The following is a 72,089-nucleotide window of genomic DNA, read 5'->3' as shown; positions in this document are numbered from 1 at the left end:
TAATATGTGGTACTTTGTTTGTGGCAGCCTTACTAAACAAATACATCTTTAATCCCAATTTAAAGTATCTCAATTTAAAGGGATGGAGCCAAAGTAAAAACAATACCTAGTTGTGGATGTGACTGGTGTTAGAAGCAAGGTCCAATTCTGTAAAGAGAAATAGTGCATAGAAACCTGGAATGTTAGGTCCATGAATCGAGGCAAACTGGAAGTGGTCAAACAGGAGATGGCAAGAGTGAACATCAACATTCTAGGAATCAGCAAACTAAGATGGACTGGAATGGGTGAATTTAACTCAGATGACCATTTTACCTACTACTGTGGGCAGGAATCCCTGAGAAGAAAAGGAGTAGCCATCATAGTCAACAAAAGAGTGTGAAATGCAATACTTGGATGCAGTCTCAAAAAAGACAGTATGATCTCTGTTCATTTCCAAGGCAAACCATTCAAAATCACGGTAATCCAAGTGTATGCCCTGACCAGTAACGCTGAAAAAGCTGAAGTTGAACGGTTCTATGAAGACCTACAAGACCTTTTAGAACTAACACCCAAAAAAGATGTCCTTTTCTTTATAGGGGACTGGAATTCAAAAGTAGGAAGTCAGGAAATACCTAAAGTAACAGGCAAATTTGGCCTTGGAGTACAGAAAGAAGCAGGGCAAAGGATAATAGTTTTGCCAAGAGAATGCACTGGTCATAGCAAACACCATTTTCCAACAACACAAAAGTCTCTACACATGGACATCACCAGATGGTCAACACCGAAACCAGATTGATTATATTCTTTGCAGCCAAAGATGGAGAAGCTCTATACAGTCAGCAAAAACAAGACTGGGAGTTGACTGTGGCTCAGGTCGTGAACTCCTTATTGCTAAATTCAGACTTAAATTGAAGAAAATGGGGAAAACCACTAGACCATTCAGGTATGACCTAAATCAAATCCCTTATGATTATACAGTGGAAGTGAGAAACAGATTTAAGGGACTAGATCTGACAGAGTACCTGATGAACTATGGACGGAGGTTCATGACATTGTACAGGAGACAGGGATCAAGACCATTCCCAAGAAAAAGAAATGCAAAAAAAGCAAAATGGCTGTCTGAGGAGGCCTTACAAATAGCTGTGAAAAGAAGAGAAGCAAAAAGCAAAAGAGAAAAGGAAAGATATACCCATTTGAATGCAGAGTTCCCAAGAATAGCCAGGAGAGATAAGAAAGCCTTCCTCAGCAGTCAATGCAAGGAAATAGCGGAAAACAATAGAACAGGAAAGATTAGAAATCTCTTCAAGAAAATTAGAGATACCAAGGGAACATTTCATGCAATGATGGGCTCAATAAAGGACAGAAATGGTATGGAAGATATTAAGAAGAGGTGGCAAGAATCAATTCAATTTACTATAGCAACAGATCGAAAAAAACAAAACAAAACAGTAATGAGCTCAATAGACATAGAAAAATTATTTGACAGAATTCAACATTCATCCATGAAAAAAAATTTTAAACTCGCATAAAATTGTAAATAGAGGGATACTCATCAAGCTTATAAGGGATGTCTATGAAAACCCACAGATAATGATTATGCATTAGTTTAACACAAGTTAAACTAATAAGTTTAACATAAGTTAACACAAGGCAATAATGTCTGTTTCCACAGTTTCTACTTTTTACTACTTGTCTGTGACTGGCTCCAAAAGGGTACAAAAGAACTTTTGAAGGTGACAAAAATGTTCTATATTTTGATTGTGGTATAGTACACCGTCTATTAATTTGTCAAAACTCATTAAATTACACACTTAAAATGGGAACATTTTATTATATGTAAATTTTTCAATTAAAATTGATTAAATATAGGGCTTAAGCATTTGCTGATTCTCCTTAGAATTAATCCACATTCCTCAATAAGAAGCATTTTATATGAATAGATCAATAGATCTACCAGATAGATCTGTAGCATAGTGAGCTTATCAATATCTATCTACCCATCCACTTCTCACGTTAGTGGTCCATAATTAATTTGGCCAGTAGAGGGAGCCAATATTTCATGAATGCAAAAGTTTGGCACTGCTTTTAGTGACCCTGTGGTCTATAGCCCGCCAGTGGGATTCTCTGGGCAGAAATACTGGAGTGGGTTGCCATGCCCTCCTCCAGGGGATTTTCTCGACTCAGGAATCAAACCCGCATCTCCTAAGTCTCCTGCATTGGCAGACAGATTCTATACCACTAGCACGTTCTGGGAAGCCCTTATTAAAAAGCACTGAATATAAATTCATAGAAAATAATGAATATGAAAAGTTTTTATCAGATGTATAAGAAATTTTAATAAGATTTGGTAAAATCTTTTCTGACCATCATAATACAGGAAATAAAAATATTACTTGTGAAAGAGATGAAACTTCTTTCATGTATTTAAATAGTAGACCTGATTTTGACTCTCATCTAGATGTTGTGGGTTATTTAAACATAACCTGAGATTATTTTTTTAAAAAACAAAGGTTATAAAGTTATACACGTTCATTACAGAAAGCTTGAAGGTTACAGAAAATCTGAATGAAAGAAAAGAACAAGGAAGAGAAAAAGAATCAAAAGTATTATTGTCACCATTCTCACAGTGTGCAAATACAAATGCTATAAAAATTTGGGTGTATTGTCCCAGAGATTTTATTGTATCTTATTTTTACTTGATTGTAACCACAAATAACACAAAGTTAAAATGTAACCACTATTTGCTATCTTAACCATAAAAATGAAGTATAAATCGAATATTTTTACATAATATAGAAAGTTCATAACTACATTAACTATGTTCTTTGACATGCTTTTAAACAGTAATCAATTTTAAAAATTACAGTAAAGGTTATAGTATTTATTAGTCACATTAAATGATCCTTTTGTGGCTCTAACTTTCTTAAGCAGAAAATATGAATCATTACAACTGGAAATGGGGCAGGCAGTAGATGGCAAAATCCTATTTCCTTATCCTTAATGGTCTCCGTTTAATTTGTTAGAGGGAAAAAAGTATAATTTATGAACAGGAAAGTCTCAGATGAGAAGCACATTTTAAATTTATTTACATATTGGAGATCTAACCAGTCCATCCCAAAGGAGATCAGTCCTGGGTGTTCATTGGAAGGACTGATGTTGGAGCTGAAACGCCAAAAATTTGGCCACCTGATGTGAAGAGTTGACTCATTGGAAAAGACCCTGATGCTGGGAAAGATTGAGGGCAGGAGGAGAAGGGAACAACAGAGGATGAGATAGCTGGATGGCATCACCGACTCAATGGACATGGGCTTGGGTAGACTCCGGGATTTGGTGATGGACAGGGAGGCCTGGCGTGCTGCGGTTCATGGGGTCTCAAAGAGTCGGACACGACTGAGTGACTGAACTGAACTGAATATACTGGGCATATGGTGTATTTCCAAAGAAACTGTACGTGCATTCCCACTGAGCTATTCCTTGCCGTATACCAATAATGTATTCATGATTAAGTGGAGGGCACAATGAAATGGATGATAAACAGTAAGTTTTGAGCTTTGTTGGAATTATGTATCTTTTATTAATATCCATTTGGCACGAATGAGTTATATGTAGATTTTAACTGATGGAGGGGATAAAGGGGACAGAGTTAATGTGAATGTTAACAATTACATGAAAATAAACTGTGTCCACTAATGTTTACTGAAAGCTTAATATCTTCCAGGTATGTTCTGCTGCTGCTGCTGCTAAGTCGCTTCAGTCGTCTCCGACTCTGTGTGACCCCATAGATGGCAGCCCACCAGGCTCCTCCATCCACAGGATTCTCTAGGCAAGAATACTGGAGTGGGTTGCCATTTCCTTCTCCACCAGGTATGTTCAGTACTGTGTTATTTGTATCAAAATTTTAAATTTAATATAGACAACAGCTTTATAAGGGTTTAAGCAGAACTATTGTTTTCCTTCTCATCTTATAAATATAGAATCTGAGGCTCTGAGAGGTTAACTTTTTCAAAGTCAGAACTGTTAGATTGGTGCAAAAGTAGTTACAGTGTTTGCATTGTTGAAATTTGCCATTTGATATTGGAATACAATCTTAACTAACTGTGGTTATGTTATACACTAACTTAATGCACATTTCTCACTTCATGTTTTTCTGCTAATGACATTGCTTGCTATTTATTTTATATTTATAGTTTATATTTATTTTATATTTATATTTAGACTATAGAAATGATTTTAGACAAAAAGCAAATTCAAGAAATTTTCTTATTTGAGTTTGAAATAGGTCATAAACAGTGGTGACAACTGGCAACATCAACAATACGCTTGACCCAGGAGCTGCTAACAAATTTACAGTGGAGTGGTGGTTCAGCAAGCTTTGCAAAGGAGACAAGAGCCTTGAACATGAGGAGCAGAGCGGCTGGCCATTGGAAGCTGACAACAATCAACTGAGAACTCTCTATCATTGAAACTGATTCTCTTACAGTTACACGAGAAGTTGCTGAGGAACTCAACATTGACCATTCTAAGGTTGTTTGGCATTTGAAGCAAATTGGAATGGTGAAAAACTTGATAGCTGGGTGCCTCATGAGCTGACTGCAAATTTAAAAAAAAATCATCATTTCGAAGTGTCTTCTCTTATTCCATGCAACAGCAATGAACCATTTCTTGATTGGATTGTGACATGTGATGAAAACTGGATTTTATACCACAGCCTTCGATGACTAGCTCAGTGGCTGGACCAAGAAGTTCCAAAGCACTTCCCCAAGCCAGACTTGCACCAAAAGAAGGTCATGGTCACTGTTTGGTGGTCTGTTGCCAGTCTGATCCACAACAGCTTTCTGAATCCTGGCAAAATCACTGTGTCTGAGAAGCACGCTCAGCAAATCGATGAGATGCACTGAAATCTACAGTGCATGCAGCTGGTCTTGGTCAACAGAAAGGGCCCAATTCTTCTCCACAACAAAGCCTGACTGCACATTGCAAAGCCAGCAGGACAACTTTTAGCAGGGAAAATGCTTCTGCTACTAGCAGGATGTAGGACACACTTTTCAAGAATCTGTCATATCTCAAAGCATGTGTTTTTATGCTACAGGAATAAATAAACTGTTCTCATTGGCAAAAATATGTTGGTTGTAATGGTTCCTATTTTGATCAGTAAAAATGTGTTTGAGCCTAGTTATAATGATTTAAAATTCACAGTCCGAAATCACAGTTTCATTTGTACCAACCTAATAGAATATTTCTAAAGTTGAGGTTCACACATAAACCTGGTCTGGCTATAACAGAAATGCCTTTAGCCTACACATTCCTATTTCCAGTAACTGCACATAAAAAACTCGCTTAAAGCAGTTTTGCCACTTTAAGATGCATCACTAGCACCATGTTGTATTCAAAGAAATTTAAAGAAATTATTTAAAATAATTGATAGTTACTTCAGTCCCTGAAAGCAACCCCAAAGTATAAAATCTTTCCTAACACAAACCAAAGATGAACGTCTTAGTTTAAATCTACTACTTTATCAAATAACAATAAAGGGAATGGTTTACTCTTGTAAACCATTATTTATATTTTTGTACCTGTATCATTATTTGTATACACAGATAATTGTAGTATATTAATTGGTTCTATAAGATACCTTTCTGGTACCATAGGATATAAGACTCTTAACCTGTAAAATTAGAGGAGAGTAAAACACATCCCCATGGTGTTCTTTATTAATGGTTTTTAACTGGTATGGTGCAAAAAGAAGCAAATTTAGGAATCATGCCTTAAAGCACAGAATGGCAAACACTGTGTTGCATTCCCTGAGCCACCAGGGAAGTTAAATTATCTGTAGTTATTGCTAAAGATGGATTAAGCACTTATTCTAGATTTTTAAAGCTCTTATTTCAATACGATTGTACTTTTACTGTTGGTGGAGCTAAAGAGCTAAAGAGGATGTATAAGGGAATTCACCTACTTCCCTGGATCTAAGCCAGCAAAGAGAAAACTCCAGTTAGAAGGCTTGCTCAGTTACCCACGCTCAGTCGTGTCCAACTCTTTGCAGCCCCATGAACTGTAGCCCGCCAGGTTCCTCTGCCCATGGAATTTTCCAGGCAAGAATACTGGAATGAGTTGCCATTTCATACTCTAGGGGATCTTCCCCACCCAGGAATTGAACCGGAGTCTCCTGTGTTTCCTATATTGGCAGGTGAATTCTTTACCACTATGCCACCTGGGAAACGCCAATCTTTAGAATATATCTGTACTACAACAGGTAAATTAGATTACTTCCTTCCCAGAATTTCTCCCATCATAACTCTTGGATTTGATGACAACTTTTGTAGCCACATTCAAAAATGATATTAGCTTACCAAGATATCTGTTCTTCTGAAGCATACATCCATCAGAACCACATACATAAACTCTAAGCTTTTCATTACATTTCAACTCAGAGAAACAACACTAACCTAATGCGATAAAATGAATCAAATTTATCCCACAGCAAGAACTTCCTGAAAAATCCAAATTAAAAAAATTAAGTTGAACCTCTTTCAAATAGGCCAACACCTGAATTTCTGTTTTACAGATAGGTAGATATATTGTTCTGCTTGTCTGTTCAGGTTCTGCATTGCAGAGAAAAGAACTTAAAAGTCAGAATGCTAAAATCTGGAAATAAGGTAAAGGATTATGTAGATAGAGCAGGGGGGAAAAAATCAAAGGACAGTAAATTCCTATTATTAAATTCTCAGCTCTAATGCTGGATTTTTCTAGTGTTTAATTGGTCAGTTTGTTTGACTTTTTGGGACCCTATGGATTGTAGCCCAGCAGGTTCCTCTGTCCATGGACTTTCTCAGGCAAGAATAGTGGAGTGACTTGCTATTTTCTTCTCCAGAGGACCCTCCCCAGCCAGAGATGAAATTCCTGTTTCTTGTATCTCCTGCATTACGGGAGGATTCTTTTTACTGGCTGAGCCATCAGGGAAGACAGAATTCTTCTAGCACGGAGCTCTAACTTCAAGGGCACTGCATGTGGTTGTGCGTTTGTCCACTGTATATTCCTAGGGGGTGCCATTCACAGTGAGCTCTGGCTGAGGACTCAAGCTCTGTAAGACTATTTGCGTCTGTCTATGTATCTGGGTTTCCCTGGTGGCTCAGGGGTAAAGAATCCCACCTGCAATGCAGGAGCCACAGCAGACCCAGATTCAATCCCTGGGTCATTAAGATCCCCTGGAGGAGGGCATGGCAACCCACTCCAGTACTCTTGCCTAGAGAATCCCATGGACAGAGGAGCATGGTGGGCTACAGTCCATAGTGTTGCAAAGAGTCGAACAAGACTCTTTAAGCTACTTAGCACACACATATCTATGTATTTATCTACATATAAAAACAACATCTTTATATTATGTTAATTTGTGAATATATATTTATCTACTAAATATTATAGATTGAGATGACTTCAGAGAGAAGAAATGACAATGGTTTATTGTATGAAGGGACTCATTTCTGAAGAAACAAAGAAAAGTGACAATTCTGCACACAGTTCAGGAGTGTGAAACACCTTTTTGCAAGGGAAGCGTCTTTTGCACAGTGCACCAGGCTGAGCTGGAACCATCACCAAATTTTTGAACAGTGGCTGTCAAGAGCTAAAGCTATGTATCAGAAAGATGGATTCTGTATCTTTATATATGTGATTTTATGTGCTGGGAATATAGATGCTTGCCCTTTAGGATAGTTTTAGGTGGTATAATGAAGTTCCAAATATGCTGCTCATATTGATTACCAAATATTTCTCAATCACCCACTTTGTGCAATATAAGATGTGAAGTTCTATAAGGATTAAGAGCATGAGTAAGATATAGACCTTGAATACATGTAGTTTGGAGTTGATTTGGAACATAAGTATATAAGAATACATACGGTAGAAAAGCACAAGATATTTTTAAAAATAGCTTGAGGCTATGAACCTATGTCAGAAGATATTTAAGAAAATAGAAATTACTGCCATTTAGTACTGAAATATTTCCTCAAACAATGTTCAATGGTAAGGAAGAGGAAGCTCAAAATGAATAACAGGAAAAACTACAAGCTGAAGGTTTTCACTCGACAAGAATAGTTTCGCTTGTGCTTCTACTCCCCACCTGTGACTTGAATCTTTTCAAACCCACTGGCCTAAACAACCAACTCAAAAAATCTAAGAAAGGACTGAAATCGGGACCCAGGAGGGTAGATTCTGACCCTATGTCTCTCATGCCCATAAAAAGTCTGGTTTGCCTCGAGACTGACGCGTGCGATCGAGCGCTGGCTGCTGAAGATGACAGCCTCTTTACTTTCTGTTCCTGGGGCCAGCACGTTCCCTGTGAGTCAGGTAAGACTGGGTTTTAAACCCTGAGCAAGTGCCTTCCTTTCTTCATCTGAAAAATGAGCAAACAATGAGCTCCTCAAGGAGAGACCGTTAACACATGAAGACCATTTGATACTGTGGCTGGCATGCAAAAAGTTCAAAGAAAATATAGCAGGTGATGAGCAGCTGCTTAGTAAGAGCTGCTGCTAGACGAATGGAGTTGGAGGCTTGAGTTACATCACCTACAGCTTAGTAGCCCTGGGCGCGTCACTTCAACTCTGTACCTCAGTTTGCTCATGAGGTACTTTGTGGGAAGCTGTGATAAATAAACGTCCCTGGTGACTGACAGTAAAGAATCTGCCTGTAATGTGGGAGGCCTGGGCTCAAACCTTGGGCTGGGAAGATCCCCCGGAGGAGGAAATGGCAACCGACTCCAATATTCTTGCCTGGAAATCCCATGGACAGGGGAGCCTGGAAAGCTAGAGTCCGTTGGGTCGCAAAGAGTCAGATAAGACTGAGCAACTAACACTTATACTTAAAACACCTAATACATGTACAGTGCCTGACACACCATAAATTCTGAATAAAAATCTTAGCCATTCATTGCAGTGAGCCCCTGGTGCCTCAGCAGGTAAAGAATCTGTCTGCAGTGCAGGAGACACAGGAGACATGGGTTTGATCCCTGGGTCGGGAAGATCTCTGGAGGAGGAAATGGCAATCCACTCGACTATTCTTGCCTGGGAAATCTCATGAACAGGCTACCTGGCAGGCTACCATCCAAAGTGTCGCAAAGAGTCGAATATGTCGCAGTGTGTGCACGCATGTGCATGCATGCACACACACACACACACATACACAGTAGGAATTAGTAAATTATTTTACCTATCTATCAATCAAGGTTGTTGGGAGATTAAGACCATCCATAAAGGTACTTACCGAAGCTTCTAGCTTGTGCTAAGTACTCAATCAGAGTTGCATATTACTTCAGTGATTATTATTACTATGATTATTGGGATTGTACTATATTGAGTACATTGGAGAAGGAAATGGCAACCCATTCCAGTATTCTCCTCTGGAGAATTCTATGGACAGAGGAGCCTGGCAGGCTACAGTCCATGCAGTCACAAAAGTTGGACATGACTTAGCTACTAAACCACCATCACCACCACCACCACCACTGTATTGAGTAGTATAAGACAGATTTTTACATTTCTAATGATTTATTATTTGTAATTAATTAATTAATACTTCATTATTTACTCATTCATTAATTAGATGGTTGGATAGCATCACCGGCTCAATTGACATGAGCTTGGGTAAACTCCAGGAGTTGGTGATGGACAGGGAGGCCTGGTGTGCTGTGGTTCATGGGGTCGCAAACAATCAGACACGACCGAGCGACTGAACTGAACTGAATTAGGTGCTATCATAACGTTAGTAAAAAAAAAAAAAAGAAAAGAAAAGAAAAAAAGGGCAGTTTTTCACATATGGCTAAGAAAAGATGTGAATTGAAAAGGGTTATAATAATATAGTTAAGGAAAGCACAAAATTGATTGGCCTTTCTGTAAAGGTCTTACTTTACTACTTTCCAGCTCTTTGCAAGGTAGATTTTCTGAGTTTTTAATGTTTAGCCATCTGAGTTAAAGATATATTTACTTCCTCCGCAGTAATTCGAGTCAGTCCTTTGGTATTCAGCTAAATAGAACTCGGGGATTTTGGAACAGTATCTGTTGACATGAATATATTTGGCATCACTAGCGAATCTAAAACTACATACAGAGGGTGTCATGATCCCTCACACTCACGATGACCCAGTATCATTATGAAATAGAAGGAGTTCCTAAAAAGTTTCATGCTGTCATTTCTAATACTGAGCATAAAGGCATGCTAGTGTCTGGTTAGCAATGGTAGTTACAAAGATTATAGCTTTGCAAACCTATTTAATGGTATGTATTAGATACTTTTTGCTATTTTCCTCAAAAAAGTAGAAATGGGACTCTGGTAAGATGTGCGAACAGACATGTAACTGTTTACTCGCCTTCCATCTGATTTTGAGGTGCCTGTGTGTGGTGGGAAGAGTTCCCTCGCCTGCTTCCTCCCAAAGGCATATCTGATTCTAACTCAGGTTGGAGGAGACGGATGCACACTTGAGATTTTGTTTTGGTCATGCCTAGATATTTCCAGTCTAAACAATTCCCTGATGGCAAAATTTAACCAAAAAGTTAAGAATTCTGGAAACAAATTCGCCTGGGAAGAATATTTGTGGCTCTGGGTCTTCTGCGATAGCGTTTTATTTTTCTAAGTAAAGAAGTAACATGAGGAGGCCCTTAGTGCTGAGGGACCAGACTTTGTCACCTCACCTTGGCTTCAGGTTTTCATGGGGCCTGTCAGAGGTCAAGACAGGCACAGGCCACTTCCATATTAAATCAAAACAAAATAAGAAAGAAAGAAAAAGAAGGAAAAGAAATGCAAAACAGTTACAAAAGTTGTGATATATTTTAAATGTCAGTATCTAAGGAGTGAACTGTTTGAACCCACACGTGTGCCTGTGTATTTATTCAGTTCAGTATAATTACGCCATTCCCAAGATGATTAAAGGAGTTATTAGGGGATTTATTAAAAATATTGATTCATGATACAGAACAGATGTGGCCCAGTAATGAGACACAGAGGTAGGTTGAGAAGCTATATCTTCTTTCTTCAAAACTGCCAATGCTTCTCTGTAATCATAGGTATAACTGGGTGGCCTTGAGCTCTTTTGTGACGGAGAGGACCAGGGCCAGTGACCCTCCTGGTGTTTCCCTTTCCTACAGGCTCAGGGCATCTGCACTGGTGAATATCCAGCTTATATATCCACCTATTAATGTCAACTCTCTCCTGTGGTCAAAGAGGGGATTAAACTTCAAGTCTGGGCTGCACAGGCACACTTACTAATGGAATCTGTTTTTGTTTTTTTTCTCCAGTTTTATGTGTTTATTGTGCTTTGAGAAAGATGATCCGTTTCATCCTTTATTTTCAATGAATAACAGTCAAAATGCAGCCAAAATAGAATAACAAGTGTACACTGATGGAGTCAATAGGTGGGAGGTAGTGGAGTGTATGGAAAGACTTTGAGCAGAAGGTAACAATAAACACATGCATTCTTAAAGGAAGTTACTGATGGGGGCTCTTTCTATGAGAGAGGACCCCTCAATAGCGTGAGAGGAGTCTGGAAATGGATGAAAACCTCCTGAGTGTGCTCAGCACACTGATCAAAGTTTGGTTCAACCTGCACTGTTATTGCCCATGCAGCTGTTACCTCTGGTTTGTTAGAAAGGCCCAAAGTTTCCAACTGGGTTGAGTAGCTGTGACTTCACCTGCGGATTGTCCACTTCTGTGAAATTTCATTTGCAGATATCAGAGGTGGCTTCCCTCTCTCCATTGTCCAGGAAAAACTAGGAATGAGGGAGAGGAGGAGGAACAGAGACAGAGAGAAGAGTAAGATGGAATCTTGGCAGATGGCAGTTGGTGCCCATGAGCTAAGAGGTTTGAGTTGGTGGAGGGAGCCTGAGGATGGGGACCCTGGGTGTGAGACCCGGTGAGCAGGGACAGACACCAGGGAAGGAAGCAGCCACAACGAGCTGGCCTCAGCCTGGGGGAGGAGAGGCTCCAGAGGCCTGTAGAGGAGGACTCATGGCAAAATCTGAGACTGGTTTACAGCGACAGTTTACAGCTTGTCAGACTGGGGGGTGAGGTGCTGAGAGTGCAAAGAAGGCTTAGGGCTTGGGGCCAATGTCTGAGAAGCACCCCCCCACTGCCTCCCATTCCTCTCACTAAGATGCATTGATAAATCATTTTATGGACCCCTAAAAAGGTTACAAGGACGTCCCTGTGGGCCAATGTTTAAGATTTTGCCTCCCAAGACAGGGGGCAAGGGGTCCATCCTTAGTGGTTGGAGCGAAGATCCCACAATGCCTAGGGGCCAAAAAACCAAAACATAAAAAGAAGCAATATCATAACAAAGTCAATAAAGACTTAAAAAACGGTCCACACACACAAAAAAAAAACTTTAAAAAATATAAGGGTTACAAACTTTTTGATACATCTTTTCTGGGTTCCACTCGGGAACCAAGGACCTTTGTTAGAATGTCAGGTCCATCGCTTCTCGGCCTTTTGGCTAAGATCAAGTGTAGAATGTCAGGTCCAACTGTCCTCCAGGGCTTTCCTGTTTCCCCAAAGTGTAGCCTGAAGTTCTTTCTGAGGGCTGCGGGGTGCTTTAGGACCCAGAGGTGCCCTGCTGCCTCTCCTGACTTCCGTTCTCCCCTCAGCCTCCCTCAGGGCCCCAAACGCCTTCGCTTTTCTCTGATTCAAGCGACCAAGCCTTGGTGCCTGTGGTCCCCGGACGTCACAGGGCCTGCGCCCTCCCACTCATTCTGGCCTCTGTCTCCAAATTTATTAGTTTCCCGGGGCAGCCATGACAGAATACCACAGACTGGGTGGCTTAAATTATGGAAATTAGTTTCCTCACCATTCTGGAGGCTGAAAGTCTACGATGAAGTTGCCAGCAGGCTGGTTTCTTCTGAGAGCTGTGAGGGAAGGGTCAGCTCCTGTTCTCTCTCCTTGGCTTACACGTGGCCATCTTGTCCCAGTATCTTCCTTCTATGTGTTGATGTCCAAATTTCTTCTTCTTGAAAAGATCCCAGTCATAAGGGATTAGGGGTTACCCTAATGATCTCATCGTAGCTTATCACCACTCTAAAGAACCTATCTCTAAATATGGTCACGTTTTGAGGTACTGGCGGTCGGGAGTTCAACATACAGATTTTAGGGGGACAGTTTTATGGAACCGTTAAGCCCATAATGGGCTTCCGTGGTGGTTCAGCGTTAAAGAATTTGCCTGTGATGCAGGATAAGAATATACAACCAGAAGCATTTCTCCCAGTGGTTTTTTTGTTGTTGTTGTTTTTGTTTTGTTCTTTAATAAGCACATACGTGGACTTCCTAGATAGAGCTAGTGGTAAAGGACCCGTCTGCCAATGCAGGAGATGTCAGAGACATGCAAGTCTGATCACTAGGTCAAGAAGATCCGCTGGAGGAGGGAATGGCAACCCACTCCAGTATTCTTGCCTGGAGAATCCCAGGGCCAGAAGAGCCAGGGGACTACAGTCCATGGGATCACACAGAGTCGGCCAGGACTGAAGTGGCTTAGTATGCATCCACACAAGCCTTTTATCATGGAAGACTCCCTGATACATCCAAAATAGTGTCCTTATTAAGTGGCATACATTTATTGTCCTTTTTTTTTTAAAGGTCACCTTCTACCTCAGTGTCACCCCTAGAGGGCCAAATTCTTTATTTTGTTAATCGATGTATCTCTAGTGCCTAGTTGGAAAGTAGCAGGCCCCCAATAAATATTCATGAAAGGATGAATGTATATTGTGAAGACATTACAAATTACTCTGCAAAAAACAATGACAGAGAATGATGTTCAAGGTAGGTAGTTAAATGAAGAAAGCACACTTTAGAAAGCTGCCTGCTTAGCATGGTTTCATTTTAAAATCATACACATGTAATTTACCTTTATTAAAAGAAAGCTTAGAGAACAAAAATAAATAAATCTTGGAAAGATATGCAACAAAATACTAATAGTGGGTGGCTCTGGAGGTGAGATTTTGATTTCTCATATATGTGTATTTTCTAATTTCTCTTTAGTAAATATGTATTACCTCTGTAAGAGAAAAAAGACAATACATTTATCAAAAGTTAATAGAACATATTTTCCTGTAACTTATAACTGACTGTTATGTTAAGAGAGAAAAAAACACATTATTTGTCCTTTTCACTGGGGAATGGTAGGAAATACAGTGAATGGGCAGTCTCTTGGAGCCAGTGACTGAGAGCACAGCCCATGGAATCCGCCCAGCCTGGATTCAAGCCCTCGTGTGTCACTTTCTAGATTTGTCATCTCAGGCGTACTTGCCAATTGTACTGAGTCTCAGCTTCTTGTCTGTACAATGGGCCAACAGTGGTACACACAGGGCTTGGGGCTGCCTTCCATCGCTGGCCCAGGCTGGAATTTGGTTCTTTTGAGCTCAATGATTAGACACCAAAGGTCAAGGACCAATCTAAGGATCTGACTCTTCTTTAGTCTCTGGTTAAGAACAGGCCAGGCAACATCCAGAGTACCCCATGCATTGCTTCTCGGCCTGGGCAAGGACAGGCAGCCGGAAATAATGAGGCACTTCCTGCAAGTGCCGAAGTTTTAAGAGGACCTCAAAACACTCACTGACTAAGAGAAATAATATTTGGATGGAATATTTTTAATAAATATATGTTCAAAAATCTATAATGAACAACATGTTAACAACTTCAACAGAGACAGATAAGCATTGCTAATTCCTCCTTTGTTTCAGGCTCCATTATGGCTCAGCATGGCACTGCTCCCAGCCCACAGACTGAGGGTGGGGAAGCTTCAATTATTCAAATCATTATTAATTGCTACTTAATTGTAATTAATTATCTAAATTGTCCTGAGTCTCAGAACGAGCATTGCTCTTTGCGTGATTGTTTGGCCCTCAGTCAAGGCCCTGTAAGGATACCTCTGTGTGAGTGTGTGTGTGTGTGTGTGTGTGTGTGTGTTTCAGTGACTCAGTTTTGTCTGACTCTTTGTGACTCTAAGGTAGGGAATGTGTATTTTTCTGATCCTATTTATTTCTTTCTCCTTAGTAGATACCTCATCACAGTTGCTACCTAGACACAACCTTAACTTGTTGAAGACCCTGAGGGGCAAGTTTCTTCCTATTCTTTTTTTTTTTTTTTTTTTTTTTAAGTTTCTTCCTATTCTTTTATAGAAACATAAAATGCCAGCAAAGCAGTATTTCTACCTAAAAGAGGGCTAAACAGAACTTGCAGATGTTGCAAACTCCTCCCCTGATGCTTCTGGGGAAGGGCACACAGACCTTGGCATATACCTTGTTTCAGAAACAGGCAATAGCAAACAGCGTGTTCATTCCACCTACTTCCCTGGAGAAGGGAAGATCCTCGTGAGATGGGATCAGATGGGCCATTGGTCCCAAGTGGAGAGTTTCCCTGAAGGGCTTTCATATTACTGTATTATGGGGGTGGTTTGTGGATATTTCTTCTGCACATCAAACACTTCACAATATGCATTCACATGGAAACCGCTAGGTAAATGTAGCAGCTGTAGAGCTTCCCCGGTGGCTCAGTGGTAAAGAATCCACCTGCCAAAGCAAGAGACAGGAGTTTGATCCCTGGCCCCAGAGGATACCACATGCCGTGGGGCAACGAGGCCGGCGGGCCCCAGCTATTGAGCCTGTACCTACAGCAGGGGAGCTGCAACTACTGCAGCTGGAGTGCCTGGAGGCTGTGCTCCATGACCAGAGAAGCCACCACAAGGAGAAGCCCATACACCACAACGAAGAGTAGCCCTCTGAGCCACAATTATAGAATAGCCTGGCAGCAATAAAGATCCAGCACAGTCAGAAATAAATAAAGGGGAAAAAGTAGCAGCAATAATAATGTTTGGAGTTTTGTTTTCATCAGTGGTTTCGTTTTACAGGACACTTTTTTTTTTTTCCTGAAACCATAGATTCTATGTTGCTCTGTCAAGGTAATCGCTAGAAAAATACGCTATTCTTAGCATATAAACTTTAGGAAATTTCTCCTACTACTCTACTCCATTTAATGTATTATATGTTGTTTTCAAGAAACAGTCTGCCTGCAGTGCAGGAGATCCAGATTCGATTCCTGGGAGGGAAAGATCCCCTGGAGAAGGAAATGGGTACCCACTCCAGTATTCTTGCCTGAAGAATCCCATGGACAGAGGAGCCTGGCGGGCTACAGTCCATGGGGGTTGCAAGAGTTGGACACAACTGAGCAACTAACCACTATCATCATGTTGTTTTCAAACACATAAGTGGAGACATCACAAAATGAACATAACCTATGGCAAATTTGTTTCTGCACAAATCTGTGTTTTTTTTCTAGCTACCAAAAAACTCAGAGACCAAGCGGGGAAAGGAATTGTTTGAATGGCAGATAGTGCATAAGACTTAGATTTGGTTACAGTACAAGTTTAGCGTAATACATTATAAGGTGATGGCCTGGATGATCTTCAGAGGTTGATGAACTTCAGTGAATAAGTTAACTTTGAGGTCTTTTTTTTTTTTTTTTCCTGATTTAAGGAATGTTGCTCACCATACCTCTCCCTTCCTCCTCTGTATTTTTAGATTAATACACTTACTAGGGAAGCAAAATACAGTGGGATTACATGCCTGCATCCAGTAAGAAGTCTGACTCTCCTGAGACCACCATGCGCTGATGGCTGTCTGGCCAGTCCCAGATGTCCCAGCCTTCAGAGACTAGGCATCTGACGGGAGAGTGAGGACCCCAGCTGACAGCCAGAACAGACCCTCCAGCTGCGTGGCCCTGTGTGAACCGTGTCCAGCGGCTAGATCCATTCCAAATGGGGCCCGAACTCTTCTGGGTCAGAGAGGAGTGGTCCCCACTGGGCCCTGCCCGTGAGGACCCACAAAACTGTGAGCATTAGAAAATGACTTGTTTAAACAGATTTTCATTGGTGCACAGTTGCTTTATGATGTCATGTTAGTGTCTATTGTGCAGCAAATTGGATCAGTTACGTGCACACATGTGTCCCCTCGCTTTCGGACTGCTGTCCCATTTAGGGCTCCACAGAGCACTGAGTGGGCCTCCCTGTGCTGCACAGTCGGTTCTCATTAGCTATCTATTTTATACACAGTAGTGTATATACATCAACCCCAATCTCCCAACCCATCCCACCACCTCCCCTTCCCCCTTGGCGTCCCCACATCTGTTCTCTATGTCTGTGTCTCTATTTTTGCCTTGTAAATGTAGTCATCTATACCATTAGAAAATGATGATTGTTTTTAAAAAATGCTCTAGAGGAACAGAAACTAGAAGGAGAGGCACACACATACAAAAAAAAAAAAATAGAGAAGGCTGAAAAGTAAAGAATAATTGTATCAGTTCTCAAACTGTGATTGCTGGTACAGTTAGTCCAACTTTTTCATTTTTCCAAATTTTATCATTCATTTAGTCATTCAAGAAAAAACATATTGAGCCTGCTGCAAGCCAGGCATTATACTTTGTGCTGGGGATACCAAAAAGCTGAATAAAATAGCTCTGTCCTCAGGGGAATGGCTAGTTTAATGAGGATGTCAAGCTATTACCATACAATGGGATACAAGGCTGCTTTAGAGAAGGAACTGATTGCCCTGAAGATGCAGAGGTTTCCCAGCTTTAATAGTCAGAGAGCACTGCAGAGAAGGTTCTGCTTGAGATAAGCCTCAAAAGAATGAGTAGAGGTTTACCAGATGGCCAAGATGGGACAGGGCAAATTCTATGACTACAAAGAACAGTGAATTCATTTTGGGGACAGTAGCTTCAGCTATTCCTGTGGTCTCGATTTTTCCTTGCATCTCCTGGGCGAAGCATTGATTGCATAACCAGAGTATTACTTTCAGATGAGTATTTGATTTTATCTGCATGATAAGTATGACTGGAAAAACACAGCTCATGGGGTGTATGGCCTTACTCAACCTAGGCTTGTCAAACAAGTGCCCTACATAAGCTAAACTTACTCAACATAGGGGACAAGGCTTTAGCCCTCCCTACCCCCTACACCCCCACCCCCAATGTAATCTGTGTTATTGGTTTGTTTGTTTTTTTTCCAAGTGTGCTGTCTATTCAAATCTGACTCTTCAGACAAGTTCCCTGGCCCCTACCTCCTTCCAGTTTGCTGTCTTAATCCCTTTTGATAGAAAAGTTCTAGAAGTATTTCAGGGTGAATGCCATGCCATGAGGATAAAAACTGATTTGTCTCCAGAAAAGGGCAATAGATTCATATGAGAAACATTTCATGTCCTAAAAATCCATGAGCTTTGTTTCTAGGAGACAAACTTGGTGAAAAAAACATCTTCAAACTTTTCCCTACTGCCAAGTTTAATGAAACTCCTTTTTCTGCAGTGTTTCTAACATCAACTTTGTTTCAGGAGGCCGTTGTCAAAAAGGCTAGGAGAAACTGAGGGGAACATGGTGAACCACTGCAAGAAAATGGTTCTATAACTTCAATAAGGCAACTTGGCCAAGGATTCCGTTTTAAGTGTATAAAATTAAATGGAAGTGCAGAGAATAAACGTCTTAAACATTCCAAGATAACACACAAGGGAAACAAGTGGAAATAGTGAAATTTGGAAATGCTGGGGGAAAGGAGCGTTGGCATGATTAAGAACAAACAACTGGAAGCATCTACTGTGAGTGTTTTTAAAAATCACTCTGCCTTGTTCTAAGTGGACTTGGCAGTGAGTTATTTCCTGGGTAAGTATAGAGGGGAGGAGCTCTCTTATGAGACCACTTAAGTATAGACCACATACTGTTACAGTCTTTGGAGCTGGGAGCAACTGGCATCTGCTTTAGGAAACCAGCAGGCTGAACAAGGCACTTCCAGAAGAGAACGGCTCCTCTCCCTTCGCTTGGAGGTGATCAGAGGAAGCACTGGTGGGCTGAGAAAGATTTGAGATTTCCTATCATACTTAGACAAATGGAACTAGAAGTAAAGAAACCATTAAATGGCAGAGGAAAATAATGACCCCAAGAAGGCAAAAGGAAACCCCTTGACTCTTCTAGAACTGCAGACTTTTCCTAGAACTTTTCTGAGAAAATGCTTCAATATTTGGGACAGTGACTTGTCCAGTGAGCATTCATTGCCCTGATGGTATGGTAAACTAATGACTTTTTCATTTCTTTAGAGCATCATTTCAGCTAAATTTGCATTCTCTTCTCAACAGACTCACTTGGCAGAAGGAAACCTAGATGGTGTGAGAAGAGAAAGAAGGTGGGAGAACGGTTCAGAAGGACTAGGGAAGGAAGAAAACTGGAACAGACCTGGAGTAATTTATTACAATATGACTCCCAGTATTGTCTAATGCCCACACTTACTCCAAAATCTGAATTATAATGTTCTGAAGTCGGGAATGAGAGAAGTCAAGTTGTTCCACATGAAATCAGGTATAATAGTAATTCTCAGCTTTTTTGTTCACACTTGCCACTGAGAATATGATGATAAGGGTAGACTCTACATCCAGAAAAAAATGTACCTATTACACACAAAATCCTCTTTTATAAGACCAACAAGATGTAATACTCAGGATAGAATCCAATTACGCACAACACACACATATAATATATAATCCTGTTTACTTGACCATTGTGGACTCTTTCTTGCATCTGACCTAGTTTCATTCTACAGTTTGTCTTTCTCCATTTTTTTGTCCTTTTAACTTAAGAAAAGATCATTATAGAACTCCTTGTATAACTTTTTCAAATATGCTTGCAAAAGGCTATGAAATTTTATCATGATCATTCTTGCTTTAAGTTGAAATTTCTCTAATCTTTCCTTACAGATTGTTCCTTACAAAGCGTGCTTTCAATATCTAGTTTCAATGTCTAGTTCTCCCTTCTGCATTAGTCACTCAGCTATATAATTACATTTTCTGAGCCTTGCTTGCAGCTATGTATGCCCATGGGACTAAGCTTTAAGTGAATGATATGTAAGCACTGTGCTATGTGGATTTCTGGAAAAAAATCTCCCTTCTACTCCTCCACCCTACCGTCTAGAATGAAGACACAATAGCTGGAGATAAATAGACATCCTGGGCCATGAGCTTGAGGGGTGATGGATAAGACTGGTTTGTGGACTCCCTTATCAGAAGATAAATTTCATGAGAACAGGGACCTTGTTTTTCTTGGTCAAAGCAACCTAAATCTGAACCTAAAAACTGTGGCTTATAGTAAGAGTTTGGGAGCGTGCATGCTGTCTCTTCAGTTGTATCCCACTCTGTGGGACCATATGGACTGTAGCCTGCCAGGCTCCTCTGTCCATGGGATTCTCCAGGCAAGAATACTGGAGCGGGTTGTCATGCCCTCCTCCAGGGGATCTTCCTGACCAAGGGATTGAACCTGCATCTCCTGCATTGGCAGGCAGGTTTTCACCTCTAGCGCCACCTGGGAAGCCCAAGAGTTCAGATGCTGTGCTTAATTGCTCAGTCATGCCTGACTCTGCGACTCCATGGACTATAGCTTGCCAGGCTCTTCTGTCCATGAGGATTCTCCAGGCAAGAATACTGGAATGGGTTCTTTGCCCCACCCCAGGGATCAAGCCTAGGTCTCCCACATTGCAGGCAGATTCTTTACCTTCTGAGTCATCAGGGTATTGAACAGCCATTAAATGAATAAGTTGAATTAATGAATGCGTTTACTCCAGATCCATGTAAAACAGGGAATGTTCATACATCAGTTGGCATACGCAAATATCAGGTTCTATCACAGAATCAGACTCTAGCTTAATTCAAACGTCATTACTGCTCTGCTTCCCTTTTCTCTCCCAGATTTGCCACAGTCATAACAGGATAAGGTTTTTTTCTCACTGCCCTCCAATGTTCTTCTAAAACAAAATATTTTCAAATCTATTAAAACTTTCATAATGGTGCTTCTGAATATTTTTTTCTGCTTAGCAAGTTTAAAATTCTTTAATTTTCAAGGTCATGCATGTCTATTTCTGTATGTGCCTGATGTTAAATGCAGGCAGTGTTTTGAAACTTAATCTTAGTCATTGTCCCAAGTCTATAAGAATCATCCAAAATGGTAGCTAATGACATTCCTAGGACTTCAGACAATATTATTATTGTCATGGAATGTAGTCACTAGGTCCTAAGGGTTTAACGAGAAGTTGTTCACTGAAACTGAACTTCCTTGAATCCTTTCCCATTCTACCATGGTTTCCCACATTTCAATATATTGCCTGTTTTTGTATCCAAACCTTACTTATATCTTTTAAACAATTAAATATTAATCATCTTTGCTTCCTTGATTTTTGAGGTGACCTTTCCATCCTGGTATCCTTTTAACAAAGGAGAATACTCCCTCTGGGTTTTTTTTCCTTTCCTTTTGCTCTTATGTGTGATGAAAGGGTTTGTAAAAGTTCACATTTTTGGCAATTACATGTAATTCCTTAATTTTTAAAAAACTCTTCCCCTTTGAAAGTTGTTGCTATTTCTTTTTACTATTTGGAGGAACAAATGTTCCCATCATTCACTTTTGTGACATACCTGTTTTATACCCTAGCTCCTTGGTTTTTTGCTCAAATTTATTTTCAACTTTTCTGATTTTGAGGGAAGCTATCATTTTCTTTTTATTAGGTATATCAAGCTTTTCTAATGTTTAAACTTCTTTACACATTATCCTCACTTTCCTGGAGTAGCTTTCCAAACAGAAGCCTATTATAACAGAGAAAAATAGAGGTCATCAGATGAGCTCTTCTTAAACATCTTCTCTATCAGAAATGTCTCTATTCTGACAGACCCAGAACAGGCATCTGTCACCCAGGTCCTGTTTCCTTCCTTGCTTTTCTCTCAATCCAAAGCTAATCTATGTCTGCCCTGGAGGACATCCACTTCTGCCTTCTTGAGGACCTTGCTCTGTCAATTTTCCCATCTCGAGTCTCATTCAAGACACGGACACAGCTCTTTATTTAGGACCCGGGGGATTGCTATGGTTAAACTGAAGGCGGAAACTAACACTCTTTCGAAGTCAATTTGAGAGGAGCATTTAGTTACAAAAAACTGTCAACAATTCGGGTGTAACTAAGTTCGTTGAGGAATGCATCAAATGAGTCAGCTGTCAGACCCGGTGAAACCGAGTTGCTTAACGGAACTGACTCTTTACTAACAAGCCTTCTATAGAGTCCACTGACTCTATAGCTTCGATTCACAAACTCCTGCAATGCTTCCCGAAGGACACGGAAAGCTCCGAGTGCCGCAGGATAAATAGAAACAGGAGTCCGGCGCGCGCCACTCGAGGCGCGGAGCAGTCGCGGGGCGGAGCAGTCGCGGGGTGGGGGCGGGGCAGTGTGAGTCACTTGCCTGCTCTCTGGGGCGGGCGCTGGGAGGAAACTCTGTGTGTGATTGGCCCGTCGTAACCAGGTGACCGAAGGACGCGTTCCGGTTGGCAAGGGCCAGCCAGGCGCGGCTTTCAGTCGGGAGGCGGCGGGGGAAGGAGGAGGAGCTCCGACCGCGCTTTCTCCCGGCAGTGGCTGTGCGTCTGAGCGCTAGTCGGGTCCCCACCCCTTTTAAATAAGCCGGTCTGGTCGCCGCCTTCACAGACTAGTTGACTCCGAGGAGGCGGCGGCGGCGGCGAGACAGCGGGGGTGCGGCCGGGGCCGGGGCCCTACCCCGGGCCCGGCGGCGGCGGGGCGGACAGGAGAGAGGCAGGCGAGGCCGCGTCTACATGTGCGGCGCAGCCCCGGCATAGCCCGGGTCTGCCGGTGCCCGACGCGCCATTGTTGGGGAAGGGGGCGGCCTCTGAGCTTGGCGGAGTCCGGGGCCGAGCGGAGGCGACGGCGGCGAGGAGCGGAGGCGCCCCATGGGGAACACGCTGACCTGTTGCGTGTGCCCCAATGCCAGCCCCAAGTTGGGCCGGCGCGCGGGGCCGGCGGAGCCAGACTACGAGTCTGAGGTCTACCAGGCGGCGGCGCCGGCTGCCGTGGAACCCACCGAGTTGGATTTCCGAGCGGGTGAAGGCCTCCACCTGCAGCACATCAGCGACCGGGAGATGCCCGAAGGTAAGGAAGCGGCCGGCGCGCCTCGCCCCTCGCGGGGCCGGCGCCGTCTGCTCTCGGGCTTACCTCTGGCCTCCGCCGACCCCCAGGTCCCCCGGGAGGAAGCCGCCGCCTAGGGCTCCTTCCTGCCTGGAGTTGGCTCTCTCGGGGCTGGGCACCGGGGACGGAGGCTGGCCCTGCCTGGCGTCCCCAACCCTTATTCTTTCTCCGTCGCGTCCGGCCAGTCTCTCTCCCTCTTCTCTACCCGAACGCCCAATTCTTCCCCATTCCCTTTTCGCAACCCGACCCAAGACCCTCAAGTCTGTGGCTCCTGTTCGTGATTCTATTTAACATCTCGTGGGACTTTGTAAAGACTTTCTGACGTATTCTCTCTTTTCTCAATGAAAACTTAAATACTCCCAACTTCGGCGATATCCATCCCATCTTCCTATCCTTACCTATTCAGATGGTACCTAAGAGAAGGAACGAGGTAAGGATCTAGATACACTTCCACTCATTAGGATAGTTGATACTCGGGACAATTAAGACAGATTTTAGGGTTTGTTATTTAAAATCAAAACTGATATCGACAGAGTTAGTGTGGCGTTAAGTAATATTCTGTCTAGAGTTGTCCTGATTGAAGCGACCTTATTCTAACTATAATCTGAAAACGATAAGAAAGAAAAAGGTTAGAGGGGGGTCTTAAAATAACTGAACGGTGTGAAACGTTACTGCAACGGCTGCAGGGAATAGTTTTGTTGTTGTTGTTGTTGTTTTTACCCAAAGACGATCCCACGGAGCTCTGATTAAGATTCCCACTTTGACACAAAAATGTCTTCAGCTCCCCAGCTTTAACCAACTTCACTTGCATGTTGCCTCTTCTAAGGGAGGATTGGGGGTGGTTCCTGAGACTGTTGGTCAAAAGTTTCAAAGGAGAAAAAAGAAATTCAGACTTTAATTTGTAATACAAAGATTTGGCAGTTAAGATGGCAGATCCTGCCGGAAAGTTGTCTCCATGGCTACCTCTCCTTCCAACCCCCTCCTGCCAGTGGAATCCTATTCAACTTTTATAATGTTCAGGTAAAATTCTGAAGACGAAGTGGCTGGGGGTGGGGGTGGGTTGTCATGGAGAAGAGGAGAGAGAGGAGAGGAAATGTTTGACTTTTTTTTTTTCCTCTAGAATTTTGAAACTGGACGGCTCTAGGTTTTAAAAAAAAAAGATTCTGGGTAACACTGTGGCTTATTAATAAAGACTGTGTTCTTTAAAGTAGAAAACATTGTGCCGTGAAGATGTTAAAGCCCCACTGGCCCACTTGTTTCATTTAAATGCCAGAGAGTATTTCTTTATTTCATAGAGGAAATGTCTTATAGCTCTTCTATTTAGATTTTATTTGGGTTTACTTAATTTCTTTCAAAGTTAGAATAGGTAAGCCTGTGAACTCACCCATATGATGGACATGGCTTTGTAAGTGAAAAGTACTCCCTTTTCAGAATAGTCAGATATTGTGAAAGAACAAATTATGTAAATTAATCGTAGCTTTAAAAACAAAGCTCGTGCATACCTGTGAAAACTGCTCAGCTTGTTGCTGTAAGGTAAGCTTCTAAGTGATTTTAAAAAACAGTAGGAGGCTAGTGTAGGGAGACCAAAGTTGGACTTCTGTATGATTCTTTTACGATTTACAACGTATTTTCGGGTGTATTTCACCTGACCCTTCCATCTATAAATAAGGCCTGTGAATATTCTCCCTGTGATGCCCATGAAGAAGCCAAGACTTAGAGCTCTGAAATAACTGTGTAACATAGCTACTGAACAGAAGAGACAGACTTGAGAGTGGTAGATACACCAAATTCAGTTGTTGGGTGCTGAAAAAAAAGTTTGGAATGCACTTTTTATTTTATAATTTATCCATAAGATAGACCTAACTCAACTTCAGTTTGGTTATTTCCATTTGAGTTTATTGTTCACAACTCAGAAGCAACACATACCTCTCCATTCTGTGTCTGTACATTTATTAGAATTGATAGGAATAAAAGAAGTCGTGAAATAGCGTCAGTTTACCAGTCAGGTAAACATGTTGGTGTATTTTAAAGAGTTTGTTCTGCTGACTCGAATTGAAGCCGAGCATGCCCTGGACAGAGGGACGTTAGGAGAGACCGGTAAGCGGGCAGGTAAGGTGCGAAGCATGTAGTGAGGGGGAGTGCTGAGTCGGGAACCAGAAAAAGAGAGTTCATGAGCACAGAATTTACCTTTTTATGTTTGACATGATTGTTAAAATTTTACCTAAATTTGTCTCTCTTTTTTGGCATTCAATAAAGTGATGAGAGAAACCTCAATTTCAGCATTTGCCTATTATTAAGTTTCCATAGATACGAGGTCAGAACACGAATGTAAAGTGCAAGCACATTGGAAGTTTGCTCTTAATGTTTTTATTTCAGACAATTTTATATCAGTTTCCCTGGAAACTGAGAAATACCTGCATTGATATAAAACATTTTGGCTTTTCTGCAATGAAGAATTATTTGGTTACTTAGACAAAACCAAACATAAATGATGCTGTGTTTTTTTCTTCAGAAACCTTTGAGAAGAACATGATTTCTTCAGGCTGTTTCAGTTAACTCCTAAGAACCTAGTATAAATATCAGATAGACTCAAAAGAATTTTGTCGCTATCTTGCCCTTAACAATGTATCTAATGTAACTGATGTTAGTGTCAATAATAGAAAATAAGATGCTAAGGTCCTATTATCTGATTTTATTATTATGCATCAGCTTTTCAAACAGCCTTTGTATTCTCCTCTTAGGAACTTTGCTCATTCTCTGGTGCAAGGTGCTCTCTCAAGTGATTCCTTCCTTCCATCCTCCAAGGAGTGGGTAGGGAAGGAATTGACAACGTAATGGGGGAAAACCTCTGAGCAACAGGTTTTTCCTCCTTTCAGTAGCTATTATAAACACTTTTTTTTTTTTTTTTTTTTTACTTTTTTGATAACAGTAAATATTTGAGGTAAAAGATTTGCAAAATACTAAAAAGTCATTCACTCATACTTAGAATATCCAGAATTTTCATTAATATTTTGGTGTTGGTTCTTCCTGAACCTTTTGTATACGAATAAACAGAATGTTGTGTTTATTGTATGAGGTTGTTCTTTGGGTGCCACGTTGTAACTTTCTGTTGTAAAGTGAAGACGGGAAGCTCCTGGAACCGTGCTGACACCTGAAGCGTGCTCCAGGATGTATTTCCATGCAGCTGCATGTAGCTGTACAGTCTGCTTTTTACCACCTGTTTAATGGTTGGAGCATCATTCATTTACCCACCCTTTATGGTTGTCTTTTATAATCTCACTATATTGCTTTAATCTGGGCACAGACATAAAAAGTGATCTGTTGTACTTCCCTGTAGAATTCTGGTCTTATGGCTTTGTCTTACGACTTAATTAAATTCATAGGGTGAGTCATTTTGTAGTTAAGGTATTTTAACATTAAATGTTCTTTCCCCAAATTAAAGTTACCATTGATTTTTCTCTGAACAGTAGATTTCCTCTCTTAGGTTTTTGTGGGTCTTGGTAACCTGTCGGTGTCTTTGAGTCTGAGTAACTAAACTACCACTCGAAGAGATCTGAAATTAATGCTGGTCTTGGGTGACAGACACATCAAAGGGCAGCATTAGAAGAAATCTTAGATGATGAAGGAAAATTGGGAGAAGCATAAATGATTTGGGGTACACTGAAATGGATGATTATTGGGCACTATTTAGGGGCAGGACAAACAGAGGTTATACTGACAAAACCCAAACCCTAACTCTGGTCTTTACTTCCTAGAGGTACCTGGGGCCTGTTGACACAGGAATGATGTCAAGTAGTGAGACACTGAGAAGAAAGAAAATGATGGTCATGGACTGGGGAGGGCGCAGTGTTACTGGGGGTGGTCTCCTTAAGTGACAGTGAGCATCCTAGGAGTGAGGGGGAGCCGTGTGAGGTCCTCAGAAGGGAATATGCTCGGTGTAGGCCGAGGACAGAAAGAGGGTGGCTGCAGCTGAGTGAAAGAATGCCGGGAGGAATATCAGGGGGTTAAGGCCTTGTGTCTAGTAGACCTTGACAAGAAAAAATACGGATTTTAGTCTAATTGTAATGGGAAACCATTGAAAGGTTATATGCAAGGGAATGGTGATAATTCTTAAAGAAGGGGAAGGAGGCGTGGGGAGAGGGGAGGGAGATCAGACGAGCTAGTCTAAGGTGGGCAGGGGTAGAATGAAGCAGGGAGACAAGCTAGGAGGCTGGTGTAGTCACTCAGCTGAGAGCCAACAGTGGTTTGAACAGAAAAGCAACATTAATAAGGGCCTAAAATAGGCTGACTTGAAGAAACTGAGTGAATCTAAAAGTAGGCTACCAACAATATGAATGGGATAAGTCACAGAAAAAGAAATGCAGATGGCTTTTAAGCATATCCTCACACATAAGAGAAATGAAAATACAACTACTGTAGCTTGTGTTGGGAGAAAATTCAGAAACTTGGCCCTGCATTCTTTGGTGATACTGAAGAAAGTTACATTCATATATTGCTGGTAAAAATGGGAAATTGGTCAACCCTTGAAGGGGAAGTCTGCACAGTCTCACTTAATCCAGAGATCCTACTAAAGGAATTTATTCTGAAGGTATAGGCTGCATATGTTGCATTATCTTCAGTAGCAAAATACTGGAAATAATTCAGATGTCCAGTAAGGGACTGGTAAACTAGCACATCCAGACACTGAAGAATTAGGGAGCTGTGAAGGAGCTCTCTCCACTGTTAATGACTTCATCTCCAGGGGATGTTAACCTGAAAAAAAATGGGGAGAAAATATACACTAATCTCCATGGCAAAAGCAGGAGAAATGATATGCATTTGCTTATTAAAGAAGAAAAAGGAAGAGCACTAGGAGAAATGCTTGCCCTTGGGTACTCTCACCCTCTTTCCTTTAGTGGGTGGCCTGACTCAGTGACGTGAGTTTGCACAAACAGAATCGTGTAGGGCTGGGCAGCCTGGCGCGCTGCAGTCCGTGGAGCTGCAGAGTCAGACACAGCTTAGTGACTGAACAACAACAGAGCACTGTTTATTTAAGATGTTACTTGGCTGAGGGTGATAAGTGGACATCAGTTTTCCTATGAAATGCTAAATGTTCACTTTTGGCTTTTGAGTTAATTTGTGAAAGCTGTGATGTGTCATTTATTATGCTTTATATAGTGTATCCCCTCATGGATTGCAGCCTTGTCATGGTGACGGGGCTTGTGTAACTCAGTGAAGCTATAGTGTATGGATTGCTCTTGAATTTCATTTGATTATCATGTTCTGAGTTAGGCAGTGTAGGGATTCTTCTCTGAGGTATAGAATTGTCCAAGGTTTTACTCATTTTTAAAACCTTGATAGATCAGGACTGTAAATTCCATATACATGACACATAGGGATAAAATTTATTGATGACATTTTGTGCTCTGCTTTGAAATACTACCTTTTTTCTTGCCCCTTTTAGAGAATTTGTTTATTTTTAGGGTATTAAAGTAATAAAACTTGAAGAGTTAAAACAGTAATATTGTATGATGTGAAATGAAATCACCGTAGCTTGCAACCCAGAAAGGTTCTTAAAAGTCCAAGAAGCCCGAGCTAAGTACTCTTTAGAAATACATAAAGCCAGGTATACTTACCTGTATATCATCTCTTGGTCATCATCATTACAGTATTTGATTGAGGATTAAGGTGAGGCAGGACTGAGAACCAAGTTAGAGGCAAGTTGAGAAGCAGTTTGGAAGCCAGGTTGGTCAGAAGCTGGGGAAGCAGGTCAGTTGAGGGGGTTGCAGGAGCATGCTGTGTGCCTCCGGTGAGACCGCCCAGGTCAGCATCTGCTGGCAAGAACCGCTTGGCTACGGTGTAAAGTGTGGACTCAGATGAAATCACTGGATGACTGTAAGACATGAAATGTATTATTAGCCATAAAACTAATATACTGTACTACAAGGGGTGATAGGGCAGTTCAGTAAATGGAGTAAACCTTTAAGTAAACTGGAGCCCAGAAGTTGGCCCAGAAAATGCTGACAGTCTTGTTTAATTGCAATATATTAAGTGAAGAAGAACTAAAGAGCCTCTTGATGAAGGTGAAAGTGAAAGAGGAGAGTGAAAAAGTTGGCTTAAAGCTCAACATTCAGAAAACTAAGATCATTGCATACAGTCCCATCACTTCATGGCAAATAGATGTGGAAACAGTGGCTGACTTTATTTTTCTGGGCTCCAGAATCACTGCAGATGGTGATTGCAGCCATGAAATTAAAAGACACTTGCTCCTTAGAAGAAAAGTTATGACCAGCCTAGACAGCATACTAAAAAGCAGAGACATTACTTTGCCAACAAAGGTCCATCTAGTCAAGGCCATGGTTTTTCAGTGGTCATGTATGGATGTGAGAGTTGGACTGTACAGAAAGCTGAGCGCCAAAGAATTGATGCTTTTGAACTGTGGTGTTGGAGAAGACTCTTGAGAGTCCCTTGAACTGCAAGGAGATCCAACCAGTCCATCCTAAAGGAGATGAGTCCTGGATGTTCATTGGAAGGACTGATGTTGAAGATGAAACTCCAATACTCTGGCCACCTGATGCAGAGAGCTGACTCATTTGAAAAGACCCTGATGCTGGGAAAGATTGAGGGCAGGCAGAGAAGGGGACGACAGAGGATGAGATGGTTGGATGGCATCACCGGCACAATGGACATGGGTTTGGGTGGACTCCGGGAGTTGGTGATGGACAGGGAGGCCTGGCATGCTGCGATTCATGGGGTCGCAAAGAGTTGGACTCGACTGAACTGAACTGAACTGAAGTCAGTATGTTGGCATTAGTCTCCTCGTTTCAGATGATTTCTTGGTCACTACCCTCTCTCTGATATTCTGACAGGGAGAAATCATTTATTGACAGTTTGACAGCATAATTTTAACACTTTTAGGCTTCAGTAATGCATCTTGTTTGTCCTAAGTTGCCTTTATTTTCATATTTTTAACATCTGCAATTGAGATGGATCTCACGATTGATAGAATGTTAGATTGGAGGAAAAGTAATGTTCAGTGACCTGGTATTTTACAGGTTTCCTCCTGGGAGTGTTTATATTAAGACCCGAACTTAAATTTTTTTAGTCATCCTTTTTCCACATAAGTCTATCATGCTGTCAAATAAGTTGCTATTTAAATTGGTAATATAAAAGTGATGGGTCTTAAAATATAACTTTAATGATAACCCCCAATCATAAGCTCAAGAATATTTCTCCTGGGTTAACACATTCTTAAAGATTGCTAAAGAAGTAATTTTAGGAAGAATTCACATATAAAATGCACAGTAATTTCTCAAAATACCTCTAACATTACTGTGTGTGCTTGTGGGAGAGGGGATGAGGGAAAGTGTGGGTGGTAATGCTTTGCTTCAGAGTTGACAGTCTTACCTTTGTGACAGTGAAGAGTACGGTAGATTTTTTTCATCGTCTCCTTAGACTCTTGGCAAAACAGTTAATGGAGTGTGCAGAAATATTGTGTGTATGTATGAGTTTACTGTCTAATGGCTTACCTGTCAAGTCTATTATAAAATAGTGATGTAGTTTTCACTGGCAAAAAGTGCAAGTTGTATAGAAAATTGTTATATAGGCCAAAGTTAAAACTCACTATCCTGGAAGTGTTCCTATGGATCAGAACATTGAACTCTTATGTAATCCTCTTAAATCTGCCATGATGAATAGCCCCTAGATAAACGGCAGCCAACTAAATGAGTTCGTTTGTTGAGTGTAGTTGGAATTAGCCATTAGATTGTCTGAAGAACGTTTGCCAAAAGCAGCTCATTTGGTTATAGCATATTTGATTGATTGAGCTGATATCTGATAGTAATTGACTACAGCATAACTTGCTTCTTGAGACTTCCTGAAATGTGCTAGTAATATCAGCTTAAAGAGAGGTGACTGAATTTTTAATCAATACGTAGGAGGGGAATCACATACATGATTCGCCTAAAAGTGGCATAGATTAGGTGCAAGTTAAGAAAAGAAAGCCTAAGACATAGCCCTGGTTTTATTCCACATATATGGAGAATTTCTACAATTTTTCTGTTTCCCAATAGAATTTTTGTATTGTTGCCTTTACTACAGTTTCCTTCTTGTCATTACTAAACGCTCTTCTTAAGACTATTAAACTTGATTAAAATCAGCGTGTAGCTGTTTTAAAAGTCATGTCTTTTTCTACTCAACTAAACTATCACACCTTTTTCTCTTTTTCCTGTGCAGACTTAGCTTTGGAATCAAACCCTTCTGACCACCCAAGGGCAAGCACACTTTTCCTGAGCAAATCTCAAACGGACGGTAAGACAGTGTTCCCCCCGCCCCGAGAAAAAGATTGAAAACTGTTTTTGTTTTGTGTATTATAGGAAGATACAGAAAAGCACTTAGAATGGTTTAAATATTTTTTTTCATATGTGATAATATTTTAATATGTGGTTTTATTTTAATATGTGATGGTGCATTTTTCACTTAGGTGTCGCTGTTTTGATGAGGAGAAACACTTGGACCATCTGTTTATACCCTTCGCTATTTCTTTATCAGCAGCCAGCTTGCCACATGATCAGTTGTGGTCTGTTCTTCCATGCTCTTTTGTCCTTTTCCTTTCGCTCCAGGAGCACAGGAGTTAAAGATGAATGATACGGTCTAGGTCACAGTTAGGTTTTCATAATCAGTTGTTGTGTACGGGAATCGAGGCTTGTGATTTCGGCACCATTTTGCACAGTGCTCAACCGGGTGAACCTCTCTCACATCCAGATTCATGTGAATTTTTAAGTTCTTTTAAAAGTTCTTATAAGAACCTTTAGCTCTTCAAAGTTCTTTCATCCTGAGGTAGGGCTGGGCCAGGGTAATCAGACCAGTGTGCCTGCCGTATGGGATTTTCCAGAAGGTTATCCTCAGTACGGGAAACCTTGTGTAAATTTCTAGTGTCCTGCTTGTTTTAAGATGAGAATCAGAAGTTTTTGCACTCCTGCTTGTCTTGCCTGCTTGTCTTCCTTAATATATGTTCAATCCTAGTTTATTTGCTAAAAAGCCATATATGATCAGGTTTTTCGGTTGTTTATGAGAGCAGGAATACCAGAAGTGAACGTTCTATAATATTTGAAGTAATGCAGCACAGTAAAAAATAGAGGGTTCTTTTCCTCTTTTATTTTCACTAGATTACTGGTTTTTATCAAAAGGTCTGTCTCAGGAACAGCCAGACGGAAGAGGGCCAGGCATGGGGGGAGGGCCCAGAGTGTACCACATGTTCTCCCACCTGGGAGCTCCTGGGGTTTCTAGTTTGCATTTTCTTAGAGTGTGTGTATTTTGCCTTGAGGCAATTATTTTTAGTTAGGATTACTGTACTTCTCAGGCTTTTCCAGGCTCATGAGCTGCTCACACTGTAGAGAGACGGTGGAGAGAGTAAAAGAAACACTATCCCATGCCCCTGTCTCTCCTCAGTCTAAAGGAATTCGTGCTTGTGATGCCATGGGAAAGTGTATGGCCTAAGACCCTCTTGGAGCTTATATTCTTCTGGCCTTTGTTGGAGCAAAACAGTTCTATGTGCTGTCGATGTATGTCCAGTGAGGTCAGCACACATGTTAAAATTTATAGATTACTTTCCAGTGTGTAAAGAACCTGTATTTTTTAAGTTGGGTGTTTGAATAGGTGACAAATAAGTGGTTCAGGATGCCTCCAAAGACACGGGTGCTTGACCAGAACCTGGAGCCTAGAGTTGTCATCTGTTAATCCTGGTGACTAAAGTACACGTAGAACTAGAAAATACTACATACTGTGCAGCTGGTAGATTGTTTTATTAGCTAAATATCTCACCTGGCCTAATTTGCTTTGTCCTTTTCTTTTGTACATGGAGAGTCTTTGATTTGTACCTAATACAGAGTATCTGTTAGTCAAATAGTAAAACTAAGTTTTTAGATATTATTTATAGGATTCATTTTGCTGGGTGGTTTAAATTATATATTTTGTTGGAAATTATTTTAAAAAACAGAATGAAATTTTAACTCATTGTGTATATTGGTAATCCATCAGATAATTAGTGACTTATTTTTCTATGGTAGTTTTATCAGAATTATCAGTTAATTTTTTTTTATTCTTAGTGCGAGAAAAGAGGAAGAGCAACCATTTAAACCATGTAAGTAAATAGTTGAAAAGTTAAGAAATCAATAGTTTGATTAATTAAAAGCATGTCTGCCATGATTCCTAAAAAGTAGGATGGATCCAATACTGTTAGCATTAACCTCTTATTTATAAAATTTCTGAATCTCTAGTTCCTAATTATCAAGTATACTCAGAAAGGTTTTTGACTTAGTAGTACCCTTTTTTTTTAAGGGTCCTGACATTTAAGTTAAATTTCAATAATATGGTTATAGCATAAAGATCTACCTTAAATTCTTTTGCCTTAAATTTTTTATCTTAGTTTTTAACCACAGTAATAAAAGTGTAATAGGTGATTTAATTTTTAGCACTGTCCATTGACTTCTTGGCACAACAGGTGAAAGCTTAACTTCCTCGTCCACCGTGATTTTATTTCCCTCCTTCTGTTCCCTTTACATGCATCAGTTTTTATTAAATTGGAATCACTGTTTACATTATTATGACTAAGCAAGTATTGTTCATTGCTGAGCCATATAGTTCTCTGTGCCACCTCCTTATACACCTTTCATTCTTTTTCTTCAATATTAATGAAATCTGAGCACTTCTACACTTCTCAGGATAATCCAGTTCTGCTTTTTCTAGCAAACATGATCTCACACAGCCCAACATAGTTGAGTAGCTCCCTGGCCAGTCTCCCTGTTTTCACATTCTTCATTTTTTTTCTGTGGAATTAATTTCTTGACTATATTCACTTGCCTGTTTTCGAATAGCTATTTTTTCCCCCAAATGTTGTAACATTTGTCACATGCCTATCAAAAATATTTACCATCCACAAAACCACATCTGTTCCATTTCTTCTTGGAGACACTCTTCGCCAACCTTTTGTCTTCCTACCCCGTCCATACTAATGATTCCTGGACTGGCTCTGTGCCTGTTTTCCTGGGATATCTGTGTGAAGTCACCTGGGATCTCACATCACTGCTCTCTCGTGTTGGATCCCCTATGTCCTAGATTCTGTTTCCCTCTGTCTTGTTTTACTGGAGCACATTTTCCTGGAAAAAGGCACATGAGCAAAAATTTTATAAAGACCTAGCCTCTGTGAAACTCCTATTTGATAAAGTGTAGAATTCTAGGTCGAAACTAATTTTTGCAGTTTTAGAGACATTTCCCTCTTGTCTTCTCATTTGCAGTGTTGCTCTTAAATCTATTGAATTTGATACATTGTATATTACCAAGTTAGTCTTTTCTCCATTCCTTCCTCCTGTGGAACCTTGTAGTACCCTCTGTCTTTGTGGGGTTTTGAAATTTCATAACATGGTTTGGTATAGGCCCTGTCACGCTATTGGGGCATTTAAACATGCAGAACATCTTTTCTTCTAGTGAATTTTTTTGTGTGCTGCTTTGGTGTTTTCTATTTTTTTCTTTTGGATTCCTGTTAGATGTTGAAAATTTTAGAGCAATATTTCTGCACAGATTTTTTTCCCCTTCTGTTTTCCATTTTGTCTTCTTGTCCTACTTCATGGAGGTTTCCTTGACTCTGCTCTAATCCTTCTATGGAATATATTGTTTTGTCTACCTTATTTTTTAGAGTTCTCTTCCATCCTTTCATTCTTTTTTTCACTGATGCAATTTCTCATCTTTCTGTAGATGTTGAAGATTTTTTTTTTAAGTTTTTATTTGCTCCTGGATTTTTATCATTCCCATCAGTTCCTTCTCCCTGCTTTGATCTGTGACTTCTTGGAGGTTTCCCTCAAACATGTGATGGTCCCTCGCTGTCTGTTAAGATCTAATTGGAAGCATCACTTTGCTAACTGATAGACCTCACTGCACGGATTTGGCGACCACGTCTCTGAATTTTGAACCTGCCTTGGGTTCTGTAAGACGGATTGGTTTTGTTGTTCCTGGCCCAGTCACTCTGTAGTTCCAAGGTTGTGCTTCCTCTGTTATGCCATGTCAGTTACTACTCCTTTATCTCATTTTTTCATCTTTCAAACATCAAAAATCATCTGCAGTTTATCCTGTCTTGGGTACAGCTCTTTTAAAAAAATACTTTTAATTCTAATGAGATGATATCTCTGAAAGAAGGGGGAAAAGAAGTAGATTTGTGGTTGGTCCACTCAAAGTTGGATTTATACTTTGAATGTAAATTCTAAGTTTAAAAGTTTTAATTCAGTATAATTAATGATACTGATTCAGACAATACTTTCTATTATACCTACAATTAAAATACTGTACATTTCTACTAAGGCCTTAAGAATCCTGTTCAAACTACTCATCCTGCCACATTGTCCATTAATGTGCAGTAATGTGGATGGAGTAGTTTACACTAATGCACTTCTTGTTGTTTTGTTGCTAAGTCAGACATGACTCTTGCAACCCGAGGGACTGTATCCCACCAGGCTCCCGTGTTCATGGACTTTTCCAGGCAAGAATACTGGAGTGGGTTGCTATTTCCTAATTCAGGGGATGTTCCTGATTGAGGGATCAAATCTGCGTTTCCTGCATTGGCAGGTGGATTCTTCACCCACTGAGCCACCAGGGAAGCCCCACGCTAATGCATAGAATATTACAAAATTTTAAGTTAAAGTCTTAATAATTATTAATAAACACATCTAAAGCTTATGGAAAGGGGAAGAAAAAAAGTGAATTTCAGCTTAATTTTTTTGATGGATTAAACTCAGAGGCAGTAGGCAGGATGGGAAGATTCACTTGGGTGGAGGCAGAATTTCAACAGGTGCTTGACTTTTAATGATAAGTTTTGGGGGGGATTGTTACTTATTAGTCTTCCAGTATATGATTTTCTAGTCTTTGCTATTAAACCTGAAGTCTACTAAGTAAGCCTTTTCCCTTCTTGTAAAGATTGTGGAAGTCCATCTGTTCTGTCCTTAGCTCTGAATGAAGGTAAATACTCTTCTTCATTGAACATTACACTATCAGTGAGTGGGTTTTGCTGTTTGATTATTGTATTTGCATTTTATATCATTAATCTTTGTCAGTGTAGTTTATTGAGGTTTTGAGCCAGTGATGATAAGGCTTTAATCATAAAGGACAGTTACCTTAAATTTTAAAGTGAGATGAGGGGAAAGTAACCTGTTGGCAGCTAATACATCCAGGCTTTGCTCAGAGGTTTTAATTCTGCCATCCTTTAGTGAATAGTAGATGCCAAAACTTTGAATCGCTTCAGGAGTAGGCCTGGAGAAATGTTCACTATTTCTTTGGTAGGATCTAGCCAGTAGTCTGTAGGTTACTGATAGACTAAATGAGCACCCATAGTCTGTAGGGCTACGTCTGATTAAACTTCTTAAACGTTTCAGCACTAATATTTCCGAAGATAAACAGATATAATTTATAATAAAGAAAAAGTTTTAATAGAGAAAAACGGGATAAATGTTACCCAAAGCCAAAGCTCTACAAACTAGTCTATATTTTGGTGCATTTTCTTACTATTTTTATTCCCCTCATAGATAGATTTTATAGTCAGAACTGACTTTTACTGTGTGTAATGTGTCATACTCTTAATAGTGTTGACCTTTTAAAAGATAACTTCATTTAGAATATAACTATTTGAATGAAGAGTTTTCATGCTGTGTCTCTTTTGAGATTCTAAAATTACACATTAACCAGATGACTTAAGGAATATATGAGTTTCAGTTTAAATCATTTCTAGCTTGAAGGAGAAATTCTTCCAAATAGTGGTACTTTTCAGGTATGTTATGTGTAGAACTTTTTGTTAATAAGGAGTAAGTGGCCTTGCCATAAAATACCTGAAACAAGCAAAACGGTGGCTTATACACCCATTTGGATAGTTCTTACTATTGGCTACTAGCAATGTTTATTTAACTAGCTCTGTATTTTAAAAAAACATTGACTAGATTTTCTCCTTGTTTCACCTTTGATGCGTTTGTGGAGGACACTGATAGAGTGTGACAGCGTGGTGAAAACTACTTTATTTTAATAGAAGGAAGGAAGGTTCATCTGAATTAATAAACAAAAACCAACAAAACCAAGTGTTAAAACTGTTTGTGTTCTGTGGTATTAAAGGATGCTATTACTCAGAGCTACTGACAGTGACTGGGATTTGATTATTGGCCTTTACTTAAAGGAAGAGAATTGTCCTCACATAGTTCAGGCTGTTTTAGTATTTGACTATGGCTGTGTTTTGGGCTCTTCACAAATAAATGGATACTTCTAAAGTGTTTTAAAGATAGCTTATTCTCTAGAGGGTCTGACAAAGCTCTTTGTCACCTACCCAGCACCACTGCAGATAGTTTGAATGTGTATCATTAGCATGATTTACCTTCCAGTTATAATCGATCTTAAATAATTGGTCAAACGCTTCTTGATTCCTAATTTGTCCCAGATTCTGTTCTCAGCAGCTGGAAGAGGAGCAGTAAGAATCTGTCACCTGGAGGAGCTTGCTTGCTTACTTAGGAGGGGGATACCAGGCAAGCAGTTGAGCCCATGTAACAGGTGGTGAAACAGAGGTGTAAGTGTGCAGAAAGGTAGAGGTTTGGTGGTGTGGCTGCTGGCTGAGGTTTGCTGGAGGTCGATGGGGTCAAGCTTGCTGGGACAAAGAGGAGGAAGAAGCCACTGCAGGCAGAGAGCAGCATGCACAAGGCAGCAGAGTGCCATGATGAGTGGCAGATAACATGTAGAGTAGAATTAATAAAACTGAGATGAGTGGAAAGTATTCTCTGAGGCTCTCCCTTGTGTAATAGAATGGCAGTCTTACTTAACCGTGAAATTCTCAGAGCTGCTTTGTCTGTTTCTTGGCTGTGAGAGAATCTTAAAGCTGTACCCTTTCATCCTCCAGATAAGGAAACTGAGGCTCAGAGAGATCTATGGCCTTCAGGTCACTCGTGATGGAGCAGCCCTGGCACGCCCAGCCTCTGATTCAAAAGCGCTTGTTTCCTCACAGTCTCCCAAACTAATGCATTTATGATTGGCGTTCATTTACTGCAGTGAAATGCTCTCACATCGATACTATATAAAGCATTGCATTCTATTGTAGTAAGTGAATAGAAATAGAAATCTCCGCTGCATTTCATTGCTTAAGGAAGAAACACTGAAGTCTTACTAAAAGCTTTCTCATTACTATAAAGGCAATTTATAATAGGTGCTTGCCAGGTTCATTTGTGGGTCCTTTTTCAAGAGCAGCAGTTTATACCACATTTCTCAGATCTTGCCTGTGGAAGTTAGAGTACAGAGGTTTCCCATGGAGCTGCACGTGATGCAACACTCAGCAGTTCATGCAGTATAAGGAAAATCTTAATGCTTTATCATTTGACATTTTAACCAAGGAAAAAACACACTTTTATAGGTTTAACTTACTGTGACATTTTCTTCTACCTCCCTTTCCCTTCAGGTATCTCCAGCGCAGCTTACTAAAAAGTATAGCTCATGCCCAACCATATTTCTAGATGACAGCACAGTCAGCCAGCCTAATCTTAGAACCGCAATAAAATGGTGAGTACAACTAGGTTGCCAAGGCTGAGTGGCAGACCCCCTTCATGCTGAAAGCATCCTCGCCATACATAATTTCATTCGTTTGGTTTGTCCTTTTCAGTGATCAGGTTAAGAAACTGGTGTCAACTCTATGTTGGTTTCAAGGACCTCTCAATATGAGTCTTCAGTTTCCATGTTAATCATAGAGTACATGATAGAGGGGAAAGTCAGCAAGTGAGAAATCCCAGGAAAAATGTAAACCTCATTTGATTCATTTCTATTGTTAAGACAATGTTGAACATAATGAGAAACAGAGGTACCTGTTTATTGTATGTTTCTAGAAAAAAATTATTTCTTTATGAGTTGGGAGAGTCCTACAACTATGTATACTAGTTTGGAAGCTACCATTAGAAGAAGGAACAGCTTGTCCCCTACTGGCACCGAAGTGAATCTGCAGTTAAATTTAACTGGACTTGGTCAGATTTATCCCACCGTGCATTTTTTTCCTGCAATATTTCTGTAGGAAATTTTACTTCTCCTTCCTCTCCCCCAAAGAGGGGGAAAATATATCAAAACCGTTTTAAGGGGCATACTCTCAAGCTTAATTTCTCCATAGATGAAATTTGTTCAACTGAGATTTTAACTTAATAGACACATTTAATTTTGTTTTTGTTTTTTTTAAATTTTTGTTTATATATGTGTATCTCTAACACACTGTATCAATCAAAGCAGAGAACAAAAAAAGAGATGAAATTTCAGAAATAAGGCTGTGGCCAGGCTTATACTTAAGAAGACACGAACAGTGTTACGATGACGAAAACTGTTCCTCAACTTCTGGAAGCCCCTCATAGTCCACAATTGGAGATGCACAGTTCAAAACACCCTAATCATGGGAATGTTCGTTTATTTAAGAGAGAGAATTAAAAACCAGACAGGATCCAGACCTTCCTACCTCCCTTGGGGTTGTCCATGGAACATTAACTAATGTCTTCTTAGCATATGAATGTTGACTTTCCAGAACAGTTTGGGAAATGCTACTTGAAAATATTAGTATCCTTATCATTAATTTTACTTTTCTGTCTTAAAAATATAATTAGCTTAAATATTTAATTTAATTTTTAATGTGCAAGGCTTTTTATTTTTTAGCTATTTAAATGATCAGTAACTTCTAACTTTAATTAAAAACAACCAGTTCACAATCATAATAATGTAACTTTCTTATAATATTAGTTTTGGTCAAATCGTATTTCAACAAAAACTGAGCCCCATTGCTCTTTAAAGTCCTGAGTTTTGGCACTTCTCTCGTAATCACTGAATGTTTTTATTCAGCCAAGACTCTAAATCTGTGGGTTAAAAACTACTCTCACTGTGGCTAGACTCTCACAGCTTCTTTTGAATTCAAAAGAGCCTGATGTTCCAGTATGTAATTCAGAAGTAGTTTTAAAGATTAACCTTGCTCAGACAAGTAGGTTTCATGCTTTTTATTCTCAACCTAGTCTTAGTGTTTGGAAATACAGTAAATTTTTTTCTCATTAAGTTTTAAAAATGACCATTCACATTCATTATTGATGAAATAAAGGTTTACTGAGAAATTAATAGGGCAAATTGGCTTTTAGGCATGATTTTGAAAAATACATTAGGATTAGTTTTCATTTGGGGTAGGTGAGCCTTATTAGAATCACTTATGCAACTTTTTCAAGATGTATGTCTCTGAACACATACATGAATTCCACCTTTCCTCCCTGCCCTCAAGACACAGTCTGTGGGTCTATCTGCCTCTCTGTCCCTGTGTCTCTTTCTCTCACACACACACCCCTTTTGACAAGCTGAGGAATGATGTGTGAGGCGTGATTTCATAGACAAAAGCATCCTGAGAGATTCTGATCTTAACCCTGACTCATTCATTCCTAGACTTGGCTGCACGTTGCAGTCACCTGGGGAGCTTTAAATACAATCCTGTTGCCCAGGTTGTACCTAATGCAGTTAAATCAGAACATTTTGAAGCAGAAGCCAGGCAGTGTTTAAAGCGTCCCGAGTAATCCAGTGGCTGACCTTGGGGACCACTCTCTGCTTTGAGGGTAGGAGAAAGAGAACTACTTCTGATAATTGGTGGGACCTTGAGTAAGTCAATTTTAAGCCTTGATTCTCTTATTTGTAAAATGGGTTAAGTATCACATTTGTAAAATGGGTTAAGTATCATATTAGGTTCAGTTGCCCATTTTATCATGTAACTTTTAATTATGTGACTTTAAAATCAATTTGAAGAAACTTTGAAGCACTGTAGAAGTATCCATCTTTGAGGCTAACAGTGTTACAGGCCTTTCTGCAAATGCTAAGATTCTATAGACCAGTTACAAAGTTCAGATTTGCCTTCTCTCTATTATTTTGAGGTTCATTTTAGATACTGAGAACAAAGGGAAGCAAATACCTTAACCAGGGAACCCCTTAGTTGCCTAGTACACAGCATCTGTGAGTAGCTTAGGGCTGCAGTCATGTAAAAACTACCTGAGGTCTGGCACCTGCTGGCTGGTTAGACTTTATGTAAAATACTGTGGAGATGCTTGTCGTCAGCAGTGCCCTGTGCTGCCTTGTGCCGCCTCATAGCAGTGCTCATTTCAGGGTAACTAGGCCTATCACCAGTTTTGTGACTAAAATTTTGCTATTAAATTTCCTAATAATTATGTGTGAAAGTGATTTTAAATCCTGGAGCACTTGTATTACTTACTTTTAGAGAAATAATGGAAAATAGATGTGTTAGGGGGAATACCGAACTGAATCAACTGAAATGCAGTGCCTAACAAAAAGCCACACACACAAAATCTGTATGGCTTAAATTTAACCATGTGGATAGATGATGTAACTTGTATGGGATGAGAGATTCTGTGCATAGAAGGACAAATGACCGGGGAAATATGTAATAATTTATATATTATAATAATCAACCCAAACATGTCTTCTAAGAGCACATCTATATTTTGGGTCTCCTAATTTTGCTAAAAGCCAAAGAACCTAAAACATGGGGGATACCACCTATGGGTACTGCTCTGAATTAGGGGGTGGGGGCCACTGGGCATCTGGATGGTCTTACCTCTCTGCCAACCCTTTAAAATGTCTTCAGGCCTAGTGTGATAAAAACCAATTATTACAATATTTTTTTTCCTCCACAGTGTGATCTCAGCAATATATTACCACATAAAGAACAGGTGAGCTCTTTTAAAACCTGTCTTGTTATTCCAGCTAATTAATTTACACAGTATCAAGTTTAGTGTTAATAACAATAGACAGTATTAGAGTAAGCTTTTACTGTTAGAGTGCTTTCATTGCATTATTGAAGTGAATCATTTATTTTTATTTTGGGACTCTTAATTCTTTAAGTTTTATGTGGTTTATATGGATATTTACTGTATTAGAAACTGAAATTTAAAATTTAAAAAATTAAATCCACTGTATGTTAAAACAGGCTTTCCTTAGCACTGCTGAAGTTTTGAGCTGGATGAGGCTTTGGTGTGGGGTGCCACCCTGTGTGTCGCAGAGTATTTAGCAGCACCCCGGCCTCTGCTCTGTAGCTGCAAGTAAGGTGATCTGCTTCTCTCCACATTAGGACAGGAAAACTGTCTCCTGAGGGATGAGATCACCATCTGACTGGGGACCCCAGTGTTTAACATAAGTCATTTTTTTAACGAAAAATAACCGTTTTCCACAACAAAATAGTGGAGAGGATAGTATCTCATTAATAGGAGACAGTTGATTCTCATGTCAACATTGTCTTCAGTCATTTGCTTTGAAGAAGCAATATGAAGATCCAGCTACATGCAGACATATAGTTGGGAAAAGGTGAATTTTTAAAGCCTTGAGATAATTGGACATATTCTTTGATACTGTCCCCAAAATCCACATGTGCCAGTTTATTAAATTAGTTAAGATGGAGTTCCAAGTCATTATCACTGAACTTGAGGTAGATACTATGTTAAATTAATGCCCATTGATCTGTCATGCATACTGAGTGGATCTTTTTATCTGTACATGATTTTATAATATTATACCTTGTCATTTGCAAAGTATTGGTTCACATGTCTTCAGACAGTGTCAAAAACTCACTCTTGTTAGTATCACTACCAGTCTTATCGGAAAAATCTTTAAGTATTGGTAAATCAAGCTCGCCATAAATAAAGCTCACACTGAAAGGTACAAATGTTCCAAAAATCCTAATATTTTTAGCTTGATGGTTTGAATTTTATCATAGGCAACAAATAGTTTAGAGTTTTCTTTGAAGTGACAGGCTCACTTTGTTCGTTTTTGAAAAAATGACTGTCAATTGGTGTTTCATGAAAAAAGTGGTTTAAATATGATGTTCTAGGGGGAAAACAGTGACTTGGTTACCAGTAAGTTACAAGTGCTCTTCCTTAGCACAGCCATATTCCAGTACATACAAGTGCTTAATGCATACTTTCCACTTACTCAGAATATGAAGAAGAGGAGTAAAGGTTTAAGAACACTTAATTTTACTCTTTCATCATGGATGTTCTTAAGTGAAGCAGATTTTTTACATTCATTTGGCCAGGAATAAGTGAATGACTTCTAATTTAGTTTCATACCACTGCCTTGATTCACACTCAGAAATGAGCAATTTTACCCACTTTTGCTTTTATACAATCATAGTTAAGTGTCAAACAGTGTAGAGGCAGGTGATGTCTTGGTATTCTTATAAAAAAAGTTTGACCTCTTGGACTTACAGGATTTCTGAAGAGGGGCCAGGGGAGATTCCCAGAGGCCTATAGACCACATTTGCAGAACTGCTGTTTAAATGGGCACAGTGCAGAAAAGTGTGGTGGAATTTAAAAGAAAAAGCCTGGTCTCTCTTAAAAGACAATTAAAATTTTTAACTCAAACTATTTAAAAGAGACAAGAAGAAATAAACAATAAGAATATAATATGAAGAACAAAAGGGGGTGGAGACAAGAAAAAATCATGAATCTCATATTTACATTCATTGAAGTTAGAAGACTTTATTGCCCACTACTACCACTTGATAAAATGTTCTTGTATATTCCATTGTGAGGTTAGTGAAGTGGAAATGTATTGGTCTACGAACATTGCCTGTTAGAAGGGGTCTGTGTGGGTAAAGGCAGCTCTGGCTGGTTGTAGAAGAGATTTCATGCTACTTGGTGTGCTGAGTATAAAATAGGTCAGAAAACCTTTCTAAGGGCAGAATCCAGGAGAATATGTAAAACTGTTTGCTTTATTAAGGTTAAGCTTCCTCTTCTCCTCTCTCTACTTTTAGCAGATATTTTACTAAGCTAGTAACTCCTGAATTAATTTTTAAAATACACATTCTTATTTTATAGAGATGCCAACAGGTCCTTGGACATTTTTGATGAGAGATCACATCCATTCACAGTAAGTGTCACTTTTATTGAAGGTGTATTTTTCTCTTATTACAGTTGTGTTTATTTCATGCTGATTTGCTTTGAAATTAATTACTAGAAGAAAATTATTGCCTCCAGCTCAAAGCCAAGATTGTCTTCATTTAAGTCTTCTTCCCCCACCCCATATTATGTCAAGTAATTTTACCAAAAGCATGTTGTGTCAGGGGTGTGACTGATAAGAACCAAGTTACGCTGTGTATGACGAATGAGCAGGTAAGTAAACATACCCAAGTAACAGAAAATGTAGCTTTTTACAGGATGATTTTCCATAGCATCTCACAATATAAACATTTCCTAACACATATGTAAGGCCTCTAAGGAGAAAATTTAAAAACTGTTTAAATTTTAAACTAATTAAAATGACAGGATTTAAAAACTCACTTCTTCAGGTGCTCAGTAGACACATGTGCTGGTGACCGCTGTGTAAGAGAGCACTCTTAGAGCCTCTGGTTACAGGACAGTGGAGAGGTGTTTCCATAGTTGACTGCAGAGAAGTATGACGACGTACAGTGATCAGCAAGACTTTGAGCCTAAAAATAGTTTGCGTTTGGTTAGAATTCTTTGGGGAAGAAGGTGAAAATACATTTTCTGAGGTTGTGCTTGCATTTTTCTCTAATGAATGGTAGTGAGTATTGAATCACTATGGTACTTTAGGATCCAATTGTTTATATTTAAAAGACTACAAGATATGTCACCTAGTCAAAATTATTTTAAGTAGCACGTGGGCCCACGTGTGAAGATTGCTATCTTGAGGGTACTTTTAAGTATTTTTCTTCAGTGGATACTTAACATTGTGTTTTTTCTTCTTTCAGCGAGAAAGGGTTCCGGAGGAGTACTTTAAGCATGATCCTGAACACAAATTCATTTACAGATTTGTTCATACTCTTTTCAGTGCTGCCCAGCTGACTGCTGAATGTGCAATAGTGACTTTGGTAATACATTTTTCTCTTAATAGAAGCATCTCTAGAAATTTTTTTCTTGTACAGAAGGTATGGGCCTGTTTTTCAAATGAAAGTAGGTTCCTGAAATGATCATCAGAACTTTATTAAAGAGAAATGTATCAAAAAGAATTAGAACATACAGATTTGAGCTTTAGTAATCATCATGATTTAAAATGTTGCCATTGCTTTTCTCATCACAAAACAGTTGATGTTAAAGGCAGCAGGAGAGACGTCTGGTTTCTCCTTCCACACCTCAGGACGCATGCGCACACAGGTGCACAGCGGCAAAGTGTGCTGGGTGGTGGGAGGGAGGCGGTCACTGAACTTCCTGGCCCACGGCAGGTGTAGATTCAGTGTGTTTCTGAGTCTCAGGCTGTGTTGCCTAGGCAGCTGTGATGTGTGTCTTGATTGAGACCGACTGCCTTCACCTCCCTGGCCTTGGACGGCAGTGTTAACCACCTCTACTGTCCTCTGGTGCCTGCGTGTGAAGGTGCCCAGGCCTGGGGTGTCGGCAGTGCTTGGAAAGGCTTTACTCCAGTTAGCCTGCCGAGCTCCAGCTGTGTGAGGACCTTTCTGTCATCCATACCGCATTCCTCTGGTAAGATTTTATCATTTGAATAATACATCATGCTCAGCTGAGAGGTAGTTGGAATTGCCCAGCTCCTCCCTGTAGCAGACCTGTAGGGGAGAGTCAGCGGCATGGTCTGAAGGGAGGGCCTGCGTCCACCGCTGCCCGCGCCCCTGCAGGCAGAGTGTAGGAGAGGAGGCTCCCCTCAGTGGGCCCCGGGTCAGACGCAGGCCTTCTCTTGGAGCTGCAAGCCAGTTACGGTGCTTCGTTAGCGTGTGCTTGAGAGAGGCAGGAGTGGCGCTGGCACGTGCAGAGCTGGGAAATGCAGGCAGGAGAGAGTGTGTGGGTTGGAAGAGGGGCCTTTCTTTGTAGACAAGTTAAGCCCGATGGACCTGTGAGACAGCAGAGTGACAGTGTCTAGCAGTCATTTGACTGTATGGGATTGGAGCCTGAAGCTGAGCAAGAGGCAGGGAATTACGTGTAGCTGTTCAAATGCAGAGAAAGTGCGTTAAATAGAAGTTGAGGAGAAGATAGATCTGTGGGGACCATCAGCACTTCAGGACACATCCCCAGAGGAGTGGCCGGAGTGGGAGGAAACCCAGCAGAGACTCAGAAGAGCTGCCAGGAGAGCTTGAGGAAGGAGAGCACGGCGCACGTGCCGAGTGCTGCCAAGGAGCTCCTTAGGGCATAGACAGGCACCAGATGCCTGCCTGTGTCACGGTTCTAAGTGCTGGGCACAGAGGAGAGTCCTTGCCTTTCTGAGGTGAGTATAGCAGACATAAGGGTTTTGTTTTTCTCTAGTTTTTATGGAGTATGGCTCATTTACAGTGTGTGTAAGTATCGGGTGTACCACAGAGTGTAAGACTTTTTAAAATGAGTATTTTAAAAAGATGACTGTTTGAAGTAGTAGTGAAAGCTAGAAAGACAAAGCAAGGTAAAGGGATGGAGAGATTAGAGGGGCTTCCCTGGTGGCTCAGACAGGAAGCAGTCTGCCTGCAGTGCAGGAGACTTGGGTTCCATCCCTGGTTTGGGAAGATCCCCTGGAGAAGGGAGTGGCAACCCACTGCAGTATTCTTGCCTGGAGAACTCCCCATGGACAGAGGAGCCACTCGGGTCCATGGGGTCACAGAGTCAGACACGACTGAGCGACTTAACGCATGCACGCTAGAAAGACCAGGAAGAGCCTCTTTACAGAGGTGAGATCTGAACCAGGACCTGGCTGGACTGAGGAAGATGAGGGGCCTGATAGCGCAGGCAGGGGGCAGAGCACAAGGCGCAGACAGGAACGGGTTCTGTGCTGAGGGATCAGCAAGGTGCCCCTGTGATCAGAGTAGGGAATGCGGGAAGGCACAGGCGATGAGGTCACAGAAGGACGATGGCCTCTCACACGGGGCCTCGTAACTAGCAGGCCACAGAAGTGACCTGTTTGATGGGAGAGCCCTGGCAGATGTTGAGCAGGCCCGTGAAGTGCACTTAATCTGAGAGGCTCTCCTGGCTGCTCTGGGGAGAACAGACTGTGGTTGATGCTCAGTGGAAGCAGAGAAGTTAGGAGGCAATGGCAGCGATGGAAGCCAGAAGTGACGGACAGAAGAGCAGAGCCGGCAGGTGACCAGTGAAAGTGGAGATGAGAATTCCCAGCAGACGGCAGTGCGATAACTCAAGCGGAGGTCTTTGGTCCCGGCAGCCAGGCGTGTGGCAGTCTCTCTCAGCTCTGAGGGCAGGCCTGGGGAGTGGGGCGCTGCGATGAAGAGTGCTGGCTGTTTGTCATGAAGGCAGCAGTGACCATGCCTCAGTAGTTTCAGCGGGGCAGTGGCGGCCAGGGGCAGACTAAATGGGCTAAGGAGAGGATGGGTCATGAGGAGCCAGTGTCGGAACATTTCCTGAAGGAAGTGTTCTAAGGGGTGGTGACAGATGGGCTGAGAACGTGTAAGAGAACATTGGAGAAAATCTCTGACAGAGAAGGGGGGTTGTTCAAGAAGAGATGAATTGTGGGAACAGTGTTCTGCAGAAATGAGAGGTGGACTGACTTCATTCATAGAAGAGTTAGCTTCAGGGAAAAGAAAGAGATGTCACTTCCACTGAGACAGGAGGGCAAGTGGTGTAAATGAGACCAGGTTTGCCTTTAGTGAAGCTGAGAGGAAGCTGAGGGACTGCCCCTAAGGTTGAACTGCCTCTACCAGTGCCATAATACAGTAGAGGGGCGGACCCTGTGGGAGACTCGTTCTTAGAGAGTACTGGCGCACGCGGAGTTCTCTGGGGAGTGGGGGGCAGAAGTTCACTAAGGGTATATAATCTCAGTAACCGTGTTTGAAACACAGTTGAGTTTGGAGAGCTTTGGCAGATCGGAGCTGTCAGTCTGATAACGGGACATTTTTCTTTTTGTCAAATGGCATATATTTTCTTCTGCAGAGGTAGCACCATCACAACTTATGTCTTTAATCTTTACTCAGCTGTTAACTTGGTCTGGTTCTTTATAGAATAGCCATTTGACACATATAAAAGAAGTCATGAAGTCATCCCACAGACTACCTGGCAGATTTAGAGGAGCCCCAGGGATTCAGACACCGGCAGCTCTTAACCACCTTAGAACCAAACAAATTGACTAAGTTGCAGAATATGTAAGACAAATGAGTTATGAAATAATGGAGATGTGAACAAAAAGCTCTTTCTGTGCATGAACCTTCCCTCAGAAGGCACCAAGTGTAAAGCACAGCTGCTTTGTGCTGCCTGTCCTGCTCTGCCACGCAGCAGCCACTGGGAGGCTCTCTTGACCACCAGTTATTATCTTCAGGTTCACCCTCTGAAGAGAAGATAAAGAACTGCTCAGTCTTACCAGAGTTTTACATACTCAAGCTTTATGTAAAATTGCCACGTACCCACCACCAGTATGGTAGGTACATTGCACACGGTAGGCACTCAAGCATTTACTGAACGTTTGAATCGATGCTGGGCTATACGTGCTGCCTTTTACAAGTGGGGAGGTAATAACACAACGCCTGTCTTTAGAATGCTGAGATGTCCTTTCATTCCTGCGACCAAAATTGGGTTGGAAATTCACATGGGCAGAGTAGAAATACCAGACTGACAGAAATATTTGCCTTACAACTGTGACCTGGCCTTTGGTCTTGGCTGGCCGAGCAGAAGTCTCTGTAGAACCAAAGAATAAAAGACATGTTAAAAACAGATGAAACCTATCATTCCTAACAATTCTATCATAGCCCTTAAACTGAACTAAAATCAAAGGTCAGTCCTCTACTTTTGCAGGTTTACTTAGAAAGGCTTTTAACTTATGCTGAGATCGACATTTGCCCCACTAACTGGAAAAGAATTGTTTTGGGAGCCATTCTTCTTGCCTCCAAGGTTTGGGACGATCAGGCTGTTTGGAATGTGGACTACTGCCAGATCCTAAAGGACATTACAGTTGAGGACATGTGAGTTTGTAAGGTTACGGTGAACTGTCTAACCATTTTCCAATACCTTATTTGCTCCCATAAAGTTTACAGCTTAAGAAATGTTACATGTTAAGAAAGGTTACATTGCGCAGAGAGCTGAATTAGGTATAAATATAAAATTAGACTTCTTTCTGTCTAGCTGTAGTATAACCATTTGTATTTCCCATCATTAATTAGTTAAATCTTGGTGTGTTACTGTTGTAATATTCTGCTTGATAAATTGAAATTACTTTTCTGGTGGTTTTTGCCATTTTACAAGCTCACTACCAGAACAGCATGGTGCAATAAATAACTTCACGTCTTTCTTAAAGCTGTCTACCAGGTCCAGTCTGTTTTTAAGAGACACATGTCTGGCCTTGGAAGTTAAGTGGTCACTGCTGAAGTCTTAGCACCTCCAGACTACTGAGGTTATAACTTCAACTTGAGTCACACATTGTATGTTTGTTTTTGCAGGTCTTTTCTTCTTTTGTAATCTGAGGTTGTCTCTAAGGTTCTGTTGTTACAGAAACCATGATGTACAGATGACCAAATAGAAAGGTTTCAGATCTCTGTGTTCTGTCTCCTCCGCTGTCAGGAGTGTTCCCCATGTTTAGAAGTAGGTCTGCTGAGTTAGGAAACTCCTTTGTCTCAGGTAGCCCAGGAAGTGTCAGTGGGGCCTCACCCGGGGCACTCAGCAACCACAGCGGTACTTGGTGGGGCCTCGAGTTAACTTGGGGGGTTCCTCACAGATGGCATGCTCCCATGGGCGTGAAACATCAGGCTTGCTGTCTGGCTGCAGGGAAGGGCCCCGAGGGTGGGAGGCAGCAGGAACCAGAGAGGTATTTGCAGCAGACTCTAGAAGTGCTCACTTGGCAGCAAAAATGTCCTTGTGGGTGGCATTTAGGAGAACGTAAAGGGGTACCTCTTTATTTTAGTGAACAGCAGAGGACGGTCAAGGTCATGGCAGGCAGTGGCAAGAGTTTGTTTTTGTTACCTTTGCCCCTGACTCTTAATTCAGATTTACCAAAGTGCATATTTACAACTGAAACAAAGAAGCTTGTGACTAAGAGAAGGGACCAGTGATTGTTGGTAGCTGTCAAAGTGGCTTTTGGTGAAAATGTCCACTTTGATGATAAAAAGTGTCATGGTGATATTGCTGGTAGCCACCTTAGTGTTTACGGCAGATAATTCGAGATAAGTAGAAGTACTTTTGGAATTTGTAGAAACTAAGGTAACATTGAGCACCACTATCATCCATCTTTAAACTGGTTCCTTGAAGGAAGGAAAATGTGTAATCATAAACACCAGGTCTGCCATGATGGCAGCTGAAATTTTCTCAGAACCTGCAACTAAGCTGACGGGAGCTCTGGGTCCAGTTACAGCATCAGAGAACATGCGGGGAAGTGTGTGGATGTTCATAGATGTGAGCCCAGTAGCACTGATGGCAGTGTCTAGCTACAGGAAGAAGCTAATTGTAAACAGCACTTTTCTGTGTACAACAGAATCACCAGGAGCTATGTTTGTAATAGGTTGCTTTTGCTTATGATCTTTGGAAACTGGAAAGCATTACAGCCAAGTGTTCAAGTCACATTTGTCTCATCCCCCTGCTGTTGGCTGCTATTTGTAATGGTCTCATTTTGAGTCTAAATTGAAAAATTGGCATCTATCAGCTTTTCCTTAAAAGTTTTCTAGCATCCATGTATCTTGTTTGAATATATTGAGCAGCTGCTGTTCAGAAAATTTGCTACACCTATAAATGGCATGCTCTTCAGTCATCTAGTCATTTAAAAAAAAAAACACAGAAGCGTATTCTGTAGTCCTAATGCTTTTTTCTTCAGTAAGTAAAGCTCTGTTAATAGACATGTTAATCCTATGAAGTACTGTATTTCCACACAATTAAAATGTATTAGTGGAAGAGAATATAAAAGGGATAGTGAAGTGCATTTATTCCTGTAGTAAACTAAGTCCTGATTAGCTGATTATCAAAACATTATCTGATTTACATTTCTATAGACTTATGGCCATATGAACAGGAAATTAATTTTGGAGGTAGGTTCAGTTAGGTTTAAAGTTCAACAAATGAGAAACCTCATTTCTGCTCACACTCTGCTCTCCACGCAGGAGAACATCAAACATTTGATGACTTACCAATGGATAAAAGATTAACACTTTAAAACCAGGAAACAAATATTTTGAAAAATAAGTCACTTTCATTTGTCTGGGTATTTATCATTTTTATATAATTAACTCTTTAAAGTGATTGCTGTTAAAGTGGTAAGACTTACTCTGATTTTATTTACTTAAACATTAGACAAGCAATGACTGGGTATGATCCCACAGGAGAGACCTGCCCCCAGGACCCTACTTTCCCACTGCATTGAATTCGGCCCCTGCGAGCCTGTGCACCTTCTGTCCTAGTCAGGGCCGGCGGACGGAGCACAGGGGGAGCTGCTCCATCGGGGCCATTGCTCAGGTGCATTTAGTCTAGCCAAGACGTCTCCCCTTAACCCTACTGCCTCCCATAGCTTAAAAAGTGCATCCCATCCTGTCCCAGGAACACCTTCTGGTCCTACTGGCGTTAAGAGGAACAGAAACTTGCATTCTGCCCTTTGCCACAGTCCCCTGCACTGGAGCGGGGGGAGGGGATTCCCTTTCGCATCGAGTGTAGCTTAACTATTTATTTATCTGAGATGAATCCTTGTTGCCTCAAGAGTGTTCTCCCCTCATAGATAATAGCAGTGGCTCTCCATGGCCCCATTTGTTGCCGTGGTGATGTGCCTACTCCTTTTCTTGGCGTGTCTCTACTTCAATAAGCCCCTTCCTGTTATCGGTGAAAATGTCTGCAAGTTCTCCAGAGCTAATAAACGGCATACATCATTCCTTTCATCTGATGACTATAACGGGGCCTTGTGAGTGAGCGTGGAGCATGAATGCCAGCTGCACTAATGGAACTCTGAAGAATGAGCCCCCGAGTCAGCAGCATGGGTGCATAAGAGGGCCATAACCTCCCCCCCTTGTCCCAAACTCCAAGTGCCAGGACGCAGGAAGAACCACAAAGAGCTGTACCTTGTTTGAACATTAGTGTGTTAATCCAGCTGGGGAGCCATTGTGTGTTTCCAAGCTGTATTTAGAGCTGTTGTGGCACAGAATGGGCTCTGAAGACAGCCCAGCTGACTAGAATTGTCCTGTGTTGGTTTGTCTTCTCCTCCCCCAGGAATGAGATGCACAGGCACTTTCTGGAGCTCCTTCAGTTTAATATTCATGTTCCCGCCAGTGTTTATGCCAAATACTACTTTGACCTTTGCTCCTTAGCAGGTGACAACAACCTGAGTTTTCTAATTGCTCCTCTTAGCAAAGAAAGAGCACAGAGCCTAGAGGTAAGACTGGGGATTCACTAACTGGGTTTTCTGTCAGCCACCAAAGCCAGCATCTGTGGCTGACTTACACTACGCAGTGACTAACAGTTTGAAGAGCTTATTAACCCATTGGCATCTTATTCCCTGTGTCTTTTATGGGTTAGACAGAGATCTCACATTATTTTTTAAAAAAAAATTACAGATATCTCTTATGTAACCATAATTCAGAATATTTTAAATCAGATTTAATTGTTCTTAATGGTTTTCCATTTGAACCTCCACACTTACATATAACCATATAGGAATAATTTCTTATAATTGTATCCCTAATCATATGTATCCCATATAATTACTTACCACTCTTAACTGCCTGAGCTTGTAGTGTGTGTTTGTGTGTATCACAGTTCAGCCCCATGAGTTTATTAGACCAGAAGCATCAGGGGCTAAGCTGTGAGACCTATACTTGGAAATTATAATGTGGGTTCAGAAACTGGATGTAGAAAGTAGATGGGTTTTTAATGGAAGTGGTAACATACATGGGATGAAGTAATTTGTAGTAGTGATTTGAAGAGTAATTTGAAGTAGTTTGTGATTTCTGGTGGGTATACAGCAAAATTTACAACTGAAATGAATACATATAAAGTTGGCACTTTTTCCGGTACCTTGGTACTTTAGAAATAAGACATTTTTCTACGATAATTTACATGCGTGTGAAATAGCACCTTGTAGTGCTTCATCACTAGGCCTTTCTTGCCCTCAGCACACACCTGCCTCATTGAAATGCTCTTAGTGGGAAGTAAATAATGAAGACTGAATAGAGGTTGAAGAGCTGGGAAACACTGACTTTGCTCAGGTGTGTTCATTATGCTTAAGGATCTAGTATGTAGGTAACATCATATTGCTGTTAGATGGGGCCTATTTTGGGAACCCAGTTTTTAAATATGTTCCTCCCTGCCCCAGCAATCTCATCATAGCCCTTGGAGAATATTATCTTCGGGAATCAGCAGTGTAGATATGAGCTATCCAAAGTAGCAGCAACTGTCAACCTAAATGAATGCAGATGTGTGGCTTATCAATGCTGCTTTCTTTAAGGTTGGGACATTTCCCCCCCAGTTATACTTATGTTCTCTCTGATTGACTTTCTTAGGCCATCTCCAGACTGTGTGAAGACGAATACAAAGACTTGGGCAGAGTTGCTGTGAGAAGGTCTTTCAGCGCTGATAATTTCATTGGTATTCAGCGCTCCAATGCCATCCTGTCATGAACAGAGAGAGGTGAGGGGTTGTAGCATCATGAACCCCTCGTAACAAGGACTGGAGAAATACCACCTCTCCTGCTCAGAAACCAGCAAAGTTAGTATTTTCACCTAGAAGAAAGACACTGAATTCAAGAGACTTGCAGACAGCAAAGGTTATGGTCATAGGAAAAAACTGGACCTTATCAAGGCAACACACTCTTCTGTCCTTTTTAATGTAAACAGAGTTACAAAAACCACTCCAAAGCTAAAAGCTCCCAACCCACCCACAGATATTTGCTTACTGTGTAGGCCAGTAACTGTGAACTATGTGAGGTTTTTTAATATTTAAATTTTTAGACTTTAAAGACTCTGTATAACTTACTTTTTCCTATTTTTCTCACCCATATTGCTGCATATTCCTTTAGAATCAATGCAGTATTACCATTCAAACATGGGACTCCTAACAACTCATAAAGCCACTTAGGAACAGCCTGTTGTAGCATTGTTAGGTTTTGAAGGATTCTTCCTCCCTATTTCATTGAAGCTGCTACTCATTTTTGGCAATCAGTTCAAATCAAAAAGCTGCTGAATATCACCTGTCATTCAGTCTTTTGCAAGCACTGCTTACTAGCCTGTTAGCATGTTTGGGATCATAAGCAGAGAAAGCATGTTGTTACCTACTTCTGTTGGGTCCGTGCTGCGTTTCTTGTTAACTCTAATGGTGTTTCTCATCTTCTGATGATTTTCCTCTTTGTTAAATACTTGTATTAAAGGATATTTTCGTAATTCCAGCCAACCTGTTAGTCCAGGAATAAGCAGATAGTGAAATAGAAGGTGTCCCAAAAGTCTTGGTGCAATTTTAAGTTTTAATACAGTGTGCTTGGACACTCCAGGACACTGCCGCAGAAGTATAAATGCTACAGATGCAAAATACCACTTGAAAGTTTACTTGAATTTCTTCTAAACTCATTTAGTTTTGTAAATCTTGGATGTTAAGCTTTTAATTTGAATTTTTTGTTTCAGTCCCTTTTGAAGATGGCAAACAATAGGCTGAAACAAAAGATTAAAATTAAGAGCTTAATGTTTAAAATTTACAAAACTAAATGAGTTTAGAAGAAATTCAAGTAAACTCTCAGGTGATGTTTTGTAAGTTTGTCGCATTTATATTTCTACAAGTATCACAGCTTCAAATTGCACAAAGACTTCAGGAGGATATCTTGGATCTTTATAGACCTGGCCTCCTCTTTTTAAAATAGTCCTTTGCCTGGCTGGGCTGTTGATCTGCTTGAGCACGGAAGTTTCTTTTTTCTAGGTTTGGTAAAGGAATTACAAACAATAGCATTAGTTCTCGGTAATAAACTGAAAGGAACTGGACCCTAGTAGTAGTGACAGGAAAGTAAGCAACATGAAACAGCTTTTCTGTTCTGCCTGTTAACCTGGCTGTAGGTCTGTCACTTCAAGTTGTTACTTGAGGAAAGATAAATCTTAGGAACCCTTACCTCAGGCTTTTTAAAACACAGGGTACCCCTTAGCCACCAGGAAGCCCATTAAAAGACAGGAAGGTCCAGTAATCAGTCTTTTAGGAAATTGGTAATGATGTCACCTAAACTTGAAACATTAAAAAAAAAATAGTGTTCTCAACTATGTAAAATCTTTCTCCTACCTTCTCAAACATAATCCTAGGAATTTTGCCTGTAAACAAAGCATTTCTGGGCCAGAAATATTTTCTCTCTTTATAGCAAGGCTTCACATTATATTGAGTGCCACAGGTTCCATCATTTTTAAAGGACAGAGACATAAATGATAAATAATGGATATAAAATATTACAGTCTACCACCTCAAAAAATATTGTTTATGGAGCTTGGAGATTCAAGTATCGATTGCAGTTTTATTTTGAAAAGAATGCTCCAACTTGTGTGGTTTTTCTTCCTCATGTTTATATTAAAAGAAAAGCTAATAAACTATTTTAATTAAAATACGTGGCTGTTGTGCACCTTCTCACTGCTCACATAACATCACGGCTCTGCTTAGCGCAAATGTTCTCAATCCGCTCTGATAGGTAGGCCTGAAAGCATTTTCCGACTACGCATTCAAAAGTTGCTTTGACCTTTGCCTTTAGTTAAGAGGCATTTATTTCTTCGGCTTATGTTCTTTTCAACCAGAAGATAATTTAGTACACTTAAAATCACTGGCTGTGGCGCTCAGTGGCATAGTGCATTCGATGGCACTTTGGAATTGTGTGTTATTATACCAACAGGGGAAAAAAGCACATTGGAAGATAAAAGGTAAAACACAGGAAGGAGTTACAGAAGTACTGGTGAATCAGAACGTGAGTTACTGAGGATTTCAAGCCACTGAACAGGAAAGAAAGTGGAAGAAGAAGAGGTAGAACTGCGGTTGTTATAAAGAGGGTGACTGCTAAACGAGCCATGTAATATACCAGATCACCATAAGGTTTCTTTAAGACCCTAGTCACTGCATTCGCGCAGTATTCCATCACTCCTGATAGTAGTGTTGTGTCTTCATCCACCTTAATTCACTACCTAAGGTCAGATCTTTTAACTTTGTTCTTGGTAAGTTGTCGATTAGGAGAAATAATCTGAATTAGTGCAGAAGGAGAGAAAAACTATGACAAATCACTAAGATAGCTTGTACCATGTAATAATATGCCAGTTACTAAGCAGAAATGCTGTCACATCTTGAGTGGTCAAAGGTTAAAAAAAAGTGGGGGTAGGAACACTGCTTGGACACGACTGTAGTTTGAAGACAAGTTAGAATCACTAAAAATTGCTCTTTCAGTGTTAATTCTAGAGACAATTACAGCCATTTTGATAAATGGAAAACTTAAAGGTTCTCATAAGTACTATAGGGCATGAAAACTAGTTCCTTACTAGGGGCCATAGGGTAGTGTTGAGATTTTATACCTAGGAAGAGTTTATTCCCTAAAGTACTAAGACTATAAAAGAATACCTCAACTCAAATTTATTTTCATTTTTAGTTTTTGGAATATACTGACAGTGCAATTTTAACTGGAATACTGTGAACTGAACTTTATAAGGACAAGACAAAGGTTTCAAATTTATGTTTGAACCAAATGAAATTGTCATTTTTCTACATTAAATTCACGTGGTTCACCCTAAGACAACTTAGGGCCCAGTGTTTCTGAGAAGTTTTTTCCATTCTGTATCAGATTCTATCATGACCCTATTCTATCACATCTAAAGTACCCTGTATGCCCATTATTGAAATTCAACATTACTACATCCTGGTTTTATAACAACTCATGTTTCATTTGTTAGTTTTCCCATTTTATAAGATATACCATTACTTGATTTTTTAAAAGTGCTGATGAAGTCAGTATTTACTGGAAAATCATTCGCTCTATATTTCAGGTTATGCAATGTTTTGGGAAGTGTTTCCATACAGCATGTAGGTTACCTGGACTCTTTGATCACACAAGCCGTCTAACCACGTGTAGAGTGACTAGGACTGTTCCTCGCCCAGAAGCTGTGGTCTGTGAGTTCAGAGCTACTAGGTAAAGCACCTGATGGCTGGCAGAGCCTCTCTCAGGCAAGCGCTAGTTTCTGTGCAGAATCTGTCGATTATCCCTAGCAATTACCAAGGATTAGATCACCTAAGATCTCAAATGTTGGCCACTTACCACCCTGGCCAGCCTGACACTGCCAGCAAAAATAAAATCCAGGAGCCCTTCAGCAAAGTCTGGTCCCTTGTACACAGGTGCAGTCTGGTTTCTGAGGCAATTTAGTCTATTTTAAATGGGTTTGGCAGGTGAGAGAACAATTTTTAGTTAATGTGAAACAAATTTTAAGAATACCATTTTGTGGTTTAGGGAACTCTAGGATGCAGAAAGAACTAGGAAAGTGAAATAGAAATTAAGAGGAATCCAGAGTCAAATGAAAGGTGGTTAACATTCTTTAAAAAAGGCCCAGGTAAATGTGAAGGGAGCTAGTAATTTGAATATTAGAAAAATTCAGCGACAGCCTCAGAACCTAAGGTAGTCAAGAATGTGTCCATATCTACTCAGATTGTTCTCCTAACTTTTTCTTAAAACATCTATTCCTTCATCCTAGCATTCTCATTTCCAACCTTTACTTCTGGCTCCCCAGACGGTGGCCCTGTATTTCCTCCCTGTGGGAACTGACTCTTCCAAGGGCAAAGGTTCAGTGTTTGGTCACCTCCCACTGCCCTCTCTCAAGAGGATCATCTCAGCTTCACCCTCTAACTTTCTGCTAGTGCGAAATGTGGCAGTGCTTGATGCTGGTTACTACTGTGATCCACTTTCAAAGCCTTAGCAGGTTCCAGGAAGTACAGGATTTATATGGCTCACAGGCTAACTGGTCCCTGTGATCCCCTTTAATCAACTACTTGGGCCCTCCTCAAGGTGCTTGTCCCCCATCTGCTGCACTCAGTCCCCTGACCTGCCCACAATTCTAGACGTATCACCTCAGGCTAAGCAGCAACCCCACGTTCCAGACTCCACAACTTGTTTCACCTGGCGTTAGGAACAGATGCCTCACTCTTAAGGTAACCCCTCTCATCCAACGGAGGCAATTCCATCCCAAGGCTTAAAATCAAACTGCTATATCCACCCCCATCCCCTCCAGAGCCTCACCAGTTTATTCCCTTCTGCTTCAAAATTGCATTCATCTTCCCAACATGAGGATAGGGCAGTTTGACCTTGCTTGGTCCTTTACGTGTCCCAGTATCTCACAAGATGTGATCCCTAGACCATCTGCTTCTCACGGGCTGAAAACCTGTAAGAAATGAGTGGAGTCCTGGAACAGATAAAGAAACATTAGTAGAAAATCTGGTGAGATCCAAATGAAGTCTGGAGTTAATAGTAATATGATAATCTTGACTTCAGTTTAACAAAAGTGCTATGATAATATGTTAATATTAGGGCAAGATGTATTCATTTTTGCAAGTTCTGTGTAAACCTAAAGTAATTCTAAAAGTTTAAACAAGCAAACAAAAAGAACCACTTCCTGGACCCTAGACTAAACGAATCTCAGTCCTGGAGCGAAGCCAGGAAATCTACATTTCTAATAGGAACCCCCCAGTGATTCTTACACAGACACAAACTTGAAAACTAGTCTTTCAGTTCTCTCCCATCCCATGCCTGAATGGCTGCTTCCTCCTCATTTTATTGATACTTACCTTAACCTGGTTTAATCCTTCAGATCCTCTCAACTCTAAAATATAAATACTATCATTATCGCCCTTTCACAGATGAGAAAGTACTAAGATGAGAGTACTAAAAGGTTAAACAATCTGTCTAGGATCAAGCAGCCCATGATTGATGGAGCTGGAATTTGAGTCCCTAGTCAGTCTAGCTCCCAAATCTATGCATAGAACAATTATACTGCCTCTCCTTCTGTTGGATGTGACCAACTAAAGAGCTGTGCAACTAAACCACTAAAAATGCATTATGACCTATTTCTCTAGCCACCCAAGTCTAACAGGCCCCTTTCCTACTGGTGGGGAATAAGCAATGAGAAAGCATCAGGAAGATGTGTCAACTATGGAGACCTGTATGGGGAAGGCACAGTGACTCTTCTACCAGGATCCAGCTCAACTGCTGTATTTTCTATTCTCTCAAATGCCCTAATGTGTACCAGTCTAACAATGCTTATCTTACTTTGACACTACATTCTCTCAGGCTTGCTAAGCATCTGTCCATATTGTCAGGGAAGTGGCAACTTTAAATCAACTTACAATAGGTCCTCTGTATCCACAGGTTCTGATCAGTGGATTCAATCACCATGGGTTGGAAATACTTGGGGAAAAAATTTAAGAAAGTTCCGAAAAACAAAACTTTAATTTGCTGCATACCACCAACCATTTGCATTATACTTAAAACGACTCCTTACTGAGGATTTGTATTAGACATTAGAAGTAATCTAGACATGATTTAAAGTATATGGGAGGATGCAGGGGGAAGACAGAAGGACTGTGTGTAGGTTATATGGAAATATTGCACCATTTTACATAAAGGACTTGAGCATCTGTGGATTTTGGTATTTGCAGGAGGGAAAGTTCCTGGAACCAGTTCTCCACAAATATAGAGGGAGAATATATATCTCCTTATCTGGGCTCCTTGACTGGTGTTTAGACCTTAATGAAAGTGAAGGTGTTAGTTGCTCAGTCATGTCCAACTCTTTGTGACCCCATGGACTATAGCCCGCCAGGCTCCTCTGTCCATGGAATTCTCCAGGCAAGAATACTGGAGTAGGTTGCCATTCCTTCTCCAGGGGATCTTCCAGACCCAGGGATTGAACCCAGGTCTCCAGCATTGCAGGCACATAATTTACCGTCTGAGCCACCTGGGAGACCTTAATACCAAGTTGTAAATTGAATGATCAAGTTTGGGGAGTTCATGACTGCCAAGCAGACACACAGAACAGCACCGCTTCCATCCAAATTGCTTCAGCAGTCTAGACAGAGCTGACGAAACAACACAATGTCAGGCAGTGCCTCTGTTCTTGTGTATTTCCCTTCTTCAAGTGAATCATAAAACAATCACAGGATTGGCAGGAGAAACCTAAGAAGTATATTCATGTTTTCATTAGTTCTGCTTCTGTGATTGGAGTTTGCTTAATTTCATTATCAATAAAAAGGTTGCCCCTCATATCTGAGAAATATGATAGTTAAGTTAGAATCCACATAGCGCCTTCAGCCAGCCCATGCTCATTCATGTCCAACTCTGTGAGATGCTGTGGACTGTAGCCCACCAGGCTCCTCTGTTCTTGGAATTTTTCAGGCAAGAATACTGGAGTGGTTTGCCAGTTCCTACTCCAGGGAATCACTTAGAAAGTAGTGTGTCTCTTTGTAAAAGCATGAAGAGAAAAATACTTGTGTAGCATCTTTTTACTTACTTTACCATTGCTTTAATATACTTTAAAATTTATATTAATTGGGAACAAAGAAACAAAAACAGACATTTCTTTGTTTTTCATAAATAACTACTCTCCATATTTGATAAAAATCTCAAACCATTATTTTAGCTTCCCACAAAAATAATACATACAGATTTTTTATATGAAATAGTGTCAGCAAATTAAGTACCTTGAAACTAACATAACCACATACAACTGCTGTTCTACTGACTTCCAGGAACAAAACAAAAAACTTCTTATCAAGATGCTCTGGATTTCCTTTTGTTAGTGTTAAGAGATTCAATATTATAATCATCTGCCAGTAATAATTTATAGATTTGAGTTGATTGTCTACAAATAAAATACCACTGGCATTGCTTTATGAGTTCTGGATTTGACATGACATCGACAATACGTCATGGGACAGGCAATACACATATGTGGAAATCAGAAAATATCCATAAAGTAAAAAGTAGTGAATGCCCTGGGCTCAAACTACTGACTCGGTATGTGCCTCATTTGGCTCAGTAATAAATTCACCTGCACCAAACCCGTATCAAAAGTCACTAAATCTCCCATATATATAAATTATTTATATACACCCACAACACATACATACTATACATACAGTTTTTAACAACATGAAGTAATATTGCCTTCAAATGATGTACCACAGACATTATCCTAGCTGAAATAAATCCTGTAGTTGTCATCAAGCTGCTAGAAGCTTTTCAGAGTTCTGAGTCGGGTTACTTAGTTCCTTTCATCCTGCCTACCCTTCACCCTGCTTTCATGTCTTGGTAGCTTTTTCTTTCAGAACCACCCTCCTCAACCCAGGCAGATTTTGTTCCCAGGACCACTTGATTGGACTTTGGAGGCAAGAAAGGGCACGCAGAGGGAGCAGGCAATTCTCAGCCACTGTACCTCACACCTGCCTAGATTTGTGATGTTCTCTGTCCTGTTGGCCCCATTCGGTGTTAGAAAGCAGTGATTCAAAGCTTTGTCCCTCCTACCCCCCTTGGTCTTTCTGTAGAGCACAAAAGTGAAAGAAGCCTCTTTAGCAGGGGTGGCAGTTCATTAAAATATACAACTACGTCTCCTAGCTCTGGGGTTCCCATTCTGTACTTGAGACTGCAGGTCACGGATGCTGTTACTAAGGTTCGGTGTGGGATCCATGAGGTTTTCTCCTGGCAGCCGGTGTCAGGATTAGTGCAGCCCTAGCCCAGGAGCAAAGGGCCTAATGAATACCAACTTGGAAACAGGGCTGCTGGCACATTATTTAAGCCTGTACATGCACACAGTGGCACACAACACACACATGGGCCCGTCCTTGGAAGCGACGGCAAGAGAGTATGACAGAGGTTTGCAGGGATAAACCAATAAGGCACCAAGAGAACTTTCTTCCAGTCAATTTAGACAGCTTCAGAATGTGAGGTTAATAATACATAGTAAAAAGACTTCCTAAGGCTCTTGTCAGCTGATTCACTGATAGGTCGCATGTTAGTTCCTTCTAAATCTTCACCCTCCTATCTATGCTGAGAGCCATTGCTTAAAACTGAACCACGAAAGGGACAGCCCAAAGCTGTGCATGAGACCAAACGGGGCCTTGAGTCCTCACTAAAATCAGAGCCGGCTGCAAGGAAGCTGGTAACCGACCTCACAGCCTTTCATTTTACCATTGCTTTCATGAGTATGGATGGTCTGCCTGATGAAAATAAAAATCAGGAGAGAACTGAGTATGAGATGGAAATGGGGGGTGAGCATAAATAGATGGGTTTCTCTGCCTGGGTAGGGGGAGGGGTGGCTGATGCAAGACTTCAGGAAGCAGGTGGGCTTAATCTTTGAGGGAAGGGAGAGCAGGGGTGAGAGAGAGAGAGAGACTGAAAACAGGCAACGCTAAGAACTGGGATGAACCTAAAAAACCTCCAGTGCATTACCTCTATTACTGCTCTTTGCCTTAGTATCCTTTCTCTTGACTGTGTTAAGTTGTTTTTAAAGTAAATTGGTTGTTCTTTTTAGGTTTGGTATGTTGCCGAAATAAAAAAATAATTGTTTTAAAAGTAAGAATTAAATCACTTCAACCACATCCTCTCAAAACTTTTAGATAAATTCTGCATCATCTTTACACTCTTCCACAAAAAAAAAAAAAAAAAAAAGGAAAAGGAACAACCCAAATTAGACACAATGACTGAAGACAGCAGAATAATCTATGTACTTCCTGGGAAGAGGTCAAGGTGATCAGAAAAGGTCCTCATTTGAAAAACAGGAGAGGAACTGGCCCTCAGGCAGGGGATCTATTTGAAGGTTCTAAGCAGCTGCAGAAAAAGCAGACGAATTACATGTGCAGAAAGTTCTGTAGCTCGGTGTACCATGTTTTGTCAAATATACTGAAATTTAATTTTGATTTAGATGAGTGTTTAAGAGCAGTGCATTTTTATAAACATGAACAGCCTTTGAAAGTTCACGAAAACTATTAACATCATGCTTCTTTCCATCAGCATAGTGCTTAAATCCATTGTGGAAAATACACACTTGTTTACTTAATATCCATAAAGTAAAAGCTGACCTGGGCTTAAATCTTACTTTTCCAACTTTGGTATAAATGAAGTGCAAATCATTATACTTGTCATTTTTCTAGAGAGGCCTTCCCAAATTTTAATTGCATTTGCCATTTTAGCTTCTTACATTTAGTCCCCAGTATTTTACCGGAAAATGCACTGTCACTCCCTTCCCCAACTATAGCCTCACACGCTTCTTGAATGAATGGTTAAAGAGATTAGAAAAGCAAACAGCATTTTTAATAGTAAAGTGTGTGTGTGTAGTGTGTGTACGTGTGTATTCAACAATACGCAGGCTTTCATATATGAATGAGGGAATGGTTCAACAGATTAGAAAAGCAAACAGAATTCTCTAACAGTAAAGTGTGTGAGGGTGTGCTCACCAATATACAGGCTTTCTCAGAAGAGGAGGAAAAGAAAAATATATTGAGGTGGGGTGGGGAAAACGGCTTTCCTTTTGCTACACTGATTCACGTTTCAAAAGCTTAAGCAAGTGTGTTATGGGTCTCATTTGTTGTCAGAGGCTGCAGAGAGCAGTGTCTCGCTGCTTTTGAAATATCTGGCTGTAATCTAGTCCAATGTCCAGGGACAGTCATTTTCCCTCATTGCTGCCAATATTTGTTCACAGGTAGCCAGCCTGCCTTTCAAGCACCTCATTCAAGGATGGGTGTGGTTTCTAATCACAGCTCTCCAGGAGAGGAGGAATAAGAAAAGCAAAAGGACTGTTTAACATGATAAAGGAGGTGGGATGGGGGAGAAGCAGATAAGAGAAGTGTTGGAAATTTACTTAATTACAGGAGGTATATCCAGTTTACTCCTTAAATGTAAAAAGGAGACCCCTTCAGCTCTATCACTAAGTACTTTCAGAAGAAGGAAGTGGGCTCATTTTCACCTAAATATAACACAAGTTTTTTTTTTTTTTTTTTTTTTTAAGTAAGATCACTAGAGTCTATTAAGAACCACACACTCCTCCAGCACAAAGCTGCCATCTTAACAGTCTGGAATTGAAGTTCAACCAATCGCCATCCCTTAGGTTAGCACTATTCCAAACATTTATTCTGGACACTTACAATGCTACCTCTAAGTCATTCAAGCAAAGCTGGCACCGTTAAGAATGAGAATGATTACAAGGACTACAGAAAAGAAACTCAAGCTTGCTAAACAAAGCTAGGACGCACACAGAAGCTCTCAACACTTCCTAACCTTGTCACTTTCCGGAGGCGTAAACCCATTATGCTCCCCCTCCTCAGTATGGCTTAGGGTGTCCCCAAAGTTAGGGAAAGGGCCAAGCAGCTCATCTTAAAGCATCTGGGACACTTTAAGCAGTGGAAGGAGAAGTAAGCTGGAGAAGCCCACGGGAAACTTCCCGCTCACAGCAACCTAAACTTTCACTGTTCACATTATTTTTAAAGACACAAGTATAGGAAACACATTTTCCCAATTGAGACCACACAGTTCACAGAACCGTGAACCAAGTGGACCTTCATTAGAATGCCAACTTCAGGATTGTAACCCCCCCCAAAGCAAAGGTAAATTTTGTTGCCAAAATGCAACAAAGTAAAAATTAAGAAAAGGACATATAAATTAAAAACATGGTTCCCCTCAAAAAGGCAGGAAGATAGAGCAGACGTCAGCTGAGCGCCTCTGAGAAGTCCTGGGACAGGTGCCCCCTGGAAACAGCCCCTTCCCCTCCTCTCCAAGTTGCCCCAGGAGGGGGCGTCTGCACCATTAAGGTAAAACGGAAGTGACCTTGGCAAAGCTACCAAAGGAAAGCAACCTAGCTCCCTCAACTCCCGCCCGGCTCCCGGTCCCTTGGCCGCCGCCTCCTACACGTGCGACAGGGACACCTGCTTGTGGTAGGCGGCGGCGGCGGCTGGGCCGGGGGCCCGGTCCTGCCCGTGAGCGCAGCGCTTGCCTCGGCGTAGTCCCCCGCGGCCGTGGCGCCGCCGCTCTTGTGGCCCCGCCGCGGACGGCAGCAGCAGCGGCTGGTGAAGCGTCGCCACGACTCCACAGTCTTGCCGGACCAAATCCAGACGCCCGAGGTGATGCCCACCGAGGCACATGAAATACTTGCGCATGAGCACCCAGCACTCGGGCTTGGCGCGCTGCTGGCCGGAGTCCGGGCCGGGCACGCGCACGTGAGCGCGCCCTCCCAGCTCTCGCGATAGTGCTGTTCGTACAGGCAGCAGGCCACCATGACGCTGGCCGGCACCGTGTAGAGCAGCGTGAAGATCCCGATGCGGATCATGAGCTTCTCCAGCTTGTCCGTCTTGGCGCCACCCTGCTTGATGACGCTGCGGATACAGAAGAGTGACACGAAGCCCGCCAGGAGGAAGAGCGTCCCCACCAGCAGGTAGAGCACCAGCGGGCCCAGCACGAAGCCGCGCAGCAAGTTCAGGTTCTGGTTCCCCACGTAGCAGATGCCGGCCACCGGGTCCCCGTCCACGGAGCTCAGGGCTAGCGCGGTGATGGACTTGACGCTGGGGATGAGCCACGCGGCCAGGTGGAAGTACTGCGCGTAGCCCGCGATGGCCTTGTTGCCCCACTTCATGCCGGCCGCCAAGAACCAGGTGAGTGACAGGATGACCCACCAGATGGAGCTGGCCATGCCGAAGAAGTAGACCAGCAGGAAGACGACAGTGCACAGCGCAGGCCCCGTTGTCTCGTAGTGGATGTGGCTGCGCTCGCGGCTGCAGGCGACGCTGGCATGGCCCACCACCAGGCGCACCAGGAAGCCCAGCGACACGCAAAGGTAGCAGGCTGACAGGAAAATGATGGGGCGCTCCGGGTAGCGGAAGCGTTCCATGTCTATGAGGAAGGTGGCCACTGTGGTGGAGGTGGAGATGAAGCACAGCACAGACCACAGGCCGACCCAGAAGGTGGCGAACGTGTGCTCGTCGGCGCTGAAGGACGGCTGGTAGCAGGGCGCCGCGACCTGGCCCGTCCGCACCTTGTTGTAAAGAGGGTGTGCCTCCTTCAGAATGGGCACGAACGGCTCGCGGCACGTGCACACCGACGGCCCCGGCGGTGCAGTCGCTCCCCGAGGCCGGCGACCCTGGCAGGTCGGAGAGGGTGGGCTTGACCGGGAAGAGCCTGGGGGGAGCCGTGGTGGCCTCGCTGAGGTTGTAATCCATGCACAGGACCTCGGCGTCGCGACCCAGCACTGGAAGGCGGTCGCAGCTCATGCGTTCCGGCCAGGCAAAGCCGTACTGGTGCATGAGCGGCGAGCAGCTGGCCTTGGCGGCTCCCACACCGAGCGCCAGGGCGGCAGCGGCTTGTGGTAGTCTGGCAGGCAGATGGGCGTGTACATGGAGCACAGGAAAAAACGCAGGTCCGGAGAGCAGTAGATCTCCACCAGCGGCCAAAACTGGTGCACCTCCAGGCCCGCCTCGTCCTGCGTGTCGTGGTTGAACTGGTTGGGCATGTGTGTCAGGTTGTAGCCGATGCCGTGGCACATGGGCACTGTGATCTCCTGGCACGCTGGGGCCTTGGAGGCGGCGGCCGCCCGGCCCGCCAGCTGCGCCAGGAAGAGCAGCAGCAGCAGCGAAGGCGGCGTGGACAGGTCAGGCCGAGCCATAGCCCCCTCCCTCCCCGCGTCTCCCGCAGCCCGCGCAGGGCCAGCTCAGGCAGGAGGAAACCGGGATCGGAGTTTCCCTCTCCGCGGACTTGTGTGGCGCCGGGGCTGGCAACCTGTTGGTTTTTTTCAAGAAATCCGTCCAAAGACCAACTGTTTCGGGAGGACGCTACCTCCGCAGGGAGCGCTCAGCTCTTCGCTGGACAGGGCTGGAGAGGGACGGTTAGGCTCCGATTCTGGAGAAAGTACTCTTTAAAAAAAAAAAAAAAAGTGGGGAAGAAGAAAAATGGCAACCACTCCCAATTAGAGGGGCGTCAACGGTACAATCCCGCAAGTGGTCTCCAAATCTCTAAGTTAACCTCTCTCCCTTCCCTCCCCTTCACCTCCTGGAACACAACTACAGACTCCCCGTCCCTCACCCTTCCTCCCTTTTCCCTGGGCCTGCCGAGGTCATAGCGCTCAGCCCCCCAGGAAAAGGGCTGAGGGATAGGGGAAAGAATGAGGAGAAGGGGAAGGCGCGGGCTCTCACCTCCTAGAATCCGGAGAGAAGCAGATAGTCCGTAGCCAGCCTGGGTCCCCCGTCTCTGGGACACTCCCCGTTTCTCAGAGACGGACTGGCATCGGGCAAGTTTGGCGAGAGGCTGGGTATCCGAGGAAGCAGCACATGGCAGCAGGTGGGGGCGTCTCAGAGAGGGGGTCGCCCCCTGATCGAGGTCGCCGCAGACCGGTCACTCGCCCTCTCCTCCTCCGGGGTCCCCCGCCTGATCCGGGCGGGGGCAGGGCGGGGACAGGCCCTGTGTTCCACCAGGGTCCGAGAGCTGGACAGAGGGGCGAGTGCGCCTGGTGCACCTGGGCGAGAGGAAGGCGCTTGGCGGATCCCGCCGCCTCACAGCACCGCGAGCAGCCAGCGCTGGCCCTGCCGGGACTGCACGGTGCGCGCCCGCCGCCGCGTCCCGCCCGCCTGCTGCTGGCCTCCTCCGCTGCAGGGGGCTCCGCGCTCCAAGCGGACTCCTGGGGGCGGTGGCGGCGCTCCCGGGACGCGGGTTCGGCTCCTCCCCCGCACTCTAACACCCTTTCGCCCACCTCCGCCCGGTATTGAACTGCACGCGGCGGCGGCAGCGGTAGCCACAGCAGAGTCACGGTCGCGGGCGGACTGGCCTCTCCCACCCCGCCCGGGTCACCTGCTTCTAATGCCCGCCGGGAGACTCCGCCCTGGCCCCGCCCCTTCGCGCTGGGGCTCGGTTGGTGGGCCGCCCCGCCACACTCTCCGTGCGTCCCCGCCCACAGCCCCGCCGGTTTGGCCTCGCCCCAGGAGTCCAGCCCTGAGCGGGTAGCCGAGGAGCGCGGGCCAATCGCCGGCCGGGAAGCTATGGGGGGCGGGGCGAATGCTAATCACGCCTTCTTGAGACCCTGAGCGGGAAACCCTAGATGTCCCTCCAGAGTTCTCTGCTGATTTCCCGCTTATGCGGGGCTCACTTTCCCGTAATGTTCTAGCTTATGAACGCTTGCTTCCAGGGCACCTACCAGATCTCTTCTCAGCAGCTAAGTATCCTTACAGTCCAGCGCTTGTTTAAAAGACTGCTCAAAGAATCACTCTTAACCGTGGCACTTGTCTCCACTCTGCGCCACCCTCACACCCGGTGAGCTCAGATTTAGAGAGGAACAAACACTTACCAAGTCCTAACTGTGTCGGACAGCGCGTTCGTCATTCACATCTTAATACAGAATGTCTCAGATCTTTAAAATAATTCTACGAATCAGACACTCCTTACAGGTGAAGAAACAGTTTAGAAACTTGACCAAGGCAACCGAGCTAATGTTAATGCCCCCCAAGAAAACCACAACGTAGATAATCTTGTTCAGCACGGTATTCCGAGCGCCTGGTGCAGAGTAGGCGCTCAAATGGGAAACCCGGGATTCGAATCGAGATAGTTGGGCCGCGACATCCACAATTTCTACCACCTCTTCCCCCCCCCCCCCCCCACCTCATATTCTACGGGTTATCTCCCAGGCTTTAACCTTTACTTTTGCATTTCGTAACAAAATCTTACTGTTGCAACAAGAAAGTGATTTTCTTTCCGTCTTTGGAAGACTCCAAACATGTTAGTGCTTTATCAGTTTATCGGGTTAAAAATCCAGGCAGTTCCGAAGCTGCCTGCAGGGAAAAGCAACACTGGCTCCGGCAGTGTAATGCGCAGGGGCCGTACCCCCTACCCCCACCCCGCCAGCCCCAGTCGCTCCCCCCGGCCTACACCGCTGGCCGCCAGGGATCCGGGGCACACGGCGCAGTGGGAGCCCACGGGAAGACCTGCTGGGCGCCTCAACCACTGGGATGCACTGTGGCGCTCTCCAGATGGGTTATTATGCTGCAAGTTTTAAATGTCCTGAAAATGCCTCTTTTCTACGTGTTCTAATTAGGCTGGAAGACTGAGGTGTTTAGCATTCTTGAAATTCATTCACACGCTTACAAAGAGGGTTTGAATTGTTTCCCTTTCCCCAGCCCCTTCCTTCTACTGGGAAGAAGGCTGAAAAAAGGGTAGGAGGGCCTGAGTTCTCAAAATACTCAGGACTGGACTAAAGGACCGAGACACACCGCGGCTATTGTCGTTCTTGTGTCCTGGATCCCACTTACATAGACTGGGAAACTAAATTGCAGAACAGTCCTCTCCTCCCTGCTTATCAACAAGACTTGTAATGAAGAATATGTGTGTTAATTCCAGCCTCAAAGTTAAATATCAATCGCTTCACAAACATCAAAACTATTAATAAATATGTTTAAAATGTATATTACTTATTTCATTCCCTGTGATTGTACCTGTGCTTATATTTTGTTTGTTTGTTTGTTTGGGGGAACTACTTGGCAGGCAGTGTCGGCAAACATCCCAGGGGTGAAAGCAGTGGGAGTTTTCAGCTATGGAATAGCAATCCAAAAGAAAGGGAAACCCTCAGTGGAAAGTATGCACAGATTGTGAACATGCCAAGAGAGGCTGCCTCGTTCTGTTGCCTTTATGCAAAGTGTGTATTATTGGGGATGGACAAGTGTTGGCTAATGACAAAAATTATTTGAAGTTGGAGAATGTTAATCACTCATGCTGGAATTTAGCCAGAATACATGTGTTATTTCACTTGGTTCTGACTCAAAGGATGTTATCTCCTGGTCTGTAAGCTTTTCATTTTTCAGTCAACAGGGTGTTATTTTTGCTTGGAGATCTCTAATAATAGTATTATAATAGTAATAACAGTGGGAAAATTTTGCCAAAAGAAAGTTATTTTGCATTGCATAGCTTTTCATGTCATTTGAATTTTTGCTTTTTCACCTATATTACCTCACTTTAAAGGCAGTTTAAAATATGCTGTTTAACATGAGTTATGTGCTACATAATTCATTTCAGTTCATTTAATCCTCACAACAATCTGGTGGAATTGGCACCATAATGACTTGCTTGAAATTACATATTTAGTCCATGGAAAGGGCAGAAATCTTGATTTTTCTCCTGAGTAATAGTTACTGTTTAACAAAACTGGAAAACACATCTTTATTTTTAAAGATGCAATTTTTAAGCAACTAGAACATTGCCATGCATTTTCACCTATTAATTCACTTATCTGTCTTCCATCTAACCATCCATTCATCTATCCATCCATCCAAAAGCATCAAATTTCTGAGTTGAAGACACTACTGCTGTATTAAGCATGTTACTCCAAAGTGAAATTTATGAGATTCAACTTAAATTATCGTCCCAGGTGTACTTATTAATTGATGAAAATACGGAGGGTCATGCTAAACATTCCATCTAGTAAGCTAAACATTCCATCTAGTAACACTCCAAAAGTTTTGAAGTTATCAGTGTTGGATTTTGTATTCAGGGAATAGTTACTGCATTTCTAATCTTAAGACTTTTGTTGATTATAACTATGTAATTATACTGGGGAGACACTTGAGAGTTTAGTGCTATAGGAATGACTGGACGATTAGCCTCTGTTACTCTTCAATATCTTGATAACCCAGTGTAGAACAGTATGCTGCCCATAGATGCCTTCCATAAATATTTGTGAAATAAATGGATGAGTAAATGGCAACTAAGAGTAACTTTTTTAACTTTAGCAAGTGGTATTGAATTCGTGAATAAAGCTTATATTATGCGCTGTCTCTGAGGTTGACCAGGTCCTGTGAATGCAACAAGCTTCCAGACCGTGGCTCTCCCTCTACTAGCTGTGCCACCTTGGACAAGTCGCCTAACAGCACCAGATCCTCTTTCTTCATCTGTAAAGTGGAGTCACAAATAGTTATTTACCTCGTAGAGCTGTAGAGAGGAGTAAATGCATTTATGTAGTAAAGGGTTAGAACCATGCCTTGCACCTTGTAACGAACGCTATGTAATTCTATTATTAGTTTCTACTGGCTTTATTGTATTTTTCTGTTTCTCCACTCTTCTTTGGACTTCCCAGGTGGTGCTAGTGGTAAAGAACCCACCTGCCAATGCAGGAGACATAAGAGACGTGAGTTCGATCCCTGGGTCTGGAAGATCCCCTGGAGGAGGGCATGGCAACCCACTCCAGTATTCTTGCCTAGAGAATCCCATGGACAGAGGAGCCTAGCAGGCTCATATAGCCACAAAGAGTCAGACATGACTGAAGTGACTTAGCACAGTACTCTTCTTTATTTCCTTTTTTGTGTCACTTTAATAATGGGGAAAAAGTTGCAGTTTTTAGATGTATAGGCATACCTCAGAGATTTTATGGGTTGATTCCAGATTACTGCAATAAAACAAATATCACAATAAACTGAATCACACAAATTCTTTGCTTTTCCAATAGTGTCTAAACTGATGTTTATACTATTCTCCAGTCTCTTAAATGTGCAATAGCATTATGTCTAAAAAATGCACATGCCTTAATTAAAAAATATTTTCTCTCTAAAAAATACTAGTCATCATCTGACAACTCAGGGTTTTCACATACCTTCAATTTGTAAGAAAAGCAATATCTGCGAAGCACAGTAAAATGAGGTAGGCTTGTACTTTATGTCCAAGCACACTTCCAGCTGTCACCAACTGTCTCTAGTATTTAGATATTAGCTAGATTTTATGCCAAAGCAGGGATCATTTCACTTGCTCTGGATCAAAGTACAAAGTACATTCACCTGACATCAGCAATCAGCCCGAAAGTGTGCAAGCTTGCACAGGGCTGGCACAGAACAAATACCTATAAGCCAACTGGGTATTTCCAGACTAGTTTTTTTCATGTCCTAGAGCATTTTTAATCACTCCTCTTCTCATGAGACACCTCTAAAGGAGAAACCAAGACACTAACCAAAGGATTAACATGATGAGTCATTTATCCAAGTTCATAATAAGAATGCCTTGTTCACATTGTAAGTGGAATCATGTAACTATAATCTTTAGTCCTCTCCCCTCTGCCACTGTAGTGGCGATTATAGAAAAGTTAAGAGCTGCTTTCCTCTTTCCCAGAGGCAATAGGCGTACTAATCTTTTCCCCACTGAGCAGTGGCTCTCAGGTGCATTACGAGCACGTAGGGAGCCTTAAGAAATACTGATGCTTGGGCCCTATTGAATCAGAATC

At 41.9% G+C, this 72,089-nt stretch overlaps 1 protein-coding gene, 1 long non-coding RNA gene and 1 pseudogene across 3 annotated transcripts; 1 reads left to right on the top strand and 2 right to left on the bottom strand.

The window, feature by feature from the left end:
* Positions 1–22,484: 22,484 nt before the first annotated feature.
* Positions 22,485–56,534, top strand: LOC136169904 (cyclin-Y-like protein 1). Of its 2 annotated transcripts, XM_065938147.1 has the most exons (10): positions 22,485–22,954; positions 31,205–31,279; positions 33,076–33,110; positions 38,439–38,539; positions 41,686–41,721; positions 43,864–43,915; positions 44,757–44,876; positions 48,718–48,884; positions 52,099–52,261; positions 53,388–56,534. In XM_065938147.1, the coding sequence occupies exons 1-10, from the start codon at positions 22,756–22,758 to the stop codon at positions 53,502–53,504; spliced, it is 1,065 nt and encodes a 354-aa protein (XP_065794219.1). In that variant the 5' UTR covers positions 22,485–22,755; the 3' UTR covers positions 53,505–56,534. The 2 variants fall into 2 exon arrangements, with proteins under 2 accessions (XP_065794219.1, XP_065794220.1); XM_065938148.1 differs by lacking the exons at positions 38,439–38,539; positions 43,864–43,915.
* Positions 27,273–58,442, bottom strand: LOC136169905 (uncharacterized). Its single transcript, XR_010663458.1, has 4 exons — positions 58,112–58,442; positions 44,326–44,474; positions 28,606–28,862; positions 27,273–27,742 (listed from the first exon to the last, which is right to left on the bottom strand). It is a non-coding gene; the product is annotated as an uncharacterized lncRNA (long non-coding RNA).
* Positions 58,443–64,533: 6,091 nt separating this feature from the next.
* LOC136168920 (frizzled-5-like) lies at positions 64,534–66,515 on the bottom strand (annotated as a pseudogene).
* Between the last annotated feature and the right edge of the window lie 5,574 nt (positions 66,516–72,089).

Source organism: Muntiacus reevesi, chromosome 5 (assembly GCF_963930625.1).
Source record: "Muntiacus reevesi chromosome 5, mMunRee1.1, whole genome shotgun sequence".
Taxonomy (NCBI): domain Eukaryota; kingdom Metazoa; phylum Chordata; class Mammalia; order Artiodactyla; family Cervidae; genus Muntiacus; species Muntiacus reevesi.
This window is presented reverse-complemented; position numbering and strand designations above follow the sequence as displayed.

What these genes read in the sequence shown, in the direction of transcription:
- LOC136169904 (XM_065938147.1), top strand. Translation starts at nt 22,756, where the DNA reads ATGGGGAACACGCTGACCTGTTGCGTGTGCCCCAATGCCAGCCCCAAG. An exon ending in AGAGATCACATCCATTCACA is followed by an intron (nt 43,916 to 44,756) that starts GTAAGTGTCACT and finishes TTCTTCTTTCAG; the next exon opens with CGAGAAAGGGTTCCGGAGGA. An exon ending in AAAGAGCACAGAGCCTAGAG is followed by an intron (nt 52,262 to 53,387) that starts GTAAGACTGGGG and finishes TGACTTTCTTAG; the next exon opens with GCCATCTCCAGACTGTGTGA.